General features: G+C 46.4%; 1 protein-coding gene and 1 pseudogene across 2 annotated transcripts; both read right to left on the bottom strand.

Moving 5' to 3' along the window:
- Positions 1-15145: 15145 nt before the first annotated feature.
- Positions 15146-25359, bottom strand: LOC131818782 (protein C19orf12 homolog). 2 transcript variants are annotated; one of them, XM_059153439.1, is made up of 3 exons: positions 24987-25359; positions 20306-20475; positions 15146-16751 (listed from the first exon to the last, which is right to left on the bottom strand). In XM_059153439.1, exons 1-3 carry the CDS (start codon positions 25022-25024, stop codon positions 16468-16470), a joined length of 492 nt encoding a protein of 163 aa, XP_059009422.1. In that variant the 5' UTR covers positions 25025-25359; the 3' UTR covers positions 15146-16467. The 2 variants fall into 2 exon arrangements, with proteins under 2 accessions (XP_059009422.1, XP_059009423.1); XM_059153440.1 differs by lacking the exon at positions 24987-25359 and adding an exon at positions 24603-24888.
- Positions 25360-48279: 22920 nt separating this feature from the next.
- Positions 48280-60144, bottom strand: LOC131817627 (ribonuclease P protein subunit p29-like; annotated as a pseudogene).
- Positions 60145-71577: the final 11433 nt, after the last annotated feature.

Here is a 71577-nt window from a genome sequence, read left to right as displayed (position 1 = left end):
TCCCAAACCAAACAACCCTTAAAAAAAAAAAAATCCAGCAGTCCCAAACCTCTCAGAGGCTCCTCCTTTAAAATTAATCCTCCTAACCATTGCATGAGAAACCTTTCCTAATGTCCACGTCTCCGTGGCTTGCGGACTCAGCCTCAGGTGTGTCACTGATAAAGCAAGCAGCGTGCAGAATCGCCGGAAACGAGCCAACTTGAAGTTGAGTTCATGACCTGGCCATGAAAAGTAGGACAACCACTATTTCTTTTTTCTTTCTTTCTTTTTTTTTTTTTTTTCCTTTACTTGTTTGCCCAACTTTCTGTTTTGAATATGTTCAAAGGAGAAGGTTGTAAGGAACAATGATGGACATCTGTAAAGTCAGGGGCCAGCAAACTCCTGCCTCCTGCCTGTTTTTGCATAACCCATGAGCTAACAATGGAATTTATATTTTTAAGTGGCTGGGGGAAAAAATGAAAAGGAGTATAAAGTTTCATAACACATGAACCAGATCGGGCAGTCAGACATCAGCGTCGTTGAGTGAAGCTCGCTCATGGGCGGGCAGCCGTCTAGGGCTGCTCTCTGCATTGTTGCCAGGGGTCTGGGCACATAGACACCAACTGTTGACTATTTGACCCTTTACAGAATGTCTGCTGACCCCTGACCTAGTGTCAGCACCTGTTTCTACTTTGCCCCATGTATTTTCCCTTCCTCTTGCTGCAACATTTGTGCTGGTCCAGATCCTTTGCCCTAAATACTTTGTGTCTGCCTCACTTTCTCAAGCCCAGTGTGGGGAATGACAGGTCTAGGCTGTCATCACAAGATAATATGAAGTATTTCACTCACAGCACTAGGCACTTAGACAAAACTTAAGAAAAAGATCCAATATAAATTTCTGGCTTGCCCACCAAGCTGATTGCCAGAACTCCTAACTTGAAAATCGTGAGCCTTGGCAGTTTAATGAAAGCCTGGTTCCTGAACTCTGGAAGCCAGCTCTCCCTCAGAAAGGGTTTCTTACCCCCAGGAGAAAAAAAAAAAAAAAAAAAGCCTCGGGGAGAGCTCATTTTTCCACACCTTGTGGCTTGGCTAAGTTAACTTCTGTCTTTCCCTGAGTCACGAGTTCTTCCTCTTATTTAGAGGAGCAGGCCCTCTGCCCAGGTCTTCTCCACCCAGCTGGTCCCTGCTGGGAAGGGGTAGACAGCTCAGTGAGCAAAGTCTCTGCTGTATCCACCCGGAGGCACAGAACATTAGCGCTCGAACCAGGGACAGAGAAGGAGACTGAGGCCCCAGTGGGTCCTGGACCAGCGGTGAGACAAGGCTAGTTGGGGTCTCCCACCTCCAGACCAATAGGTGTGCCTCCTCCCTCTGGTTTTCCCAGAACCTCCTGGTTTCCTCCCTCCCTTTCCCTGACACCTGCTGTGTGCCAGGTGCTGTGATAGGTGGCAGGGTGCCATCTCTAACCGGATCATCCTGCCTTCAAAGGCTTTCCGGCTCCCTTTTGTGGCCTCCTCACCCAAGGTAGGGCCTACCTTCCCCATGAAGCCCCTCTTGCTAGGGAAGTGGGGGACCTGGTCCTGAAGCAGTTATGGAACATGGCCTTGAAGTCTCAGTGCAGTGTCCCCCTCCTACCCCCAGCAGCAAGCTCTGTGTACACATGAGGTGGCATTTCCTGGTGTCTCAGTGTCCCAACTGACTTGCCTGGTTCTATGTCAGCCTACGAGATGGTTGGGGCTGGTGTCCTTCTCCTCCGATGGGCTGTCCCCTCAGGACTGCTCAGTGCACCTGCTTAGTCGACTGGAAGCACATAAACGGGTAACGTGGGGCAAGAGGGAAGCCACAGAGTGAGGTGGGACTGTGGTGAATGGGGTCATGTGCCCAATCTGACGGGGACAGTTCCATGAGAAGAGGGGGGACCATGATTTCAAATCCTCTGATTTACGAGAAGGTGAAAATCCTGAATTTTATGTGAAAGCTCGCAATATGAAGGTTGACAATGCATTTCATACGTGTTTACTTCTCTGAGGCCATAAGCTCAGTAAGCACTGTCTGTGCTGCCGTGGAGCTAACAGCTGAAGGTGGTGGAGGGGGGCTCTCCAAGGCCACAACTGGTGGCCCTCTCACTGGTCCACCACCTCCCCCCCTCTTCTTTCTGCGGGCCTCTCCCTCCCTTCTCCTCCCTTTTCTCATCCCCTTTCCTTCTTAGCCCATGTCCTGGGCAGGGAGAGGCCAGTGCCCAACTCACAGGTCCTGCCTGCACCACCCAGGAGGGCAGGTCACGCCTGCTCAGCTCAGACCTCCTTGCTGCAGCCTCCAGGTGGGATCAGCTCTTGCTCCTGCTGCTGTCTCTGGTCGCAGTCCTGGCCAGCAGACACTGCGCCGGCCAGAGCTGGCTCCTCTCCAAAGTGCCCAGCGACTGCCCTATTTGGCAAGACAAACTGCATCTGGGGGACAGACAGTGACTGCATTTCTACTAAGTGCTCAGCTCGGTTCTGGGCACTGGAGATAAAGGAATAAGATCAGTATAGCCCAGTCCGTGGGGCTCACTGCCTAGGTGAGGGAGACAAGCCAAGAACACATAAACAAGTCACTGAATAAGATGACTTCGGCCTAGAGAAATACTTTACAAAATAATAAAACTGGGTGAGGTAGTTGAGGGTGGTGGGCTGGAGGCAGGGAGCTGCTTTGGGAGGTCAGGGAAGCTTGTGAGGACAAGGCAGTTTGGGCTGAGGCTTGAATGCCGAAAATGCAGCCATGAGAAGATCTGGAGGCAAGGGATGTGCAAAGGCCCAGAGGTGAGAACAACCTTGGGGGTTTGAGGAACAGGAAGAAGCCAGTGTGAGATGAGGTGCTGGGAGGGGACCAGAGGGAGGCTGGGACAGGCCTCCTGGAGCGGTGAGGCCTGGAATTTCATTCCAGTGTCCCAAGAGGCACGGGAGGGTCCGGGTCGGGCAGCAGCGTCAGGTGCTGGGAATGCTGGAGGGCGTGATGAGAGCATGCAGTCCACTGAACTGGGCTCTCCTTCAATGCAGGTTTGCAAGCTTCCTCTATAAGAAGTTTAAAATAGAAAAAGCATTAAGTGCTGCTGATTTTTAAGTCTATGATTGTTAGTTTCTGTTGCGGAGAGGAGATGACTGTGTCAGGGAGCAGCAAGGAGGCCTTAACCCTTAGGAGTCCCGCAAGGAGGGTCTCCAGAGAGCTGCGAGCAAGCAGGGTGCGGAGCTGTGGAGGGCACTGGGGGAAACTGGGCAGGTGCTGGGGGAGTCAGACTGGAGAACCAGCCCCCGGGAGGGGGGCAGTCCTGAAAAGTCACTCTGACCTGGTCCTTCCCAAGGAGGCTGCTCACCGAGGGCCAATTCTAACTCTGGGGGGTTCTGCCTGCCTACAGTTCCTGGGCACTCCTGCATCGCAAGTCAGGAGTCCAGGTCCCGCCCCCACCTGCGTGGGGGCTCCGATTGGCTTAGTCGTCGCAAGGGGCGTGTCAGGCTAGAGTAAGGTGGTGGATGCGCTGGTGGGGCAGAGGGCGCCCAGACTCAGGAATGAGGTGGTCCAGAGCCAGCTGGAGGAGGGGTGGGGCGCGCAGGCACACAGGGACCCAGCGGAGGAGGTAAGGACACCGGGCGGGGCAGGGACACGGGAGGCAGCTGCTTGCCTGCCGGCCGCCTCCAGGCTCCCTGGACTGCCCGGTGAAGGTGGCTCCGGGGCTCAGGAGGGACAGACACGCAGCAGCAAGAGCCATCTCGGACTCTGACCCGGAGCCGAGGAGCGGATAAGGGCGCTTACTGCTGGTTAGGGGTGCAGGAGTCGAGGTGGAGTTGCAGGGGCTCCAGGGAGAGCGGGGTGAGCACAGGTAAGGGAGCTCGGGGGGGGGGGGGGGGGAGGTGGTGGACAAAGCTAGTTTCCCAGACATTCTAGACATATGAGCTGAGGAGGTCCTGAGGCGCCCGCGGGTGCTGCCCCCTGGGCGGCAGAAATCTCTACACCTCTTTTCTGGCCTCACTCCTTGGTCCCAGTTTTCCGAGTCTGCACAAGTGAGCAGAGTCAGCTGCCCCAGTGGACCCGGGAGGTGGGGGGAGGGTGGCAGTGAGGTAGGAAAGACATTAGGGTTCTGGGCAGATGGCCAAGAAAGACTTCTTGAGACATCTTTGGTGCAAAAAGGCAAGTTTATTAAAGCACAGAGACAGGACCCCTAGGCAGAAAGCTGCACCAGGGTCATGAGGAATGGCCCATTATATACCCTCAAGTTGGGAGGGGGTTGGGGATAGTGTGAGTTTCTAAGGAATTTTGGAAGCAAGGTTTCCAGGACCTTGAGAGGTCTAGCTATTGCTGGGAAAGTATCATTTATTACTATCTAATAAAACCGTAGTCATGAGACCCTTCAGATGTATATCCGTGGGTCATATGTTTGGGGGATGATTGCCAACACGGAGTTTGGTAGGCTTATGATAAAGGAAGTTTTCAAAGGAATTGTTATATGCTAAAGTAGATTTACAGGATCCTGGGGTGGGGAGTGGGGTTCAGTCTAGGATTGCCTTTTGCCCTTATTAACATGGAAGAAGTTGGGTTCCTAAAGGAATGTCCCTCTGCCTGTTTCAAGGACTGTTCAATAGGCTGTAGGTAGTAAGGAAATTTAATAATTTTCCCTCTGCCTTTGTTTCCCACATCAGCAGTGCTTCCCAGGTAGCTTTGGTCCTCTCTGTCCTCTCACAGTAGAACAGCCTGGCCCCAGTAGCATTGGAGTTTGTGATTTTGGTAGGTGTTGACAACAGGAGTGGCTGGGCTTCATCTTCCATTTCACAGAGGAAGCCCTAAGGCAGGACCATAGAGATGGCTGTTCCTTCCCAGCCTGGAATCAGCTGGACACTCCTTTCCTTTCTCTCTCCCTGAACAGTGATGGATTAAGGAGGAGTGTCTTCAGTATAGGAGTTAAGGAGTGGTGTCTTCAGCCTCCTTTACGTGGGGAGAATGGGAAGGTTCCAAAGGTTCCAGAAATTTCCAAATTTCAGAAGCACTCTGAGCCTCCTTCTCTACAGTGCAAGGAAAATACTCGTTTGCAATTTGCACAAAGCTCTTACCTCACCCCAGAGGGTGAAAAGCCAGTAGGGAAGGAAGGATCATTGCTGGGATCATTCTGTGCACAGAGCTTCCACTTAGTACTGGGCTATTCCTGGGCACATAATTTCCACTGGGGGCTGTGTGGGCTGAGAGATGACACTGACTTTGGCCTGTGTCCCTGAACATGACAGTCCTCAGGGCTGCCAAAACAGGAGGGGAGGCAGCCCAGCTGAGCTAAGGGATCTACCCTGGCCACACCCTAGGGATCACTGAGTTGGGATGGAGGGGGCAGGGCGTCATGTGTTTGGAGAGGGACCTTGCCCTCTGGACTTGAGGATTTCTAACTCTGTCTTTGGTCAAGAACAGTCTTCTTAGAGATGGGCTCCTGCATCACTCTGCTGTGACCATTTCCATGGATGTCTTTGGTGGACGAAGCTCTCCTTTCCGTCAGGTGCATGACAGGGCCGGTACTGCTGGGTCCACAGGACACAGGTACATGTGTCTTTAGCAGATGCTGCCTGAGAGCTCCCTGCAAGAGTTAGACCAGGTTGCACCCTCTCAGCAGAGGAGGCTGCAGGTGCTCCCCATCCTCAGCAGCACTGGGCACTGAGGGGCTCTCTCACTGCAGTGACTCTGTAGGGTCACTTGGAAAAAGGGCTCAGACACCAGCCTGACTTCAGAGCTCCTCTCACCAGGCTGGTGGGAGGCAGACTTTCCTCCCTTTCCTCCAGCATGGGGAGAGGCAGGGACTGAGGTGGTGCGGGTGTTCAGCCCGCCCCGCATGCAGGTGGGATGGAAAATGATGCCTGCCACCTTATTTTCTTCCCTCCTTCTACGAGAGTTTACTGAGCACCTACAGCACTGGTGCCACAACAGAAACGAAGAGACAGACAAACTGTGAAGCGAACAGACAAAAATCCCTCCCCTCGTGGAGCTCGCACTATTGAAGAGAGACAGACCACAAACACAACTGAATGGGTGGTATGTGCTCTCACGTCTGTGGGGTCTTTGCCAGCACCAGGAAGCTGTCCAATCCAGAGGGGCGCACTGTGGAAAGGCTCTCGCCTGCCCCGCGTTAGCTCTGCTCCCTAGATGTGCCTTTATCCATTTGCTTTCTGGAAAGGTGATCTCAACACTCTTCTTGATGTAAGTCCTCTCCATGGGGGTGGGCAGGAATAAGTATATAATGGAGGACGTTACAAGGACTGAGTCTACAGATAACAATAATGCTGAGAGGGGGACAGCGAGGTCTGGGTGGCTACAATCTCAGATCAAGTAGCCAGGCAAGGTGTCACTGAAAATGTGAACTTGAGTCAAGACCCGAAGGAAATGAGGCAGATATCTGGGAGGAGAACGTCCAAGACAGAGGAAGCAACAAGGGCAAATGTCCTGGGGTGGGGATGTCCCCCACCTGGTGATGGAGCTGGGAGAGGCCAGTGTGGCTGACAGAGCAAGAGAGGGAGAGAACAGCTGGAGATGACTGAAAAACAAGGGAGATGAAGCAGGTCCTGGCTGGTTGTGGTTGTTTGTTGTGATCTTTGAGTGGGGAGTGTGGGTATCAGAAGTTCAGTTTCCAGGTATACAGCTGGAGACCAAATGAGCTGTTAAGGGGGAGGGAATATAGCAAGGAAGAAAGTCTGAGCTGACTAGCACTGTGTGAAACTAGAGCCCCACAGGAGACAGTGGACACTTGAGCAGCAGGGGTGGAGAAGGAGGAACAGCCAACCAAGGGGGGAGGAGGTGGGGGTGCAGCAGCAGTAGTGAGCATAGGGGAGCAGCCTGCCAGATGCTGCCCAGGGGGTGGTCAGGTGGCAGGAGGACCAAGAACCAGCTTGTGTTCAGTAACTTGACGCTACTTGCAGTAGCCAGGCAAGTGGTTACCTACAAGGTGGCCACCGTGATTGGAGACCCTTTAGTGGGGTGGTGGAAACAGGGACCTGCCGGAAAGCACCCAGAGAATGGGAAAGCACCCACCTCATCTGAGGAATTTCACTGCAAGGGGAAAGAGATCTCTAGCAGTGGCTAGAGATGGAAAGTTGTTTTTCTTTTTTAAAAGATTTTATTTATTTGAGAAAGAGTGAGAGAGAGGAAGAGAAGGGGGAGGGGGAGGGCCATTCAGTGATTGCTAGTGTATTCATAGGACTGTGTATCTGTCCTACTGTCAAATTCCAGGGGATTTTCACCACCCCACAGAGAAACCCCACTGCCCATTCTCCCCCTCCCCGCCCCTGACTACCATCCATCTGCCATTAGTCTCTATTCATTTGTCTATTCTGACATCTCATGTGAATGGAATCATACAATATGTGGTCCTTTGTGACTGACTTCTTCCACTTAGCATCTTTCCAAGTTCATCTTATGTTGTACCATGTATCCATATATAATTCTTTTTTTAGCTAAATAATTTCCCCTTGCATCTTATATACAATGTATAGACCATATCTTATTTATCCATTCATCAGATGATGGGCATCTAGGTTGAAAACACTTTTTGGCTGTTAAGAAAAATCCTGCTAATGGATATCCATATACAAGGTTTTGTATGGACATGTTTTCAGTCCTCTGCAGCATATACCTAGGACTGGAATTACTCGATATTATGGTAACTCTATGCTTAATATTTAGAGGAACTGCTGAACTGTTTTGCAAAGTAGCTGCCCCATTTTATGTTCCCATAAGCAAAGTATAAATGTTCCAATTTCTTCCCAACCTCAGCAGCACTTGTCATTGCCTTTTTTATTCTAGCCATCAGAGTAGGGGGAGAAGCAGCGTCTCACTGTGGTTTTGATGACTAATGATGTTGAGGACCTTCTCATGTGCTTATTGGCCATCTGGATATCATTTTTGGAGAAATGTCTATGCAAATCTTTTGCCCATTTTTGACCTGGATTGTTTGTCTCTTTACTGTTGAGCTATGAGTGTTCTTTATATAGTCTAGCTACTAGTCCTTTATCAGATACCTGAATCTGTAATTTTCTCCCATCCTGCATTTTTTTTTCACTTTCTTGGTGGTGTCCTTCAAAGCACAAAAGATTTTAATCTTGATGAAGTCCCACTTATCTATTTTTTTTTGGTCCTTTGTGTTTTTATGTCATATATAAGACACGTTGTTTCAGGGTGCCTGGTGGCTCAGTGGGTTAAGCCTCTGCCTTCGATTCAGGTCATGATCTCAGTGTCCTGGAATCGAGCCCTGCATTGGGCTCTCTGCTTGGTGGGGAGCCTGCTTCCACCTCTCTCTCTGCCTGCCTCTCTGGCTACTTGTGATCACTCTCTCTCTCTGTCAAATAAATAAAATTTAAAAATCCTTTTAAAAAGTTTTTAAAAAGACACATTGTTTCATACAAAGTCAAAAAGAGTTATCCCTGTTTTCATCTCTGAAATGATATATTTTGAGTTAATTATTTATATGTTTTAAGATGGGGATTGTCTAACTTCACTTTTTTTGCATGTGGTTATACATCTGTCCCAGAAATATCTGTTGTAAAGACATTTACTCCCCGTGGGATTATCCCAATAACTTGTTGAAATTTTTCTTGTTTTTTTACTATGGGAGAAATAACCCCAGGTGTGTGTGTTGCTGGGCCACACCGTGCACAGATCTGGGAATGGTGATGAAGGGGAAGGAGGAAAATGACTGGAGCAACAGCCTCCAGAGGGAGAGGGGTGCCCAGTGGAGGGGCTGGCATCGTCAAGTTCAAGGTCAGTGTGTAGTACTAGGAGGAGAGATGGGCACTGATGTTAGCAGTGAACTTTCTCTTCTGTCTGCAGTGACACAGGCACCAAATCAGCACTGCAGAGAAGCAGAGGATGAGGGTTGGGAGCTGGAGGAAGAGGTTAGTGGGAGTGGAAGTAGACTGGGAAAATGCAGGATACTTGCCAGCAACATTGACACGCCCCCACCCTCAAGCTTAGGGATGATGAACTGAAACAGGTGCAGAGGGAGAGAGAGTGGAGGGATCCAAGGCCTCTGAGGGCTCTCCGTGCTGGGATGTAAGGAGAAAGCTGGTTCTTAGTGGCTGCAGGAAGCAGCTCTCTCCTGATGATGGTCAGAGTCATTCCAAGGAGGAGATCTTTAGCCAGAGGCCAGCCTGTCCTCTCAACACAGGAATATGATGCCATCACCTCCAAATCCAACTAGTTGGGGTGGGGAGGGAGTCACCAGTAGTCCTCAACTCCAATACCCCATCTGTCTCAGTGGGCTTGGGCTGCCACAATAAATACCAAAGACTAGGTACTTAACTAACAGTGGACTTGTACTTAACAGTGGACATTTACTGTTCCCATTCTGGAGGCTGGGAGCCCCAGAACAGGTTGCCAGCATGGTTGGATTCTGACGGGAGCCCTTGCTTGCAGACAGCTGTCCTCCCACTGTGTCCTCATAAAACAGAGAGAGAGTGAGTGAGGTCTCTTGTTTCTCATAAGGGCTCTAATCCCTTCTTGCGGGTCCCTACTATGGCCTCATTGACCCTCATCACCTCCCAAAGACCCCACCACCAGTAATGGTGCCAGTAAATGCCATTACATGGCGGGTTAGAGCTTCAGCATATGAATCTGGCACACACCGTTCAGTCCACAACACCATCCAATCTACTCTTAACCTCCAAGAAGCCCAGATGCTGAACTTCACAGCAGAGAAGGGACAGAGAGAGGCTCCCAGCTCTTACAGGGGATGTCCACATCACTGGCAACCAAGTGGAAAAGAAAAATATTTCATCTTTACATTTCTTATCATTATATCTTACAGAGTTGTCAGACCTGATATGTTAGCCACAGGACACACATGGATTGACATGTCAGTTGTCAGAATGGAGATGTGCTGCAAGTGCAAAACATATGCACCAGGTTCCAAAGACAATATTTTTTAAAAAGGAAAAGATCTCAATAATCTTTTATATCAATTATATGTTGAAATAATAATATATTGGGATGTTGGGTTAAATTATTAAATGAATTTCATCTGTTTCTTCTTACTTTTAAAAATGTGGTTACTAGAAAATCTAAAATTATATATGTGGTTCACATTTGTGGATTGTATGAGATTCTGTTGGAGAGACACTGGAGAGAGGACCCCACATTGAAAATGGTCCCCACCACGGCAGGCCCTCCTGCCATGGTTGATGGGCGCCTGTTCTGCCACTAGGGATGTGCCTTACAAGTTCGTTTTACAGTGGGGCCGTGCCTCCAAGGAGGTAGGGCCCCCAGTGTAAGCTCATGAGGACACAGCCTTGTGGGGACACAGCCTGGAGCCCAGTCCAGGCAGCCTTGGACTGTCCCTGGGAGGCAGCCCCAGGGAGCTGGGGACCCTGCTGCTTCTAGTTTGGCTTAGGGACAGAAAAGTAATGCCCATTTTCCAACACTGGAGTCGCCCCAGGAACAAGATTCCAAAACATGGAGATTATCGGCTTCCTGCTCTGCTTCCTCCGAGCCATGGTCCTATTGCTTGGGAAGCTGTTTGGTCCCCAGCATGTGTTACAATTGGTATTTCTCTTTATTCCCCCCTCACTTGCACGCACGTGTGAGATTGCTGTAAGATAAATAATGTGAGATGGCTAATTGGCTGTCTCAAAGTTTTAATGGGGAATTGTTAAAGTAGCTTTCAAAGTCTTTGGTAACCTGAAACTTTAAAGTTTTGGTTGGATGACAAATAGAATTAAATTATGGACATCTAGGTGTTTACCAAACAGGATAAAATTCTAAATCAATATTTACTGGTTGTAGGTTTGTGCTTTTGACTTCTTACAGCAAAGAAAATAAGAATATTTAAATCTGTTGGTAAGCATGTTTGGTGCTTAACTGATTCATAAATTGGCATCTAAAGAATTCTGTTGTAACAGTTCACAAGTGGTTTATATTTAGTCATCACTAGAGATTAAGGTGTTCCTAAGAGTACATAATTCTGCTAAGTGTAACTAAGACTGATGGAAATAAAACAATTCTGTATATAGGAAAGTAGGAGATATGTAAAAAAGATTTAAGGAATGGAAATGCATTTTATGAAAGATAAAAGGTCCTAAATGAGATGGTTGTTTGGAAGGAAATGTCTTGGGACAAAACCTGAATGCAAAGGAAAGATGTAGAAGGTTTATGAAGGGAAATCTGCAGAAAAGGAATTTTAGGTATGGTCAGGATGAATTAAGGAAAAAAAAAAAGCAAATAAAAATAGCCCCCAAGGTAATTTAGCACTTTCCTGACATACCCCCACATAGATTATACTTCCAAGTGAAAGGGCCATTTGGCCTTGAGAGATTGGAGAAGTGGCCCAACCTTGAGGGACTGCGAAAACACCCTGTTACCATCCCCCATTGCCTATAACCATAGAAACTCACTCTTATTCATAAAAAATGAAAGGGAAGACTGATCACCTTCCATTAGTCAGGGATACCCAGAAGGGGGTTGTCCAACCTGTTTGAATCTGAAGAGTGCCTGACTGTGTGAATGTGTCTGTATGGCTCCACTGCTTCAGCTACGGAGTCTGAGTGGGCTGCACCCTGAGTCTCACGGGGCGTCATATGGCATAACGGTCATCTACTCCACGGAGTAGCCTGGTCCGGGGTTCATACAGACAGACCTTAGCTAAGATGCTCCTAAGTTCCCGCGAGGGACGCGAGCAGGACAGCATCTGAAGGATCCCCTCCCTTTGTCTGCGACATCATTCACGATGGGAGGGAAACCCAGTAAATCCACTATCTTAAGACTGCATGCTTAAAAATTAAAAAAAGGAAAGACACTGGTATAAAAAGCTGGTTTTCTCTCTGTTTAAAAGGGCTAAGCTTTCTTAGGTTAATTGATCTGTTAAAGAATATAAATGGTTTTCTCTTTGCCTGCCCAGAAAATTCAGTTTCTATGTTTTATCAGGTGCTTAACATCCCTAATTATATTTAGGCAGGTGTTTTAAAACTTTATAAGGTTTTAGCAATTGTTGACAAGATTTAAATTATAAGTGAGATCTCTTTGACTCATAAGGCTTTTCCTTGATATACTAAGTTACTCAGTAAGTACTGTTAAACCAATAATAAACCTTGGGTTATATTTGGGTAAGTGCTGTAACTACTCTAAGGGTTCTATACATTTCCTAAAGTTTTAATGTTTTCATAGGGCCATCACCTGGTAATTTAACCATACTATTCTGAATTTTTGTCATTTGTAATTGTTTTAATTCTCTTGTAAGATAAATTCCATCTTAGAGGAAATTCATATGGGAGACTTTCAGGACAAATACAGGTCTTTGATATGTTAAAATCCTGAAACTGAAATGGGTAAAAATTTCTAGAAGTAAGAGCTGCATTCAGACTAAACGAGAATTAGTAACATGGGACTAAATGAACTAAAAGATTATAGTGTTGTGTCTCTTAATGTTTTGTCTTATTTTAAACATTGCTCATTCTCTAATGTTTGCTCTTCCAGACTAGGGATACTTTTTTCTTAAGATGTCTCTGACTTACAGAAATGTAAAAATATTTATTTGCAAACAAATCAAAGCATTCAACTTTTCTCTCTATCTGAACCCCCTGAAAATCAAAAGGTCTCAGTAAGTGTTTTTTTCTTCCATGACAATCATTTGCATAAGTTCAATAAGAATCTGTTCTCCTTGTGACAGGACACCATTGCAAACACTGGTTATTTTACCATGGCTTTGACTGGAATGTCATATTTGGAAAGACTCAGATATGACCAGACAGCTTAAAGGAACTAAGGTTGACCTTATAAAACATGGAGCTGAAAGCCCTTTGGAACTGTTGGCCTGATACCTTGCTTACAGAGTTCCCAGCAGCCTCCCCAGGTGAGTAAAGAATGTCACTTCCTGGCAGGATACTTTCGGAACCTCAGGAAGAGAAATTCGCCCAAGTCCAACAGGTACTGCAGGCATGTCTGATGACAACTATGTGGCTTGGGTTCTGGCCCGGAGAGGCTATTAAAAGTTCAACCTAGAGATTCCTTATAAAAAGTTCCAGCAAAGCAGATTCTAAAAGATCTATATGATCACACTCACTGTTCTTGCTGAGCTTATGTAAATAATTAGGCCAAGTTTGTTAAAACTGGACTTGTTTTTCAAATGAATTAGTCCTGATTTGGCTATCTCTGGAAATGAGGGTTATTTTAGAGAGAAAAATTATGTTTTAATAATACACCTTTATGGATGTTAAATTCTAGATTTGATTGTCTTTAAATGTTTGTTTACCTAAGCTAGACAATTTGAGGTAAACTTCAGAGAAGTTTAACTTGTTTAGATGATCTTGCATTTGCCAGTCAGTCAACCCCAGATATAAAGAGGAAACTTAAGAAAATTGAAGGATTTAAAGGGAAGAATCTGATTAGGTTAATGGGAATAGTGAAAATAGCTGTGGAGGACTGAGTCATGCTTGTGGGTCAAGAGCTCTCTTACAGACATCTTACCGAGGTATGACCTAAGCTGAGAGCCCTCTACGAGACTGCACCCCCCCCCCCCAATATCGGCCAGGTACCTGGGTATACATCCAGAGATACCAACACCAGACACTTCAACCATGCTGGAAGAGACCCTACATCGTGATCCTGACCACTCCCCCTGCTCTCAAGGTCGACGGGATTACTCCCTGAGTCCACTACACCTATGTCCGACCAGCTGACTCACATGCCATTCTCAAGGACTTTGTTCCAGAATGGAAAGGCCAACCAGACAAGGACAATCCCCTAAAGCTAAGACTGTGCCGTTCCCACTTACCCCCCTAATGTTGGTTATCAATAGATTAGTGTCTGTTGTCAGAGACTGTACTGTTGTCAGTATAGTTCGGCTCATGGTACTCAGACAGCAATACCAATCACTGGACTTTGTTACTGAGACCCGCCTGGACCCATCATTGGGTCCTTCTCTAGGTTCCTCTGAGAGGGGGAAATGTGGAGGCCAAGAAAAACAAGGCTGTACCCACCTCGAGTCTAGCCCTGACATAAGTACAGCCATCTTGACAAAGCAAAAGCTGGCACTTTGCACCCACTCTCGACCCGCTCCCCTCCCCTCGTTAATATATGTGAGCAAGTAGTTAACTTGTAGAAATCACAATCCTGCAAGACAGGAGTCCCCCTTGGTTTACAAATGTCCCAGTGCTAAATCTCACTAACAAGGACACTTGATAGGAGGAATATGACATTCCACCAGGAAACTCCCAACTGTCTTCATTTTAGTTCCTCATTAGAGAGGAAAACGGCCTTGGCTTGACAATAACCAGCCCTCCAATATCCTGACAGTCTTCTTTACCCTGATAGCCCTTCTGAATATCCCCTTTGTCCTCACCCACCGCCGAGTCCACCCCTACTCTGCCTTTAAAAACTCTGACTGTAATCTGGTTCAGGGTCCAAGTCCCTACTCCGCTTTGTCGGGTATACTTGGGCCCAAGCTTAAGCTTGTCAAATAAACCCTCGTGTGATTACATTGGTGTTGTCTCCTTGGTGGCCTCCTGAACATGAAAACTTGGGAATAACAATGGTTTCTTTTTATCATTACTGGGTCCCCTCACCAAGGCTTCCTCCTCAGCTGCCTCCTTGTCCTGCTGGCAGCCCCCTGCTGTTTCCTGCTTATCTTGCTGCCATGGCTAGGCCAACCACAGGGGGCCAGCCCACAGCCAGCCCTCTGCTCAAGCCGGGGCCACCTCACCCTCTGCTGGGAACCAGCAATGGGGGTCTGGGGGCTTTCAACCCCACCTGGGATAATGGCCAGAGGCAGATGAACCCGGCCTTATCGCACCCACTAGCAAAGAAAAACTAATCAAACCAAGTTGTCTGTAATCACCCATCAAATCAATAATGTTCAAGACATTATCATCCTGGGGTGACTGGGTGGCTCAGTTGGTTAACTGTTTGCCTTCAGCTTAGTTCATGATCTCAGGTCTTTGGATGGAGTCCCACATCAGGCTCACTGCTCAGCAGGGAGTCTTCTTCTCCCCCTGCCCCTCCCGCCAGCTCATGCTCACTCTCTCTTGCTCTCTCTCTTGCAGAAATAAATAAAATCTATTACAAAAACATAAAAGACACTATCATCCCATTTCTTGGTGAGATGTGTACCCCCAGACTCTGTGGCAAGGAGAGCAAGTTGTCAATAGTGGCAACTTTGAATGAATTTTGACAGAATTTAACAAGCTTAAAAAATATTACATACTTTTTAATCCAGCAATTTCACCTTGAAGCATCTATCCCAAAGACTATTACAGACTACAGCACAAGCAGAATGTTAATACAACACTGTTCATCGTAGCAATGAAAACCACACCAGGGATAGGGCTAAATACGACAGAATATTATACACCCAGGAAACACAGTTTCAAGGAATTTAAACTTCATCACAAATGTTATTAAATGTTAATTGGTAAAAGCATTCAAACAGGTCTAAGCAGGGAGAATGTATATATGCTGGAAAGACGCATACACAGCATTAAAATGTTTGTATGAAACATACCAAATGTGTTAAGGGTGATTTTCTGGGTGGTCAAATTTGTCATGTTGTTACTATCCTTTTCTGGATAGATTGTTCTAAACTTTCACCAATAAACATTATTGACAAATAAAAGGAAATGAATGGTTTTCAAGGACTATGTAAAAACTGAGTTAAGAAATGCCCAAGAAATCGGTACAGGGGCTGCCTCTGGGGAGGGCCTGGGGCAGAGTTCATGCCAGAGGAAGTCTTGATTTCCTTTTGCACCATCTGGAGTCTTCAAAGTACCAGGCTGGTATCACCTATTCAAAATTTTTTAAAAATGAAGATTTTTGCCAAGAAAACAGAAGTAAGAATACTAAAATCAGAGAAGCCAAGAGGCAAGCCCGAGGGGAAAGCCCAGAAAGTGCTCTTACCTCCTAGGGGAGATAAGACTTGAGGTCTGGCCTGTCCTCTCAGGGCCAGCGCCCATCACAGTCACCCCAGGACTCAGCTAGTCCACACTGACTTCGCTCAGCAAGATCTGCTCCATCTGACCCAAAACTACCCAGAAGTTGGGTCAGGATTTTTCCCAGAAATGAAGGCAGTGTGGCCAAGGGAGGGGCTTCAGCAGACATAGGGGCTAGAACTCTGGGTAGGACCCTGTGTCCCCTGGGTCTGGGACAGTAGGGCCCAATACAGGAGCAATGAATGGGAGAGACTTTCCCCAACTCCACATTCACCTCTATGAGTTAGGAGAACCATCTACCATGGGGTTTTTTTTGTTCTGTTTTGTTTCATTTTGTTTGTTTGTTTGTTTTTAAGCTTTTATTTATTTATTTGACAGACAGAGATCACAAGTAGGCAGAGAGGCAGGCAGAGAGAGAGAGGAGGAAGCAGGCTCCCTGCCAGGCAGAGAGCCCGATGTGGGGCTCAATTCCAGGACCCTAAGATCATGACCTGAGCCGAAGGCAGAAGCTTAATCCACGGAGCCACCCAGGCGCCCCCAAGGAGAACTGTCTAAGTGGCCCACCGTCCTGTGGGTCAAAGAATCATCTAAGTGGCCTCCTCATCCCAGGAGGAGGTCTGTAGTCAATGTACAGGCCTTTGAGGAACTCTTTCACCATGGCCAGCAGCTGCTGCTTCAGGGCCTCGCTGCCCATGACCAGTGTGGTCAGCTGCACAGCGTCCGTCCAGTCCAGGTGCCCGAGGATGGCCATGGCTTCATTAAAGAGCTTTTGCTGCTCAGCGGGCGGCAGCTCCTTTATGATCTGAGGAATTGGCTCAAACCGTCCGCTTGTCATCCATGCACTGTAGAGGCCCCCGACAGCCCCCCCTAAAAAAAACAAGGAAGGTTCAGTTAGTTGGTCCTTATTCATAAATGGTGGCCTCAGGCTCTTGCTGGGAGCATGTCCACCGCCGTGACGAGTGAGCACATTCACACATGGGTGGGAACAGGCTTGGCTTCGCGTCCGCTCCACCCCACAGTGTGGGGGACAAAGGTTTCTGGGGTCATCAGTCCATTTGGCTCAGATAACTGACATCCAGACTTGCCCTTCCCTAAGCTCTAGACTCACAGATGCAGCACAAAGCATCTCCCACCTCACAGCTCTGAGAACTGAAATCTCCAGGGTCTGCAGGTTTCCTGCTTCCCACGAAACTCTCTCATCTTAAAGGACAGAGCTGAGAAGCCAGTGCATTTTCAAGGAGAATCATCTCAGTGGTGAGGTTGAGTTTTCCCCATAATATGCTCTTTGCCCCTGAACTTTGGAAATTTCCAGTGAAATCCTGGGACTAAAGGATCCTGGGGACACAGAAGGAGACCTTTCCTCAGAAAGCACCTGTTTTTCATGCCAGCCCTCAAGAGTTATATGATGATAACTATCGAATATAACTCATTCAATTATTTCTCTTCCTGTGACCCCGAAAAGGCATAGCCATTATTTTTAAAGGTAAATTTATGATCAAATTTCAGATGCACAATGTTGGGACTTGAAGCCCTCATGTCAAGGGAAAGTTCTATCTGATCAGGTGGGGGCAGGTCTGCTAAGGAAGGCGCCCTGGGGCACGGGTCCCCAACTCAGGTGCCCTCCAGGGACAGGCAGGTAGCTGAGAGGAGTGAAGAGGACTGAGTGAGCCTGTGGGTGATGAAGAACAGGATCGTGTCTAAGGGGTGGGGGCTACCCCTCGCCAGCCCACTGCTACCACACAGAATCCCACATGTGTATCCTGGAAAAAGTTCCATGATTATTAAATAGCAGTCATCAGATATTAATAGATACAGCCCAGCTGTACTTAGCGACTCACTCTGAAAGAGCAGAGCATGGAAAGGGGAGACACTGAATCCACAGTGGACAAACAAGCAAACACAACCTTAACCAGTCGATCAAGGTGGACACAGTCCGGGAGGCTGTCGGTGTCACATGTCCCTGAAATGAAACAGGCATTCCGCTGCTGTCTGCCGTATGCTTTCCCAAGGTCCACACCCCTGGGCTAACCATGAGCAACCATCAGGCCGACCCAAACGGGGAGGCATTATACAAATAACTGCCCAGGACTCCTCACCAGTACCCAGGCCATGAAAGCAGCAAAGTCCGAGCAACTGTCACAGAGCTGGGGAGACGGAGTAAGGAGACATGAGGATTAAATGCTCTGTGATCCCTTGAGATGGATTCTGGGACAGGAAAAGATTGTAATGCAAAAACGGGCAAAGTACAAAGAAAGTCTGGAGACCAGTTAGTACGGACACGTCAGTGTTGGTTTCTTATTTTTCACAAATGCACCGTGGTGGTAATGTTACAGGAACTGGGTGAGGGATATGTGGGCGTTCTCTGCACAATCTCACCAACGTGTCTGTAATTCTACTACTGCTGCAGAATTAGAGGTTTATCTGAGAGAATATAGCCCAGGCTGGAGAGAACCCAGTTGTGGGCTGGACCCCGCCAGCAGGCAGTAAAAGCTGCACCCTCTCAGGAAGCCAAGTGTGGAGGCATCTGGAGGCACACAGTTCCCCTGGGGCTGAGCCCAGGCCAGCATCAGGCCCAAGAGAATGAGCACTGCCCCTAGTCAGCCTTCCCCTTCTGCTCCAAAAGAAGGGAGGATTTGGGGAAGGGAAACCCGTCATTTACAGGTTTTACTGAATTTTAGCCCACGACACCCATGAAGAGCTCAGAGCTGACAAACATTTCAATCAACTGCACTAAACCTTTATGAGAATGTCAATATTTGATTTAAAGCAGCACTTCATGCAAACAATCACCAGGAATATCGACCAGCAAATTACTAACTCTTTGGACAAGAGAAAATTCCTTGGTTTTCTGGGTAAAATGATGCTCCGCCCACGACTAGTGGCTTCAAGGAGCAAATCCCCGGGTTCCCCTGGCAGACGTCCTGTTCTCTACCAGCTCTGACAGAATCTGAATAAGATATGTGCTCCCACTATGGCATCTGGGAACAGCTCTAGGATAAATGAGCCCATCAAGCCCTCCCCTGAACACATTAGGTGGGGCTGGGGGACAAAGATGTAGAATGTCACTGAGGAAGGAGGCCATGGCCACTTCTCCTCCCTCACTGGATGCTCCTTGGATGGTGAGAGGCTGAAGTCAGGACTCCCTAATTCACAGGTGGGAAAGGGACATGTACAGGTGGAAGGTCTGGGGCCGCCCACACACTGATTTACTCCCCAGTGTGAGCTCTGCATCATGAAACGTCCTTGAACGCCAGTCCTGCCACAGAAAGGCAGAACAGGGCAGGAAGTCATGCCGGGAGCTGGAAACAGAAGCAGACAGGCAGTCACCTCTCCAGCCTGTGCTCATGGGAGGACTGCGGCAGTGCTGTGAGCTCTCCCACGTCCCCAGCACAGGCTGCCCAGCACAGAGCAGGCATTCAGTGAGGTATCTGCTAAGCCCAGTGCAGTAGACCATGCATTTGTCAACCCCTATGCTGCAGGGTCCATCTGAGGGAATTCCCAGGAGGTGTAATCCCGCCCCTCCTCACATCAGACCCGCACAGCAGCCTGCTCTCTGGTGCCACCTGGCCCAAGGGGGAGACCACACCAGAATCCTCCCTACTCCTAAGATGTAGGAAGCAACCCCATCCCAGCTCCAAGAAATGATGTGAAAATTAGCCAAACCCTCATTCATAGCCAAAAACTGTCTCTCAAGTTGAAGCAGGTGGCAAAAGCGGGGGACAGGATAGTTTGTTGCTTTTGCTGCATTAGACTGTTGGTTTCAGAATGGGGTGGTCTCCCTGAACGAGCTCATGTAACATGACCAGACAGCATCTGCTCCTAGGAGGTGCTCAGTAAATTCCAGCTTCCTCCCTGCTTCCCTTCTGCAGTGACATGTAATGGTGACAGGGGAAGGAGAGCATCCAAGGGACCCAGGACACCCTTATATCGTCAGAGGTCCAGACACATCCCTGAGGGGAGAGGTGCCCTCCAGGTCTGCATGAGTCATATGTCATTTGCAAGAATGCCCTGCGTGTCTGAGACCATCACACTCAGAAGCCTGTGTTTTCAATGGGATGAATTCGGGCCACAAAGACCATGTCACAGAAGCCACCTCAACTCGACAAACATCTTTCACAGGACAGGGATTTCTATGTGGTCTCTGTGGTTTCTTTCTTTCTCTCTCTCTTTATTTATTATTTGACAGAGGGAAACACAGGGAGAAAAGGAACACAAGCAGGGGCAGAGGGACAGGGATAAGCAGGCTTCCCGCTGAGCAGAGAGCCTGAGGTGCGGCTGGATCCCAGGACATTAGGATCATGACCTGAGCCGAAGGCAGATGCTTAACAACTGAGCCACCCAGGTGCCCCATCTTTGTGGTTTCAAGGACTTTTTCACAACACCCCCTCGGCTGGCTGCCCCTTCAGGAAGATTACACGTACCAACAGCTAGTCCGAGCGGACCCCCGAGCAGACCACTGATGAAGACCACACCTCCTGTGATCAGGGCGCTTTCCATAGAGTACCTGACAGCCACCTTCATCTTCTGATTCTCAGAGATGGAGCACAGCAGCTTCATGATGTCTTTCATCAAGTAGGGTTTCTTGGCGAGCCTCGAAGGAAGCATTTCAAAGGGAAACTCTTAATGAGTATCAGAGTATGTGCACCCAAATGTCACTCTTGCTAAAGTTTGGAGGACAGCCTCACGCAAAGAACAGGAGCTCTGCTGTATGCGGAACTGACAGCACCCAGCAACGTGATGGGTTCCTTGTCACAGAGGAAGTCGGGGAGCTGCTAGTTAATAAGCACACAGAACCCGCAGAATGCATGAGAGGTCTTCCTTGCATAACTTCTCATTCATGACAGATTACGGAACAGGCCCAGCCACAAGCTGCATCTGTTCATCACAAGTGAGGCAAGCGTGTCCTCTCTCTTTTCTGCAGCCTTTCTGCTGGCTCAGGCAGCCCCAGTGCACAGAGCCTGGCAGAGGGCAGAATGTCCCAGCCTCGAGTCTTCTGTCGTGTGACAGGGCAATGGAGCTCATGCCAAGCCTGAGAAGGGGAAAGTACTGGGCTCCATGAGAACACTGGCCTGTGCCCACACCTGTCTGCCCCATGACCCTGAACAGACTCCTCACCTGTAAAGGGAGCTAAACCGCCTACAAGCTGGATTCTGGAAAGGTCTGAGGGGAATGGATGCAAAGTTCCTGGTATGAGTCTGGAACACGCAGCCCTGAGACTTGATGGCTCTAAATAAATGTTCTGTTACTGATACCACTGGCTTTTCTTTCTTTCTTTCTTTCTTTCTTTCTTTCTTTCCTCCTACCTTCCTTCCTTCCTTCTTCCTTCCTTTTTTCCTTCCTTTCTTCCTTTCTTTCTTTTTCGTTCTTTCTAAGATTTATTTACTTATTTATTTGACAGGCAGAGATCATAAGTAGGCAGAGAGGCAGGCAGTGGGGGTGGGAGCAGGCTCCCTGCTGAGCAGAGAGCCTGATACGGGACTCCATCCCAGGACCCTGAGATCATGACCCGAGTGGAAGGCAGAGGATTTAACCGATTGAGCCACCCAGGCACCCCCATCCACTGGCTTTTCTGTAAGCAAATGCTCCTAATGCCCTTCCAGTTCTACACGGGGGATAGTAAAGGCAGGGACAGGACGGCACTAAGGATGACCAGTAAAGTGAGACAACCAGAGAATAAAATAAACCAAAGTAGTTGAGGGATTTGCATGTCTTTGGATAGACAGACAGACCTTTGGAACAATGACCTTAGAACAATTCTTGCGGTCAGTAAACTGTTGGCCACAATGATGGGAAACTGGTAGGCACACAGGTCAAGGGCAGGGTAGGCTCTGCCTCAGCGTCAGTGAGCATAGAGAGCCACAACACTGACGGGCCACCTGACAGGACCCAGAAGTAAAATCAAAGTGGCCATGAGCTGGTGCTTCTCCTTTTGGCTTCAGCTGGACCCAAGGCTAGAAGGGCACTTCCTTTCCTTCACTCCCCTTTTCATGCAAGCAGTGCCTATAGGAACTTGACACAGTTTGGGGCAGACTCTGTTGCTCAAGAACTCTTGGTTACATCTCCTTTTAACACAAGGAAAATCCAGAACCAGACACTCATGTAGAATCATCCTCTCAATCCTGGGAGAGAATTTTGAGTCCCAAGAACAACTTTCTGGGTCTGCTGGATCACTACAGTCAGGGTTCAGAACCTCTCTGCCATTCCAGAAGAGACAGTTAATGTCCTGGGCTCTGGCCCCTGTCATGTTCTGAGTCAGTGATTCTCCACAAGCGCACCCCACTTTGGACAGCAAGACTGTAAGAGACCATGACCCTGACATCTGACATCAGCTACTTAGTCCTCGAGTTCAGAAAGTGCAAACAAGCACCTCTCAAAGTGTCTTTTTGACCAAGTGGGGTATAGAAGCAATGGAGGGGCCGGCCCTGCAGGGGTGCTCAAGGGACTGAAGAAGAAGTCAGGAGTGCCTGTCCCCACTCTGGCACCATGTGCCCTGGACCTGCCAGCACACCTCCGAGCTTCCTGCACCTTTGCTCACTACTGCAACCCCTTGTAGACAGAGTCCATGCCGCCTCCTCCACCCTGGAAGACAGCCCACGTGAGGGTCATGACTTGTCCACACACGAAGGTCACAATAATAAAATAGCATTATAACAGCAAAGGGACTGCCCATGGCAGAAGTCACTGAGAAATGAGGGGATGGAAGCTGTGACTTGACTTACCCAATAGCCATGGTGCTGTAAAGCTATGCAAATGAGTTTTATTTCAAATATTGATAACCAAGGGAATGATTATCATGGTAAAACCTTTTAAAAGCTGACCATCCTCCTGTAAAACAGCTAATCATCATATAGTTTATATCCAGGTTATATCCAGCTTTCTATTTGTCATTATGCTGAAAAAGGGGAGATGGAGTTCGGACTTGGGAAGGCCCCTCTGGGGGAAGGCAGTGAGCTTCCCGTTTCCAGGTGGGCGAAGACCCCAGGAATGGTTTGCAAGGTTGGCTTCCTGGCCAGGGCACTCTGTCCAAACACCACTCCTAAAACAGGGTTTCTGCACATTAATGGACCTGCACTCCAGAAACACTTTCTGCACAGCAAGAAAATGAGTGGATAGGAGGCAGGAAACAGCCACTTCGTATTCTGTAGTCCATCTAAAAACCTAGATTCCCACTTGCTCTGAATGTCTTCATACAAACGCACAGGGCCTAATAAGGCTTCATCATGCAAAGACTACTTACTCCCAACCTCCACCAGCCCAAGGCAAGAGCCCAGGGCTCTGCAGACCTGGAGGGCCAGCAGGTGTCCTGGCGTGTGGAAAGGCACAAGAGGATGTGGCTCACCTCTGGCTGAGTTCAACAGCTTCACACCACAGCAAGACGTGGCACTGTGGCTGCCTCAATGCAAGACAGAGCTGGTTTAATTTCTGTGTGAGAATCATTTTAGACTTTAGAGCATCAATAGACTGTTGTGGAAGAAAGATTTGTCACCCCATCTCCTGAGTCCTTGCTGGAAAGCCCAGCCTCCTGACTTCTCGGGGACTGCCAGATTGAGGAAGAAAGCCAGTTCTGCTTCCCCTCCCACTCCAAGCTTGCCTTTGTCCGTGAGCAGCAAGGAAGCCAGTAAGGAGGGAGGAGGGAGGAAGAGTACTCTGATGGGGACAGACCTCAGAGGGTGGGAATGGGGTCTCCCCTCCCCATATCACATCTATTTCAGAATCAGATTTGTCCAAAACACGGGCTCTGGTCACAGAAAGCCCATCTGCCAGCCACAGGGAAGGCAAATGTCAACTTGAACCCCTGGTTTCTTGCAAGTACCAGGCTGGTCTGCTGGTGACAGCAAGGTTCTGGGGAAGAGGGAGATGAGCCCATCCCTGGGACTGCAGCCTGGCTTTTTGAGATGGACCAGATTGTGAGAGAGCAGGGAGAGGAAGGCTTCAGAGCTAACGGAGACCCACATGCACTGTGTTTAAAAAAAAAAAAAAAAAAAAAAAAATATATATATATATATATATATATATATATATATATATATATATTGGAAAAGCAGAGCCTCTTAAGGAGTCAGAGTGATCTTGCTCACCTGCCATCCTCAGTACTTTCTACTTCTCTTTTGGAATTTATGAAACTCCTCTGTGTGGCCTGACTCTTGCAAGCCTTGTGTCCCCCACCTCTGCAGGCCTTGTGCAAAGGTCGCATGTGGACCCTACCAGCACTGTCCGATTAGCCCCCAGACTTTTTAATGACTGAAGTGTTGCCAGTATTTAAAAATAAGATTTCACATCCATCTGATTCCTGATTTCTCTCGAAAAATCAAAAGAGCAAGTCCCCTGGACCATCTTCCCTTAGCCAAAGAGGAGGTCCTGCCTTCTGTCTTCCATAGGCCCTGGCAGGGCGACCTTACCTGACCAGGGACCCATAAGTAGGTCATCTGCAACCTCTCAAAGTCCCCCGCTTCCTCTTTTAAAGGCTAAAGAAGCCACCAGTCCCCACTGTAGGAATTTTCCCCTCGGAGATCCCTGACATCCACTCCTGATCATCTCTGAACTTTTCCCGCAGGGTGAGGCCAGGGGTGCTGCCTCACGGGGTATCCTAGGACAGTTCCAGATCTGTAACACCTGCCGCCCCACCCACGCACCTGGGACGCAGAGGAGGGTGACGCGCACCCCAGGTTACTGAGGAAGGCAGAGAGAGGCGGGTAACTGGGGTGCTCAAACACGTACCGGAGTCCAGGTCCCTGAGACCAGCTGCTTGGGTTGTAACCCCAGCTGGGCTGCTTCAGCTTATTTCTGGCGTGAGGTCAGCCTCTCCATGCCTCGGTGTCTTTACGTGGCAAATGAATACTTCAGCGACGTGGACTCGGCTCCCCAGCCGGCAGACCCCCCAGGCACCGCGCCCCAGCGCCCCGCCTCACCAGAGCCACGGGGACACTGAGACCTTCACCTGTTGGGATGCGGCCCCGGACGGACGCCAGAGAGACCTGAGCCCGCTCTTCCCCGGACCCCGCCCCGCCCCGGGTCTCCTCTCCGCGGGGCCTCCCAGCGCGCAGGCTCTGCCCCGCTGCCTTCAGCTTCGCCCGCGCGGGAGGCCTTCAAGTCGCCACTCACCACTTGGCCCCCACGGCCACAGCCGGTATCCCCGCCATCGCCGCCACCCCCTGCGGTGACACCCTCAGGGCCGCTGCTGCCACGTCCTGCTGCGCGGGCTTCCGCTGCCTGGCCCGCTCTCGCCTTGGCAGGGTCTGACGCCGAGGACTCTCGCGGAGCTTCTGCTCGACGTCGGGAGTCTAGGCCTGGCGCTGGAGTCTGGACAGAAGTCCCCGTGGCGCTCAGGCAGCGCTCCTGCACGTGCACCGCCAGCCCTCTACCGCAGCCCGCACTTCTTTTAGCTGGCCTTCCCTTGAGCTTTCCTCAGTTCCCCGGAGAGGCCTCTCTCTCTCTTTGCCCCTTGATTCAGGATCTCTGACTCTTACGTCTGCGGAAGCTCCTCCTTCCCTCAGTGGGCGTGGTAGGCAGCCCAGCAAACTGGGGAAATCCCTGGTGCAAACTTAATGTGTCCTGAATGTATGGGCCAAATCCCATATAAACTGGCATAAGGTGCCTGCACCAGGTGCCCCTGGGTCAGTGGTTTGAAAGGCTGTGTGCTGGCTTTACTCCTCGGGTTCCAAGGAAAGGGGGAGGCCCAGCTTCCAGGACAAAGCTGAGGTTGGGGAACCTCTTGGGAGGGGGCAGATGTGGGGATGAGGCAGGGAATATTTTAGAGGGAGTGTGAAGATTCCCTGCACTCCCACCCCACCCCGACACACACGCGCACACACTAACACTCAGGGGCTGGCCTGGAACCATCTCAGATCTGAAAAAGGCTCTGGGGGCTTTCCATGGAGTGTCAGGGTCCAGGCTCTAACCCAGGTCCAGCTGGCTCAAAGCCCTCACTGTAACCCTCACTGGTCCTGGCTTTCCTGGATGCTGTGCGCACCCAGAGGATGGGCCTCTTCCAACTGCCAGAGTCTTCTTTTTGTTTTCTTCTTTTCCTTTTTTGGAAGGGAAAGTACTTTGAGAGTATATATGCACCACACACACACACACACACATATACACACACACACACACCATATATTTGTACATATATATATATATATATATATATATATATATATATATATACAACAGTATATACATGCCCTAGTAGGGTTTTTTTAAAAGATATGTTTGCTGACTTACAAAAAGCTGTACATATTTAATATATACAACTTGACGATGATGTGGGAAAAAAAGGCAGGAGAAAAAGTAATAAATATCATTACTACCTACAGCCCAGGCAGGCAGAGTGACTTTCCTCTAGAAAAGGAATGTCAGCACTTCGCTAAGGGCAAAAAGCACTCTTAGCTCAACCCCAGGACCCTGTAAGTCTATTTTAACATACAAAAATTTCTTGGGAAACTTTCTTTATCTCTAACCCCCAAAATATATGTTGTTAATCATCCCCCAAGCATATGGCCCCCCATACCCATCTGAAGGGACTCATGACAGAGTTTTTACTAAATTGTAATAGATGACAGTTCCTCACAATAGCTAGCCCCCTCAGGATCATGGACACCTTGTTTCTTTATTACTTGGGAGGCTTACACTAATTCCCTCCCAACTTGAAAGTATATAATGAGCCACTTCTCACCACCTTAGTGCAGCTCCTTCTGCTCTCAAGTCCTGTCCCCATGCTTTAATAAAACCACCTTCCTGCACCAAAGATGTCTCAAGAATTCTTTCTTGGCCATTAGCTTCCAACCCTTTTAGCTGGGTCCTACATCGATGAGTTTGGAGATAAGTATACACCTGTGAGACCATCAACACAATCTACACTATAATCATCTCCATCACTCCAGAAATTTCTTCTGCCCTCTTTATTATCATTATCACTTGTGTGTGTTTTATTATCATTATCACTTGTGTGTGTGTGTGTGCGTGCACACTTAACATAAGAGTTACCCTCTTTAATATGCGTTTAGTATACAACAGTATTAGCTATAGCCGTGTGCTGTGTAGATAAGCACTTACTTATCTTCCAGAACTGAAACTTTGTACTCTTTAACTATCATCATTTTGCTTATTCCCTTTCCCTCCTGTCCTCATTGTGAGAAAGGGGCTCAAGTATTAACAAGGGTTCCCTGGGCACAGTGAATCACCTTATCCATTTCCAAATAGGAGCTTTTGCTTGAGTTTGGGTGACAACCATCTCCAGCTCAGGCCTGGGGGAGATTTTCCCATTTCTCTGCGGGCAGCTCCCTCTGGAGGCTCATTAAATAATTAGGCTGCTGACGTCCCCAGAGGTGGGAAGGGGAGCACTGGTAGACAGGAAGATGCTAGAAGGGAGAGAAACTGCAAAGTCAGGGCCCTCCAGAGAAGTTGAGCTGTAAGAAGTCCAGCAAACGTTGCACCTGTCGACAAACTGGGACCTTCATTCTGACATGAATGATGTCATAAAATGGAAACAGACACCAAAGCCCATGGATGTAACACATGATACCACAGTCTCCTAGTGACAGCCAGGCCTCCTGCAGCGTGGTCCTATGAATGACAGGTGCACAGTGGGGTCCCAATCATAGTGACTGCGCACTGACCCAGCATCCAGACAGTGCCCTCGTGATGCTTACCGTGCTGATGTCTGTCTGAGTGACCTCAGGAGGGTCATTCAGCTTCTCTAGGCCTCAGTTTGCTGATTTGGGAAATGACGACAACAATCGTGCCTTCCCTCAGGGTTATTCTGAAGGTTAAAGGAGGTAACATGTAGGGATCTAGATTATTTTTGTTCATATCATAGTGTGTGAAAAGGAAAAACATCCCCAGAGTCCCAAAAGTGAGCCTCATGTCCAGAGAGGCAGGAAATCATATTCCACCCCCACTGTCACAACCCACCATCCACAATCCACCATTCTGGGGGTCCAAGAATCCCCCAGCATGCGAGGCTGCGTTCATAGAGCCGGCGCGGACTTGGGCCCGTACATTCACCAACATTAATGTAGCACCTTGAGCTTCCCAAGGTCCCTGGGCTCTCTCCTGGGTCTGCTGAGGGGAGCGAGGAGCAGCCCTAGGCCTAAAATTCAGAGATCCTGAATCAAAGGCCAAAGGGAGACAGAGTCCCCAGGAAGCATCTGCAGGCTTGAGGAAGATGCAAGGTGAAATGTCCATCTAGAATGTGTGTGGGCTGGGGTACAGGGGCAGAGGCTGGACGCGAAGAGTGTAGTGTGGGGGCCACAAGGCCCTCTGAGGCCAGAGCCTGGTTCCCCCAACCTTTTCCAGAGTTCCAGTCAGCAGCTCCTAACTTATGTGGCTTTTTCAGGATAATCCCACTCAGCCCCAGGGCTGGATAATGCCACACATGGGTCACACACTCAGAAACCCTTGTGACCTCTTTTTTTTTTTTTTTTTAAAGATTTTATTTATTTATTTGTCAGAGAGAGAGAGAGTGAGAGCGAGCACAGGCAGACAGAGTGGAAGGCAGAGGCAGAGGAAGAAGCAGGCTCCCTGCGGAGCAAGGAGCCCAATGTGGGACTCGATCCCAGGACGCTGGGATCATGACCTGAGCCAAAGGCAGCTGCTTAACCAACTGAGCCACCCAGGCGTTCCCCCCCTGTGACCTCTTAATTAAGCATATGAGTAAGCTTGATGTCACTTTGAAAACTAAAATCTTATGATCTATTTTTTTTTACTTTAAATTACCTCTAAGAAGGCTTAGGGGTCCCAGGAATCTGGATCCAGACTTGTAGACAGTCATTTTTTTCCCAAGGCAGCCAGAGAGAGAGGGTTTGGGGTCAGGAGAAGTTCCAGCCCCTTATGGTGGGCCTAGGACCCGCTTCCTTCCTTGGTCCTGGGGTGGAGGAGGTCTCTGCAGCCCCCAGTCTCTTCTCCAGGATGCATGCCATCTTTTTGGTATGTGAAGTGTTCAGTGCAGTGGGAGGCACCTATCAGGGGAATTGATTCATTAGTTTGCTAGGGCCCTATAACCAAGGACCACAATGTGGGGGGCCTAAAACAGGATTTTATTGTCTCTGTTTTGTAGATGAGTCCAACGAGCCTGCTCCCTCTGAAATCGGTGGGGCAGAATTGTCCCTTGCCTCTTCCTAGCTTCTGGGAGTGGCCAGCAGTCCTTGGCAATCCCTTGGCTTGAATCTGTGCCTCTGCATCTGTCATCACTTGCCATCCCCCGTGTGTCTGTGTCTGCGCCCCAGGTTCCCTCTGCTTATTAGGGCACCAGTCATACGGGAGTGAATGCCCACCCTGCAGACCTCATCATAACTCGATTACACCTGCTGACTCTATTGTCAAATAAGGTCACATTTACAAGTACCAGGGGTTAGGACTACAACTATCCGTTTGGGGCGACACAATTCAATGCCAAACACCAGGAAGTCAACAAATGCCCACCATGATGATAAGCACGTGAGTGTGCACACGGTCTGTGCTGGCACAAGGAAACTACAGGCTCAGCCCAGCCTTGTGTCAAAGTCGCCATGCGCAGAGGGACCCTCGGGACGGCTACCTTTGGTCTTGGAGGGGCTGCGTTCTGCAAGGACTGTTGCCAGACAAGCTGGCTTTGGGAGTGGTAATGAGCCTGTCCCGGCTTCATCGTTGTTCTTCTGAATGTTTAAATATTCTCTTCCTTGGTGGTTACATCCTTCAGATATTTGCAGACCGCTATCCTGCCCCTCGGTCATTAGCGCCTGTCTGCATATTTGCCATGGTGTGTTGTTATTATCATTGTTGTTGTTCCTATGTCCTCCCTGCATGCTCAGTCGGTCCCTCAGCCACCATCACTGTTGCCTGAATTTCCTGCAGGTTCCCAGCCCTGCAAGCACCGAGTTACCGGGATGGAGCATCAGAAGTCAGTAGTCAGGTGACAGGGGACAGCTCACAGGCCCTCTGGCTCCCTTCTCCTCTGTTGCTTTTGTCAATTTCCTTTACGAGCTAAGTGAAAAACAGCGTGCTTACAGTGCGAATGCAGTTTCCAGACAAATCCCCTGCCCCTGCTTCCATCCAGACAGTCCCCAGTTTCCTCAGCTATGAAATGAGGATAAGAACCCTTGCCCTCAACACCCTGGGATTGCTGTGAGGACGGATGAGAGCAGAGCGGAAAGTGCCTTGTACACTACAAAGCGGGGAGAGATTGATGGTACCAGCAATGCCTTCAATGCATGAGTGGATCTCTGCAGAATGTTCCAGGGGTCTGCTGCTCTAAAAGCTAGAGATTCCAAATTAGAATTTACAAAATGAACTCGATAGAACTGAGACTCACCCTAAAATCTGTTTGTTGAAAGAATAGAGAGGTGCCCTACTTGAAAATCTACCGTCAGATTTTAGTATTCCAAATCAGTGTGGAACTCAGAGCCGGATGGGCCCTTGGAGACAAGCTGGAGATGCCCTGAGGGGGCTCTGGAAGGTTATGCTGCTATAAAAGACTTGGAAAAACAAAAACAAAAACAAAACAAAAAAACCCCCACCTTGTCTTCCATCTGAGATCTCACTGAAGAGTTCTCTGTATGGGGAAGACTTATTTCCAGTCTGACAAGAATGATTTTCAATGGTTCAGTTGAACACGCAATTCTCACACAGGTATTTCTATAATTATCCTGTTTCAGTTAGAAAACAGTTTCTGGAACAATGGGACTCTTATTGTACTGTCTTTCTGTTATAATAGATGTTTTATTACAGAAAATGATGGTAGCATCACTATTATGATTCTGGAGTTCTTATTTCAAACTGCTCATAGGATGGAAATTCTTTCTCCCTAGTAGTTTTCACTTTAATGCTGCTTTGGTTGTTTTTGTTTTCTGTATTAAACTTTGGTGTGTCCGGGATTTTGTTCCATGGCAGAATATGGGGTGTTTGTTTGTTTTTCTGTTTGTTTGCTCCATACAGACTGTGGCCGAGTCCCCCTGGTGTGTGTTTGTTTCCATGTTGTTGGCATGTGGTGCACACGGTTTCTTTAACCTGCCAGCTGCGTTGTTGTACACGTGTGTGTGCTTCAGTCTGCTCAAGTTGCCATAGACTGGGGGCCTTAAATAACACTGATTCCCCATGGTTTGGGAGGCTGGAAGCCCAAGATCGAGGTGCTGGCAAGGCAGGATTCATTCAGAGACGTTCTGGCTCGCAGGCCTGCCATCCTGTGGTGGGCTCGTAGGACTCTTCTTTGTGTCTGTGTCAGGGAAGGAGGATCCATGTCCCTGGTGTCTCTTCTGAGAACAGGAATCCTATTACATCAGGGGTCCACCTTAGGACCTTTTCGAACCTTAATTACCCCCTTATCAGCTCCATCTCCAAAGACAGTCACACTGGGTCTAGGGCCTCAACATGAATTTGGGGACACATAATTTATTGGATAGCCCTGAATTTGTTTTTTTATTGCTGAAGAAATGCCCAGAGATCTTGTATTGAATGAACCTGATAAACAATATTTCAAGAAGGAGTAAATAGTGTTAGTGAAGATGGGATAGAGACCTTGAAACTTGGGGCATACTTCAATTAAGTAATATTGTATTTCAGATGGTAGTGCACGGTGGGGAGAAGAGTGGAGAGGGGGAGGGGGCAGGAGTCCCCATCTTAATTCACTGGTCTCAGACCCCCAGTTGTTGGAAGCCCAGCCTGGATCTGGAAGCACGTTCCTTGACTCCAGCACAATGGTCTTAGCTGCCAGGAACTCACCACCTGCAGGAAGGCTCATGAATCTTGGACATCAAATCTAACTAAAGTTAGGCCCAGGGGACCTCTCCACAATGAAAAGATTTAAGGACCATAAAAATCCCCAAATACTTGGCCACACATTCCCATACTATCAGACCACCTCTGAGACCAGCCACCATTTCCACATGTCCCTGGTGAAACACACTCTCTGCTTAGAGTCCAGAACTGCTAGTGGGGGTACAGGTCCTGAGCCCTTGGAAGAGCTGTGGCTCCCCAGTCACAGTCTTTAACTAGACAGAGCTCAAATCTTCTAGGGGATTGGTTCCCGGATGATTTCTTGGGCTCCCCAAGAAATAGAGAGAGGAAAGGACTCTCCATGGTTAGTTACACTGTTAGTAACAGAAGCAGAACAAAACCCCAAATCTCTTATCTTCCCAGCCTCTGTTCCCCCCATAGCACACTCTCTAGTAGGGAGGATGGAGGCCACTGTCTTGGGGGTGCTGGGAGGGATGGAGAAGGGAAGCCGAGGGGGGTAAAACACAGGCACACATCATGAATATGGGCACAAGCAGACAGGAGAATGTTCTGGGAATTCTCCATCATGAAAACAATCCCATGTTTGGAGCTTCTAGAAGAGAGGCACCCTGGAATTCACAGAGCATTCCTTTGAGGCTCAGCGGTGTTAGGAGGTACCTGGGGTCTCACCTTCTCTTCCATATCCTTTCCCATCTCACAGCTGGCTGTCCACCCCCAAATTTCAATTGTCTTGGGGGAGCACGTGCTTGATGTCAGGATGGAAATCAGAGGGGACAGGGGTCCTTCAGGCACACAACCCTTTCCTGCCGTGAGAACACAGACTTACCCTAATGCCATGGGTGTTTATCTGCTGGGGTAAATGATGCCCCACTCTCCTCAGTGCTCACGCCCTGATGATGGGGAGTTTGGGGTGAAGGTCTGGGAAGATTAACAACTACCATCTGTGGCAGTTTCTGTGGATCAGGAATTCAGTGATGCGGAGAGGGCATTCAGCACCCCCAGTAGCCATTTCTACCAGGACCCCTTCCTCTGACCACGACCAAGGCCCTTACCGGGCCTCAAGCACTCGTTCTCCCTTCCTTGGTTGTAATTCCCACCTCAGGATTTTCTTTTTCAGTTGCCATCAGACTTTGCTATGGAGTCCACGGTGGGAGCCTGCCCAGGTCAGTGGACAGCGGGGCCCGCAGAGTCCCACCCTGGTAATCAGAGGCCCATGCCTTGCTGGCCTTGGTGGTGGCCCTGTCAGAGCCTGGGATGCATGGAGAGTGATCTGAGGAGCCAAGGCATTTCTCTCAGGTGAGCTCCTCAAAGCATCCCCAGGAACCTCAAAGACTAGAGCACCCACACAATGGGAGCAAAGCAGCTTCCAATAAGGAAGCAGACAATCTGTGGAAGGCACAGGAAGGGACCTCAGCTCCTGCATGACCATGGTCCAGGGCTTGGGGACCCGCATTGCTTCATCCTAACAACAAAGGCCCAGGGCCCATCTGCTCTGGGCCGGGGAGGGAGCTGCACTGGTTCCCACTTCATCAAAGCAAGCAAGACAAGGGTCCAGCTGGGCCAGTGTGCACCTGACAAGCAATGAAGATGCAGTGGAATGTTGTGTGTGGGATTGTAAAGGAATGTAACCTCACTCTCAAAACCCCTCCTTTTCAAATAATTTGCATGTCATTTCACTAAAAATGAATTTTGGATGAATTTTTATTTTATTTTGATGACATACATTCCTTCCCTTTATTATTGAAGGAATTCAGCCCAGAGCAGGATGCACAGTGGGCAAAGGGATGGTCTTCTCTCAGCCAGATCCCAGTTTCGGTTCTCTGAGCCAGACAGCCAACTCCTGCCATCCACCTCGGCTGTGGGAATAAACTAGACCACCAATGCTCTCACTTTGTTCAGCCTACTTTTCTTGCAGGGAAAGCTCCAGAATCTGTGTAGGAGCCTCAGGGGCAGCCATGTCCTGGGAAGGACCTGGAGGCTGAGGAGCTTCTCTGATGTGTATTTGCAAAGTGAGCACACTGCCAAGGTTTGATGTTACAGCTTTTAAAAAATGTAACATTTTCTAAAGTTCCTTTTCTAAATTATACACCAGACCAAGGAAATGTCAATAGTTGGATCAAGAATCGAAACCAACATCACCTTATCTGTGATTATCGCTGCATGATGGGTTAATGCAAAATTTAGTGGCTTAAGACAACAATAAAGGGCTCATTCATCTCACAGTTTCTATGGCTCAATTATTTGGAAATGCCTTTCCTGGGCCGTTCCAGCTGGCATTCTATCATGAGGCTGCCGTCATTCAAAGTCTCGACTGGGGCTGGAGGATGGGCTTCCCCCATGGCACACTTACATGGCTGTTGGAGGCATCTGCTTCTCCACACATGGGCCATTCCAGAGGGCTGCCTGAGCATCCTCATGACAGAGCAGTGGGCTTCCTCCAGAGCAGATGATCCAATATGCAGAGCAGAAGCCACATCTCTTTATGATCTAGCTTTGAAAGTTTCTTACTGTCACTTCCTCAACATCATGGTCACGCAGGCCAACATTTGTCAATATGGAACCCTGCATTCCCATCACAAAGGTATGAATCCAGTATGTGAGGATCACTGAGAGCTCCCTTGGATGCTGGTCTCCACAAGTGATTATCGTTAATATGATTTTGCAGGGTTGTTTGGAGGCTCTGAAAAATAGTACTACATAGCTAAATCCACCATTCTTCATTTTTTTAAAATTAAAATTCAGTTAATTAACATAGTGTGTATTATTAGTTTCAGAGATAGAGTTCAGTGATTCATCAGTTGTATATAACACCCAGTTCTCCTTACATTACATGCCCTCCTTAATGCCAAGTGCCAAGTTATCCCATACCTTCACACCCTTCACCTCCAGAAGCCCTGTTTGTTTCCTACAATTAAGAGTCTTTTATGATTTGTCTTCCTTTATGATTTCATCTTTTATTTTTCCTTCCCTTCCTCTATGGTCTTCTGATTTGTTTCTTAAGTCTCACATATGGGTGAAATCATATGATAATGGTTTTCCTCTGATCAACTTACGCTGCTTGGCACAATACTCTCTCTCTCTTTTTTTTTAAGGAAGTGTTGGGTTTACTTTTATTTTTTTTAACTTTATTTTATTTTTTCAGTGTTCCAAGATTCATTGTTTATGCATCACACTCAGTGCTCCATGCAATACGTGCCCTCCTTAATACTCACCACCATGCTCACCCAATCCCCCACCACCCTCCACTCCAAAAACCTCAGTTTGTTTCTCAGAGTCCACAGTCTCTCATGGTTCACCTCCCCCTCTGATTTCCCCCAACTCCCTTCTCCTCTCCTTCTCCTGATGTCCTCCATATTATTCCTTATGCTCCACAAGTAAGTGAGCAATATGATAATTGACTCTCTTTGCTTGACTTATTTCACTCAGCATAATTTCCTCCAGTCCCATTCATAATCCATAATACTATTTTGTTCCACCCAGGTCATTAGAAATGGCAAAATTTCTTTTCTTTTTGATGGCTGAGTAATATTCAATTATATATATCACATCTTCTATATCCATTCATCTGTCAGTGGACATCTGTGCTCTTTTCATAGTTTGGCTACTGTGGATATTGCTGCTATAAACATTGGGGTAAAGTTGCCCCTTCCCATCACTACATTTGTTATCTTTGGGATAAATATTTAGTAGTGCAAGGGCTAGGTTGTAGGGTAGCTCTATTTTTAACTTTTTGAGGAAACTCCATGCTGTTTTCCAGAGCAGCTGTAGTAGCCTGCATTCCCATCAATAGTGTCAGAAATTTCCACTTATTTGTGGAGCATAACAAATAGCATGGAGGACATGGGGAGTTAGAGAGGAGAAGGGAGTTGGGGGAAATTGGAAGGGGAGGTGAACCATGAGAGACTATGGACTCTGAAAAACAATCTGAGGGTTTTGAGGGGGTGGGGGGTGGGAGGTCAGGGTACCAGGTGGTGGGTATTATAGAGGGCACGGATTGCATGGAGCACTGGGTGTGGTGCAAAAATAATGAATACTGTTATGCTGAAAATAAAAAATAAATTAAAAAAAAAGAAATTTCCACTTTCTCTGCATTCTCACCAACACTTGTTGTTTCCTTTCTTAATTTTGGCCATTCTAACTGGTGTAAGGTGGTATTTCATTGTGGCTTTGAATGGCACTTCCTTGATGGCAAGCGATGTTGAGCATATTTTCATGCATCTGTTGCCACTTGTATGTCTTATAGAAGTGTCTGTTCATGTCTTCTGCCCATTTCTTGACTGGATTATTTGTTCATTGCATGTTGAGTTTGATAAGTTCTTTATAGATTTTGGATACTAGCCCTTTATCTGATATGTCATTTGCAAATATCTTCTCCCATTCTGTCCCTTGTCTTTTGGTTTTGTTGAATATTTCCTTTGCTGTGCAAATATTTTTATCTTGATGAACTCCCAATAGTTCATTTTTGCCTTTGTTTCCCTTACCTTTAGAGACATCTATAGCAAGAAGTCACTGAGGCCAAGATCAGAGAGGTTGCTGCCTGTGTTCTCCTCTAGGATTTTGATGAATTCCTATCTCACATTTAGCTCTTTCATCCATTTTGAGTTTATCTTTGTGTAGGGTGTAAAAGAATTGTCCAGTTTCACTTTTATACCTGTAGCTGTTCAATTTTCCCACCACCACTTATTGAAGAGATTTTTTTCAATTGGATAATCTTTCCTGCTTTGTCGAGATTGGTTGCCATAGAGTTCAGGGTCCATTTCTGGGCCCTTTATTCTGTTCCTTTGATCTATGTGTTTGTTTTGGTGCCAGTACCATGCCGTCTTGATTATTACAGCTTTGTATCCTTACACCTTTTATAGCCTAAACTCAGGCTTTGTGATTCCCCCAAATTCGGTTTTCTTTTTCAACATTCCTCTGGCTATTCAGGTTCCACACAAATTTTAAGATCAGTTTTTTCCAGCTCTGTGAAAAATGTCAATGGTATTTTGATAGGGATTGCACTGAATATGTAGATTTCTTTGGGTAGCATAGACATTTTGACAATATTTATTCTTCCAATCCATAAGCATCAAATGTTTTTCCATATCTTTGTGTCTTCCTCAATTTCTTTCATAAGTTTTCTCTAGTTTTTACAGTACAGCTCCTTTACCTATTTGGTTGGGTTTACTCCTAGGGATCTTAAGGGCTTTGGTGTTATTGTAAATGGGATCAATTCCTTCATTTCTCTTTCTTCAGTCACATTGTTAGTGTATGGAAATGCAACTGATTTCTGTGCCTTGATTTTGTACCGTGCCACATTGCTGAATTGCTGATGAGTTCTAACTATTTTAGACTGGAGTCTTTGGGTTTTCCTCATAGAGAATCATGACATCTGTGAAGAGTGAGTGTTTTATTTCTTCTCTGACAATTTGAATGCATTTTATTTCTTCTTGGTGTCTGATTGCTGATGCTAGGACTTCTAGTACCACGTTGAACAGCCGTGGTGACAATGGACATCCCTGTTGAAAAGCTCTCAATTTTTCCCCATTGAGAATGATATTCACTGTGGGCTTTTCATAGATGGCTTTTATACTGAGGTATGTACCTTCTATTCCTACCCAATGGAGAGTTTTCAACAAGAAAGAATGCTGTATTTTTCCAAATGATTTTTCCACATCAATCAAGAGCATCATATGATTATTTTCCTTTCTTTGATTAAGGTAGTGCATCACATTGATTGATTTGCAATTGTTGAACCACCCTTGCAGCCCAGGAATAAATACCACTTGGTCATGGTGAATAATCTGTTTAATGTACCATTGGATCCTATTAGCTAGTATCTTGATGAGAATTTTTGCATCCATGTTCATCAGGGATATTGTAATGTGTAATTCTCCTTTTTTAGTGGGGTCTTTGGTTTTGGTATCAAGGTAATGCTGGCCAAATGAGTTTGGAAATTTTCCTTCCATTTCTATTTTTTGAAACAGCTTCAGAAGAATTAGTATTAATTCTTTAAATATTTCAAAGAATTCCCGTGGAAGCCCATCTGGCCTTGGACTCTTATTTTTGGAAGATTTTTTAATTACTCCTTCAATTTTCTATTTCTTCCTGTTTCAGTTTTGAATGTTTATAAGTTTCTAGGAATGCATCTATTTCTTCCAGATTGACCAATTTGTTGGCATATAGTGGTTCATAGTATGTTCTAATAATTCTTTGTATTTCCTTGGTGTTGGTTGTGATCTCTCCTTCTTCACTCATGATTTTATTAATTTGAATCCTTTCTCTTTTCCTTTTGCTATGTATGGTTAGGGGTTTATCGATCTTATTAATTCTTTCAAAGAACCACCTTCTAGTTTTGTTGATCTGTTCTACTCTTCTCTTGGTTTCTATTTCATTGATTTCTGCTCTAATTTTTACTAATTCTCTTCTCCTGATGGATTTAGGCTTTACTTCTTTCTCCATTTCCTTTAGATGTAAGGTTATGCTGTGTATTTTAGACTTTTATTGTTTCTTGAGAAAGGCTTGTATTGGTATGTACTTTTCTCTTAGGACCACCTTTGTTCATCCCAAAGATGTTGAATAGTTGTGTTTTCATGTTTATTAGTTTCCATGGATTTTTAAATACTTCTTTAATTTCCTGGTTGAACCTTTCAGTCTTTAGTAGGATGTTCTTTAACCTCCATGTATTTTCGTTCTTTCCAACTTTTCTCTTTTGATTGAGCTCCAGTTTCAAAGCCTTGTGGTCTGGAAATACACAGGATTAATCCCAAATTTTTGGTATCAGTTGAGACCTGATTTGTGACCCAGATCTAATTTGGAGAATGTTCCGTTTGCACTGGAGAAGAAGGTGTATTCTTTTGCTTTAGAATGAAATGCTTGAATGCATCTGTGACATCTGTCTTGTTCAGTGTGTCATCCCAAGCCCTTGTTTCCTTGTTAATTTTCTGCTTAGATGATCTGTCCATTGATGTGAGTGGACTGGTAAAGTCCTTTACTATTATTGTATTATTATCAATGTGCTTCTTTATTTTTTTATTAATTCATTTTTATATTTATAATTGTTAGATCTTCTTGTTGGTTAGATCCTTTGCCTTTCATCTCTTATTGTTGTCTCTGCTTTTAAATCTAATTTGTCTGATATAAGTATTGATACTCCAGCTTTCTTTTGATGTCCATTAGCATTATAAATGGTTTCCACCCCCTCATTTTCATTCAAGAAGGGTCTTTGGGTCTAAAATGAGTCTTTAGTAGACAGCATATCAATAACCCTTGTTTTTTTAATCCAATCTGACATCCTGTGTCTTTTGATTGGATCATTTACCTCATTTACATTCAGAGCAATTATTGAAAGATAATTGCCATTGTATTACATGTAAAATAACTGATTCTGTATATTGTCTCTGTTCCTTTCTGGTTTGTTACTTCTGTGCTTTCTCTTCATTTATAGGATCCCCTTTAATATTTCCTGCAGAGCTGGTTTAGTGATCACAAATTCTTTTAGTTTCTGTTTGTCTTGGAAGCTCTTTCCATTCTATTCTGAATAACAGCCTTGCTGGATGAAGTGTTCTTGGCTCCCTATTTTTCCCATTTTTCACCCTGAATATATCATGCCAATCCTTCCTGGTCTGCCAGGTCACTGTGGATAGGTCTGCTGCCAGCCTTATGTTTCTATCCTTATAGGTTAAAAACCCCTTGTTCTGAGCTTCTCCCAGGATTTTTGTCTCTGAAATTTGCAAGTTGCACTCTTACATGTTGAGTTACATGCACTCTTACATGTTGAGCTGTTGACCTATTCTTATTGATTTTGTGGGTGTTCTCTGTGCCTCGTGGACTGGAATGCCTAAATCCTTACCAAGACCAAGGAAGTTATTACTTATAATTTACTCAAATAAATCTTCTGCTGCTCCTTCCTCTGGGACCCCAAGTAATCCAATACTTTTTTGTTTTACGGTATCACTTACTTCTCAAATTTTTCCCTCATGATCCAGTACTTGTTTATCTCTCCTTTTCCCAGTTTATTCTCCATCATTTTATCTTCTATATCACTCACTCTCTTCTGCCTCATTTATCCTGTTAGAACCTCCATTTTTAAAAAGATTTTTACTTATTTATTTGACAGAGATCACAAGTAGGCAGAGAGGCAGGCAGAGAGAGGGAAGGAAGGAGGCTCCCTGCTGAGCAGATAGCCCAATGCGGGGCTCAAACCCAGGACCCTGGGATCATTACCTAAGCCGAAGGCAGAGGCTTTAACCCACTGAGCCACCCAGGCGTCCCTAGAACCTCCATTTTTGATTGCACCTCAGTACTAGACTTTTTTTTTATTTTGACCTCATTAGATTTTAATTCTTTTACTTCTCCAGAAAGGAATACTCTAGTGTCTTCTATTTTTGTTTCAAGTCAAGTCAAGCTAGCATCTTTATAATCATTGTTTTGAATTCTAGTTCTGACATCTTACTTATGACCATATTGATTAAATCTCTGGAAGTCATTATTGACTTTTGTTCTTTTTATTGGGGGGGGGGGTGAGTTCTCCCATCTTGTCTTTATGTCCAGAGGAGAATAGATGAGAGAACAAAATACAAAAATAGCAACAATGACTCCAGAAATATATACCCTGAACAAGAGGCCAGAAAACAAAAACAAAACAAAACACAAAAAACAAAAAAAAGAAAAAAGAAAAAAAAGGAGGAGAATAAAATCAAACAGAAGGTGTTCAGAACAGAACAGTAAACTAGATCCTTGGTGTATTTTAGTCTGTTTGTTAGAACATAGATCACAAAATTGTAAGGAAAGAAAAACTTATATATATACAAAAATAAAATTGAATATTAAAGAAACCTAAATAAAAAGAGTTTATACGATAAGAACTTAGTTAAAAAGAAAAAAAAAATAAAACTGAAAGAAAAAAGCATCATGAAAGAAAAACAGGAATGCTATATACTATTTTCCTCTAGTGTTGGAGTTTTGACTTCTGTGTCATTGGTAAACTTGGTCTTAGCTGGATTTTCCTGCTGGTCTTCTGGGCAAGGGAACTGTTCATCCATTCTCAGTTGTCTTTGCTGAGTTGCCCCACCCATGTCAGGGGGCTGGGCTCAGTGTAAATGGCTCTGGATTCCTCTATGTAGCTTCTGCTCCCTAAAGGATGTCAGCATGAATTTGGAGGATGAAAATGGCAGCACCCTGCTCTCCAGACCCGGAGCTGAACATTCCTGCCCTCCACTCTTCAGTGAGCCCCCACAGAAAAGCTATCAATCACTCTTTTCTCCCTGGATTCCTTCCACACTCTTCACCCAGCCTGTGACTGAGCGTTATTATGTCAGGAATGCCACCCCGTCTTGAGTCTCCAAACTTTACAGACTCCTGAGTTGTGGACTCCTACCATTCTTCCCAGGTGAAGGTGGGAGGGCTCTCACTGGGGTTCTGCCACTTGGTAGGCTCCTACTTGGAGAGCAGTTGCCCAGCCATGCAGCTAATCATGGTTTATGGTAACAACAGCAGAAAGCTCACACCTGGGGCCTCTGTGTGCATCAAGCATCCCTGATCTAATGCTTGGGGACACTGCTGCACTCAGGCACCCATGTTCTTTTTGTGACCTGGGGGATCCTGAGACCACACTGTCTCACCTGGGATTCCACCCATCTTCGCCACCTGAGTGCGAAGGGACACATTTCAGGCAGGGACATTCCCCACTGGAACAGAATTCTAGAAGTTCCAATTCTGCTTTCTGCTGTTGATATCACTTTCTGGTATGAGGGTTACAGAAGCTCCCTCTCCCTGTGGGTTATCTTCCAATATATAGCCTTAAATTCACTTCTCCACACTTCCTCTTTGCAAAAAGTAGTCACTTCTCTATTTATAGAATTGCAGCAATTCTTTTCTTAGATATCTGGTTGAGTTCACAGGTGTAAAAATCATTTAGAATGATTTGATAGCTATATAGCTCAGTTCCAGGGACCGGGAGAAATTAGGGTCCTTTACTCCTCTGCCATCTTAGCTCTCTCAAGGAAGTAGCTATTTAAAGCAAATAAACAATAAGGCATTGCAGAATTCTCCAGTTGGTAGTTTGTTATTTCTTACCTAGAACATCCCCTTTAAATCCTCAGCAGAACAGGGCAGGACCCTGGGAGTCTTGTCAATTCTCTGACTTTACAAGAGAATCTAACCATCCCGGGCCTGAAAGCAGTTCCTGCTCAGGCCCTGGGAGGAACAGGGACCAAGACACGTCTTCTTTTCCATTACTGGTAATTGTAACCCATCTGGTGTTTGGATGCACACCTTTACAGAACAGAACCTGCTGAAAGCTTTAAAGCCCAGCACACTGAGGGCCCTCATAGCCTGGACAGGAAGCCAGTTGCTCTGTGGCCTAAGCAGTCATCAGGCACAGGACTCCAAGTATCCAGTACATTTGTCAGCAATGGCTGTGGAAAGGTGGAAGCAGCACAGGGAGGCACAGCAGCAGGTCACCAAGACTTGTCCTGGGCCAAATGGAAGCAGAATGGAGGCTGGCCCCACCAGTAATGGCTAGGGTCCTTGGGCTGGGCTTGCTCTGCAGGTGGTTCTATGTGGCTCTCAGCATGTCCCTTTTTGCACATTTGTGTCACAGGGATGGCCCTCCCCACCCTGCCTGCCTCACTAAGTCTGCCTGCCGCTCAACTTTCAACAAAACATTGGAAAAACCTACTGTGCACCCAGCTTCAGAGTCCCAGGAGAAGAGTTTGGATGAAGGTTTCAAAGAAGTGCTCTGGCTTTGCCAGCACTTGACAGCAGCTGACTTGTGTCATGGATAGTCCCATCTTGTTGCCATCAGTCTGTTCATCTACCCCAGACACGGAGCCCGCTTAGGGGGCAGGGACTGAGCACGGTTTGATCAATGTGTGTCAGTGCAAAGCCAGCACAGGCTTACAGAGATCTTTCTCTTGTACAGGATGGTCAGTGTCACCAGATACAAAGGTGTTTGAGGATCAGGTCTGCTTTTTTTTTTTTGCCCAGTGTCTGGTGAAGTGCTGCATGCCTAGGGCAGACGTGGGAGTTTGGGGAGAGAATGGAGGCTTTGATATGCCTCCTGGTTCTGCATGACCAGATGGTCTGAATCAGTATGTGGGCCCAGCGAATGGCTCACCTCTGATCACCAGCCTCAGGGCCTCTGCTGGCAGCACTTAGGACCTCAGATTCTTTTCAGATTCCAATGATTCTCTGAGACTCACCCCCGTTCCCTGTCCAGAGAGACTCATTCCTGATGGTGTAGCCTTGTCTGCTTCCTCCCAGGCAAGCTCTAGATCACAGTCACTCATGCAGTTCTCAGGCCCGTCCCCCTGAACGAGGCTCCCAGTTCCAGAAGGTCACTGTTCCCAGCCTCCAGTATAGGCTCACCAGAAATTATTAATTTTAATTTCATGATTTTAAAGATATCAAAAGCCTATTTTTTAAAAAGTACTTTTATGAGTCTCCTTGAAGATGTAACACATTTAGCAAGAGAATAAGAACAATATCTATAAACATAGAAAGACTCAAAAATAGATATGGTTAAAGATCTGATGAAAGGTTGTAATAAAGCTGGCAAGGAAATTCAGTTATTTCTGTGGCACACAACACTTCAATAATCACCACATCAAGTGAGGACCTTACATCAGGAGATGTTAAAACTTTAGGAATTGCATATAATCTCTAGCTTACAGCATTTACCCCAAAATAATCTAAAGTTTATTATTTGACAGTGCTCTCCAAGTAACTTAACATACCAAATAAATAAGCCCAGCTGGTCAAAAAGACTTTATTTACAATTTAAATCTGAGAAGTGCATTTAAAAAATCCTTAGAAAGTTTTTAAAGCACAAACCTAAATAGGATTACAGATCATTATAAAACTTAAAACTTATTTAACTAAGGTGACAATAAGAGAGTCCAAAGGTAAATAGGTAAGTTTCTATAGTTGTTAGCAAAGCTTAGCTCCCTTAATATGGAGAAATTTTAACTAAGTAATCAAAACCTGATAAAGATAAAACAAATCTGGTTTTCCTGAGAAGATAGAGAAAAAAAAAAAACAAGCTTTTTTGCATTTTATCAAGAGCAGACTGATAATCCATGAAGCTTGACTTCTGAACAGAGAGAAAAGCAGAATTTTGATCTTATACCAATGTACTTTTAAAATCCATTAATTTCAACTTTAGTTCATCATAATGGCATATGAATTTCCTTTCTAAATATTTCCCTTCACAAACCCTTCTACCACTTTCCTTGCATTCAGATTTTATCCCAAGCCATTTCTCTCTAAACAACCAGTCTCATTTTACAACAAAATTACTTTATTTTTTCCTTTAATAAAAATATATTTCCATTCCTTACATCTTTCTTACACACACAGAGTTGCTTCCCTTATTACATTTAGCAGAATCTTAACTCTTAGAAACCTTTGTCTCCCGGGTAAACTAAGTAGGAACCAATTGTGAACAGTTACACCAGAATCTTTAGATGGCAAACTTATGAATCAGTTAAGCACAAATCATGCTTTCCAACAGACTTAAATATCCTTAGTTTCTCTATAATAATCAGCCAAAAATACAAACCTACTTTCAGTAATCAGTGCTGTAGCACTCCAGTCCATTTGGAAAAGACCTAGATGTCCAAGAATTCAATCCCATTTATCATCCAATCAAAAATTTAAGTTTCAGGTTACCAAAGACATTGAAAGCTAGCCTAACAATTATCCCTGAAAACTTTCAGACAAAATTAACCATCATTGTAAGTCATCTTTCTTATTAACAAATTGCAACAGAGATAACACAAGCTTATTTGACCTTCAGCAAACCTAGGTAGAATGTTTCATATTTAATGCTGAAAATATATCTAACTTAATAAAACAAAACAAAACAAAAAACCTTAAATTAGTTTAAATGCTGCATATTTCACCTAGGTCCACTTAAAAGATAAACAATGAATCTTGGAACACTACACCAAAAACTAATGACATACTGCACGGTGACTAACATGATAAAAAATAATTTAAAAAAGGATAATCAATTTGCTTCCCATTGTCAGTTTTTACCTGGGATGTGTTGGAAATTGGAAGTGAGTGGTGTGAAGTCCAGGAGGTGGTCCGTGCTCCTAGACAGCAAGGAGAGGAGGAGGAGCCAATGGTGCCAGAGACACTGAGGATGGTACAGCAGCCAGGTAGGCAGGCCACGGGGATGGTGGGGCAGAATCAGGAGGTGGGGGAGGGGAAGGCAGAAGAGGTGAGGTGGCCCATGGAAGGCTGGAGGCAGATAAAAATCTGGACATCAGAGAAAAAGGTCTTCTAGTTCTAAAGTATATCAGCTCTGGCAGAGGAGCAGATGCCGGTTTGGGGTTTTTATTTTTATTTTTTTTTGTTGGGGGGGGCGGTTATTTTCCCCCAATGAGTGGAATTAGGACATCCATGTCAGTCCAGAGAAGACAAGGAATTTTCCTGAAACAAAGGGAGTTTCGGCAGCTGCTTGAGAATATTCTTTAATAGTCCTAAGGTGAACTAAGCACAGTTATTCCCATTAACCGGGGAAGTGAGGGAGAAGCCTCCACATGTACTAGGAGGAGCAGTGAGAGAGACAGCCACTCTGACAGGGAGGCCAGAGTTTCCATCTGCAACCTGGGGTTATTCCGAGCAGGCCTGTTTACATAAATACCATCCAGTATGTCAGAGCGAAGTTTGCTGCTCTGATTACTAACCAAGCATATTCTGCAAAAGGCCCTTAGGTCCAGGTCCTGATTTAGAACCCTGAAGGCTTAGATGGACCTAGGGTAACTCCATCCATTTGCCCTGAAGCCTTATGCCCAGGAGACCTCAGAATTGACTGGGTGTGGACACAGGGCCTTTAATAAAGAGATGATTAAGTTAAACTGAAGCCATTGGGGGTCCTAATTCCTTATGACATTAGGTCACAGAGTTAGAGAGACACCAGGGATGTGTGTGCACTGAGGAGTGACCATGTGCCTGATCTCAGAGTTCCAGCCTTGAGACCTTCAGGGACATCAAGGTCTGGTGTTTAAGCCACTCATTCTGTGCACAGTGACCTGGTGGCCTGAGGTAATACAGTGACCACGTGTACACACACAAAGCCCCAACAACGACCCCCTTACACACACACATTAGACCCCAAACTCCCACTGGCCCTTCCACGCATACACATGCACACACGCACACTCACCCTACACATACTCGGGCCCCTCTCCACTTTAACTGGACTCTGGGATTAGGCCAGTTTCAGGACATCTCTTGATTCTTATTCATGGTTGGATCAGTGAACTCATCACCATGTAATTGGTGTGTCTTCATTTGTCCAATGGGTACCTGAGGTCCCTTCAGGGAAGCAGTCACAATTCAGTCTTGGAGTGTCGGGAGGACAAGAGCACACGTCCCCCTGAAGGAGCGGCTCTGGGCACCGACGGCTGCTGCGTTAGCACAAATCTAGGGGGTCTGGATTGTGTGACCAGTTTCAAAAACCAACTGACCAGGGATATAAGCAATAGCTTAAAATGTTCTGTTGGTAATTCAGCAGAAGCTCCACAGGCCTGCAGATCCCTGGGTCACAAGGCCATTCGCAGCAGCAAGGACACTGAGAAGTGCTGGATAACTGGGAGTTCTGCTTACGGGCCTGTCAGATGCGCTCCTTTCCCAGTGTTTCACGCAACCAGATTAAACTAGGTATTAGCCAGAGGGAATCCAAAGATGAGGCATTCTTGATTCATACATCCACACCCATCTTTTTTCCAGTAGCTGGGAAGTTAAAGTGTCGAAGTCATCAAAAGTTGTGTTGACATGTCTGATCGTCTCCAGATATTCCTTCAGGATCAGGCAGGGCACTTCCTCACAGCAGCCACCCCAAGCAGGCCAGGTCCCACCCAGGTTGGTCATCCCACTCTCTGTAGATGACAAAATGTTCTGGAGCAGTGGCCTATATGGCTATGGACTGTGGGAGCTCAGAAACCAGGAGGGGTAGACCTCCTTTCCCAAACCAAGCTTAGGTCTTGACCTTTCTGCCCCTCAGAGTGGTGTGTGTTTGTGTTTGTGTGTGTGTGTGTGTGTGTGTGCGCGCTCTATTCAGGAGCTGGAACCTGACCCACTTGAGACAAATGGGTCCCAACCTCCAGGCCAGATCTGTGGCTATGCCATGTCTGGCTGGGCCCTCTTACCAACCCTTCACAACCAAACCCTTCCTCTATCCATCTGGGGCCCAAGACTCCACGGTGGGGTGACCTGAACCTCAGGGCTATTTCTTGACTCCCAGGATATCGGGGATAAAAGAAGGAAGCGGCCCCAACTGGAAGTCATCTGTGACTAGTGGATCAAATTATTTGTAAAGACATTCTCCAGGCAAAACAGAAATGTCATAGCCACGGAGAGTTCTCCCTGCCCATTATCCTGATGCTGGCATCTTTGGGGACGTATGTGCCCACCTACATATGAGCCTGTGGAACAGGCTCACATGAACACTGCACCTTGTCCCATGCTTTCAGACCAGGAGGAGTGTCCCTGCTCCTTCCTACCCTGCAGGCAGGGGCCTGGAGTGTGTTTAGCTGGTTTTTCACTGCTCATGGGGGTGAGCCTGCTACAGTGTCCATCCTTGGCACCTCATCGTACATGGGAGACAGTTCTTCCACACAAGCACCAAGGGTGAGGCCCTGGGCAAATGAGCACTGAGGCGGAGTCCCTTATAGCAAACCAGCCCAGTGGCTAAGCAGGGGTGGGACCTGAGACCTGCAGCACAGGTAGTGATGGCAGCAGTGAGAGAGCATCCAAGTCGACCCTGGACCATCCTGACGAGCCAGGGACCCCACACAGATGGATACAGGTGCACTGAGTGAGGGCTTCCTGCTCTCCCATTGGAGTCGGAGTTTACAGTCCCCTCCCATGGCCTTTCTCCTCCAGTGCAGGGACCCAGCGGGACATACGGACAAAGCCAAGTGTCCAGCACCACTGCTTCACGTGCAGTGAATGAAAAAGCTCATGGCTTTGCTGCTGGTTTGTTCCCAGCAACGTTTCTGCCCTCTCCTCGTTGGTCGGCAAACACTGACTTCTCAAAGGAACGGCCTGTCTGTCCTTCTGAGCCACGTGGCTTCCTGACAGCCACACAGTGGAAGCCGGCCGATGCCCTCTCCCCACTCAAGCCTGCCTACGAGCGCCTCACCTAGTGACTGGTAGGCACACGGCACACAGGCTGAGTCAGACTGAAAAGCCAAGGCTTCCGGCGGCAGCGCACAGCGAAGATCCTGTTGTGGACTCTCCTAGGACATGAGAGCTTGGGAAGAACTGCGGTCTTGATCCCCTTTGGTGGACTCTGGAGCCTAAGAGCCACGGCGATGAGAAGGCACTGCAGGTCGGAGCTCCCTGTACTGAACGACCACTGCAAGCACTGGCTTACCTGGCATCCTGCAACCTGGCCCCGGTCCTGTACTGCTTCCCAGAGCCAGTGAGCCCAAAAGCCCTCTGCGACTTTACCGCTCACTCTCCAGCTTTCCAGAAACAGCAGTTAGGTCCAAGAGTGCCACAGGGGACGTGACTTAAGCTAACATGTCAGATGCTCCAAGCCCCTGGCCTCAGGAAGCAGGCACCTGAGGGAAGAACTGGAGCTGCCTACCAGGGACAGCCTCCAGCCCACCTCCCTTCCAGCCAGGCTGGGCCACAGGGCTCAGTCTTTCACAGGATCCTCTTACTGTCGACACATGTATTTTATTATTACACAAACAATGGATTCATCACAGAACACTCAGGAACAAAGAAAAGGATAAAAGAGAAATAAAAACCTAATAATGCCACCAGTCAGGTCAACCTGTGCCGATCCTGCCAGGATTTTCTCTCACGGGAGCAATGCACACCCGTCATCATCTAGAAACAGACACCCCTCCATTCCCTGACTTTGTTCAGTAAGGCACATTTCTTCCCGGATGATGAACTGTTCTTAACTCCAGTGTTAACGGGCTGGGGTGATCTAGAAGCAGAACCAGCCCAGCCATGTCTCTGCTGAAAGGTGGGCATGAAAGTGTCCCCGGTCCTTGGGGTCCCAAACAGCCGTCTCTGCAGCAGAGAGATTACAGGTCAGCTTCGCTTTGAATTTCTTGGCAGATCGTTCACTTGACCGAAGCTGGAATTTGCTTCCATAAATGTAGAAAATGAAGCCATCGATTTGTACTGCAAACACACAGTTTAGCTTGGGGATAACTGGGGAAAAAAAAAAAAAAAAGAAGAAGAAGAAGAAGAAAAAGGACAAGGCAAAAAAAAATTCTGGCAGTTAAACTCACACGGAAGCACAAGACCTTCCTTAAATGTCTGTATTAGAACATAAGCTAGTACGAAATGCAGAGTCCACAAAGCTCAGAAGCATCAGGATGACAGGACGTTTTTCTGCCCTAAGACCGATGTATTCAGATTTTAAATATAACTCAACACTAACTTTTACTGTCAAAGGCTCTAAGCCAAACTCCCAGAAAAAGTGTGAGAAACGAGTCTCCCCGCATAGTTTTCAGACTGACTCACGGCTTTATACCGTGAAGGCACCCAGACACCACTTTCTGAGGTCTAAAATGAGACAAGAACATACAAGAAAACAGAAGGAAGCAGCAAGAAAAAACAAACTCCAAAATGAAGGAACAAAAACCTCCCGCTGTGGTTTTGCAATCTCAGATCTGCTCGTAAGGGCTGTGGAAATGTCGACAGTCCAGATGCTTAGGCTCATCTGCCAGAACAAGGAGCTCTGGCACACCCAGCAGGGGAGGCTGCACCTGCTTTCCTGGAACCCAAAGGGTTACCGGAAAGGGCCAGATCCTGAAACCCCAGCGACAAGCACTAACCTAGCTCCCCTCAGGGTCTGCTTAGCTCCATTCTTTGGAGGATGGGGCAGAGGAGGGTCTCAGTCATGGAAACGGATGCCTGTATCTGGAAGCACAGCCCAGCAGCCCTCTCTCCAGTCCCATCTGGCTGCAGCTGCTGGGGAGAGCCATGAGGGCAGGCAGGGGTGCTCTCGGCAGGTGGAGGTGCACTGTCAGCAGAGATCTGCAATCTTTGCTGACCTGAGAGGGCAAATGGACCCACTGAAGCCATGAGGAAAGGGCTGATGAAGCCAGGGAGGCAACAGGACACAGACCCTGAGACAGTTCCGTACCTTTCAGGCGGTCTTCTTTGGGGAGGATTTTGAAAACGTGCTTTGTTTCCTATAGGAGAATTCCTGTAACACCCACATAGGACGGGCATTTGGACTTTGTGACTGCAAAGGAAAAGCGCATTCAAGGCCTCAGCCTCGGGGGTGCTGGGCAGCCACAACCAGCTAGGTGGGGGCGGTGGGGAGTGGGGCGCTCCTCAGCTGGACAGGGACCAAGCTGGATGAGAGTCCAGGGTCCCTGTCCCTTGACTATGGCTCTGTAGACTCTCAGCTGTTCTGACAAGATGTCCTTTGGAGGGTCTGCAACCACATGGGTCTTGGGAAGGACTCTGAAGCCAACAGGTCACATGTGTGTCCAGCACCACCAAGATCCACAGGTTGCTGGGATGGGCCCAAGTCTCAGCGATGGGATCTGAAGGAACACCAGTGCATCACATCCTTCCCACGACCCACCAAACTCTGGCCAGAATGGGATCTTGCTACAGGTGGTGAAGCAGTGACTGAGGCGAACTGCCACCACAGGCAGCTGGCCCCTTGGCTCTCCTGACCCATGTCCCATGAAGCCTGCAGACAAGTCACCAAGCATCTGCCACGTACCTGGCACCGTCTGAGGTCAGTGCCGGGCATGACAGTGAACAAGACTGTTCTCGGTTCTGCTCTCAAGGAGCTGATGTTCTAATGGTAGGAGGGAATGTGTGCCACATCAGAAGACTGCATTTTCTGATTGTGGTAACTGTTACGAAGAAATACATAAGGTCACGGGGAGAAGGTTCACTGTTAGTGATGGCAGGCCCTTGGGGGGAGTGACATATGAGTAGGGACCTGAATACTGAGAAGCAGTCAGTCTGTGACACACAGAACTCTGGGCAGAGGGAAGGAACAACAGCAAAGGCTCAAGGTGGGGCCAAGCCTAGTGTGTGAGAAGAAGAAAGCAGGCCGATATGGTTAGACCTGGTGCTCGAAAGAACCAGAGGGAGCCAGAGGGGCCTTTTAGACTTCAGTAAGGAAGCAGAAGATAAACATGGCCTGAGTTTTGGCCTTAAACCTACCCTCGGGCTGCCTGATTGGGGAGAAGCAGTGTGCCAGCAGGGGGAGGGCTAGGCAGCTTCTACCAGAATCCAGGGGCGATGGCGGTGGCTTGGATTTGGGAGTTAGGACGTGCGGATGGAATGTGCTAATGGATCGGGGAAGAAGAAAGGTGTTACCGCCCAGGTTTTGGCTGGACAACCAGGGTAAACACTGGTACCGTGATCGGAGCTGGGAACACCAGGGCAGGGACTATGTGAGCAGGCTGGAGTAGTTCTGGGTATGGACAGGTTGTGATGCCTGCTGGACAGGGGGGCAGCTGTGTGCAGGGCGGCTGGATGAATGACGATGCGCAGGGGAAGGTCTGCCCTGGACATGACACTGGGAGCTGGGAGTCCATAGCTGAGACTGAAAACTGTGGGGAAATGGATGAAAGAGATTCTCCACTCAGGGCTGGGGACATGTGCAGCAGCTGCTGTGCCTCCTGGGAGGGTAGCAGAGGTCCCTGTGTGGAAAGGCACACATAAAGATCATTTAGAATGTATCTAAAAAGTGGCCAGAACTGGCTCAGGTAGCTAGTCTCTCCCACCCTCAACGCTGGTGATCTGGAAATGTCCACGTGACAAGAGTGTGTCTAGCCCTGTGGCACAGAGCCACACTACCACTGAGTGATGCTGTGGGTGTTTGAGGGACCGTGGGCTCATAGGCAAGGTACCTGAAACAAGAGCCCCGTGAAGATCTGCCTTCAACAGCGTGGCCTGATCATGTGCAGCTGCCTAGAAGGTAAGCAGAAGGCCTGTGTTCACCATGAGCGAGAGTTCTGAAGGGGCACACAGGTCTATGAACTTCTGCAGCCAGGTGGCTCCGAAGGCTGCATTCACAGTCATCGTAAGCCTTGGGTTCTGCCCCAAAGGGCAGGTCTGCAGGCATGCAACTCACGTGTCTGGCTTGAGACCACCGCACAGGTCCCGGATATACTGCTTCCAGAGTTCATGCAGAGGGAGAAAAAGACTATATCTGTGGCAAAGGTAGAAAGAAGTAAAGAATTAGGTAACCTGAGCTTGGGATTGTGACATCAACAGGGCATATAAAACAGCCTAAGGCCAAGGACCCCAAGCTCGGTCATGGGAAACTGGGTACAGATCCTACCTCCATAGCAGATAATCTGACTGACTGATATCTGCGTCCCCCTCCTGAACCTGTTTCCGCTGCTAGAACCCTCCTGGTTCTCCGCCATCCTTCCTGCTGGCTACATGTAGCCTGGATGGCCAGCACTCCAGCAGACCCCTCACACCACAAGGCACCCTGCACAGATGGGAGCAGCCGGGTGCTCCCAGGGCAGCACTGCCCCAGTCTCTCCCACACCAGCCCGGGGGGCAGGATGTGCTCATCTGGACGGCTTTTCATGAACTAAACTTAAGTCTTGATTCACCATTGTTCCCTGAGATCTTCTGCTACAGGAGCCAACCCTGAGGGGAGCAGACAGGAGCTGCAGGCTGCCATACACGTCCCCACATAAGGGACCAGGTGTGTCTGGAAGGTGAGTGAGCAAGTGGTGGGACACAGGGGATGGACTAGGTGAGAGGACCTCAGAGGCTTTCCTCTGGGGTCATAATTACGGGTCCTGGTGCCTCATGGGGAACCTATGACAGCAAACTGTTGGTCAGGCAAGGAGAACCTCAGGCTCAAACTCGAAGTGGGTTCTACCTGTGTAGACACCAGCGAGGGAAACCTGGGCAGGCAGTGGCCCCTTCCTCCACCTGCAGCGCAGCTCTCTTTGCAAACGGGGTCCCAGACACAGTGACTGACCGTGCCTGTGGGAGGCTATTTGGCTGCAGCTCTTGGAGCGAGATCTACAAACCGGCCGATGACGAGCATGTGCAGAAGCGTGACCAAGGAGGGATGCAGTGTCAGCTGGAGGGAAGAGCACGTCCTCCCAGAGTGATGCGTCCTTTTCAGAAACTCTGAAACATGCAGGCAGCATGTTCTTTGGCAATAAACCCAGGGGATGATTCTGTCTAGTGCTAGTAAAAGCTGTAAAGAGTATATACTAAGATCCATCAGTTCCCCTCTCTCTGGGAAAGCCGAAAGACAAACAGCCTGTTGCCATGGGTAAGAGACTCACTTCCGGTGGGGGCTCATTAGTTAAGGCTAGGACAGGAGCCAGACAGTCAAAGGGCAAGAGCCTGGCTATGCCTTGCTGTGAAAGCCAAGTGCAAATCCAGCCTGAGTTGGTAAAGGGAGGCTGCCCCCTTGTGGCGGCAGTGGGAGAAGCGCCCTTAGCTTCAGGGGAACTGGGTCTCCCAAAACCACACCCACTCCAGGAGGAGGAAGCTGCCTTTGGGAGAAAGGCAGGAAATCCCTGGCATACCTCTGCTGCATTGGCAAAGAGGTGCAGCTCCCTCCTCTGCCTGGCAGAGAGGCCCTTGGATTTCTTTCTCTTCTCCTTGCGCTTCCAGCGAGTGGTGTACTCCAGGACCACAGCCTTGCGTTGCAGCTGGTCCTCCGGGCTTGTTGGCTCATGTGTGGCGTGTTGTGCTTCAGGAAGGCCCTCACGAAGGTCTCGGCCTGCTGGGCTCCCGGAAGCTGCATGGGGACAGGGCGGCAGAGTGCCCACTGTTCTGGTGGGGGCAGCCGCAGACCCCAGGCCCTCCTAGACACTGCAGGTGAGGTGCCTTCCCTGACCCACCTGCCTCCCGACTGAGCCCCACACAGCCTCTCATCTGCTGAAGGTGAGCTCCCCGCAGCTGTCCAGATGTGAAAGTCACCCTCAAATACCAATTCAGACGCTGCACAAAACAGCCACGTCAAAATTCAACTTCCTACTATACATCTCTGAGATTATTCTGAACGGATTAAAAAAAAAATCCCCAAGACCCTTTATATTAGGAAGAAAAGACTTCTCTGATCCTTGGCAGGGCGGAAAGCTCGAGAAATGTATGCCAATGATATTTATTCAGTCATGACCAGAAGGCAAGCTATGGCGTTGAAGTAATTATCCTAACACTTGGGAAAACAGTACCATCTGGTGCCCCAGGGTGGGCCACACCTTGGCGGGGGCAGGAATCTGACAGGGTGCCCATGTGGCAATCCCCTTTACTTTGGTTTGACCCCATGGATGTGTCATGGCTACTCACTAGGTCTGTTCCCACAGCACTTAGGGGAAGGAAGTAGCAGTGATTCTCAGCCTCCTGGGCTCTCTCTCCCAAGAGCACAACAGCACTTGACCGTGACTCAGCACAGACTCCTAGGACATGTGGGCAAAAAAACTGCCTTGATTGTGTGTAATTCTTGAGAACTCCAAACATCACTGCCTCTATGTGGGGAGTTCCACTGGTCTACTCCTCATTCAGCTGCTCGCATCCTAGGTCGGCCACAGCCTAGGCAGCACTGCCTATGCAGGTCCTGCCTCTTGGCTGGGGATTTCCTGACCCCCTGCTGCACTAAGCAGGCTTTTTACCCTGGGAAGCTAATGTGTCAATAATCACACTCTCCCTTATGGAGAAGCGGGGTGGTGAAGGGATGATGTGATACACTCGACCTTCAAGGCAGCTCAAGTCAGGAGGGCAGTCAGCTTCGACTTTGCACCTTAGATACTAACTAAAGATTCATTATCGTCAGTATTATTACTGTGACAGGACAATTACTTACTTTTTAAAAATACCTAAGTGGCCTTCTTCATGAAGAAACCTAATAAAAGTATATCAGTCTTTCAAAATCTTGATTAGGAGTCCCCAGTGGAGCTTCTGCCAAACTGACAAAGCATGTTGGCAGCATCCAGATGTAACAGAAATTCCACTTAGGAAATGTGATCACCTGCCCTCTTCAAGAGCAAAGGGGGCACAGTGACAAAGCCAAATGACAGTGCTCACCAGGGCAGGTTTCAGGTGGGCATAGCCAGTGTCCCCTACACAGTGGGAGAGGACACACCTTCAAGAGATCCCAGTTAACCAAAGAAGGTAGAAAGAGACCAGCATCTGGAAACAGGCTATCAGAACAGCAGATCTCAATGGAGCCCAACACATCTACTGGACGGATGAGGAGTAAGACATGGGAAGGACATCTAAAGCAGTGCTGGGGATCGAGCCATCTTTGTCATCACCTCTGCTGCTCCCAGACTTCCTGCCATGTACTGTACCTGAACGTCAAGCTCTTTGGCCTCCTTCTGAGAAAAGGCTTGGTAGATCACACCTGGGGAATTCAAACAAACAAGAAATGGCCAATACAGGTTGGGCATGACTATAAGACTCACGACTTTTCTAACTATGAAACTATGGTTATTTAGAGATAGGAGAAGACAGGGATGCTACAGAGAGCACAGACTTCTAAGCTTTCTTGGATGCCTCTTATTCTACCCTCTGGCCACCCATCTTAAGGAGTTCCAAGAGTGTGCTTTCAAACAGTGCTTCTTGGGATGCCTGGTTGGGATGCCTCTTGATTTTGACTCAGGTCATAATCTCAGGGTCCTGGGATTGAGCTCTGTGTCTGGTTCTGCATTCTAGGCGAGTCTGCTTGAGAATCTCTCTCTCCTTCTTCCCCACCCCTCTAAGAGCTCTCTGTGTCAATTAAATAAAGAAATCCTTAGAAAGAAATAAAAATAAATCAATGCTTCTCATATAAATTAATGTAGGAAACTAGGTTCTTATTAAAATGTAGACACCTAGGCCCCACACTCAGGTCTGGCATTTTTTCTTTTTTAAGATTTTTAAAAAAGATTTATTCATTTGAAAGAGAGATAAGAGAAAGGTACACAAGCAGGGTCAGATAGAGAAGGAGAAGCAGACCCCCCACGGAGTAGGACTTCTGAGAAGGAGACTCCCCACTGAGCAGGGCATATGATGCAGGGCTCCATCCCAGTAACCTATGACCATGACCTAAGCTGACGGTGGAGAGTTAACCCACTGAGCTACCCAGGTTCCCCCAGACCCTGCATCTCTAACAAGTTTCAGATGCTCCTGCAGGTCAGCAGGCCACAAGAGGAGTCCACTGGCTTAATCTGCCGCAGGTAAGGGGCTTGAACAGTCGCTCTGTTCTGAATAACTCATATAAACATTGTATCACAGAGCTTCCCAGGACACAGATGGCTGCAAATATTACATTTTGACTGTTAGATGTTAAAAAAAAAAAAAAAAGGACTTTTCACATTTCAGTATCTATGAAATGGGAGTGTCCATACAATAGATGGTGTCCTACACTGATAAAACACAGTAGGTCTTTCTTCAAACTCAAAATATATATAGATCAATGTGCTTTCGACCTCTAAAAACTCTACACGCCTGTTTCTTACTTCATGTGTGTGAAGAAGAAAAACATGGTTCTGGGGATACAGTATGGGTGTAAATGTAGTAAGTATAAGACAAAGGCCTGGTTTAAGGGTCAAAGGACTAGAAAATTTGGTTCACATGACACTCTGTAAATTCCATCCCAGCTCCCTTGTGCTTCCTTGAGTACATCTGAACAAGCAAACCAAAGTGTTTATATTATATAATATACAAAGTATATTATATTACATACATATCATATTATTATATTATATACAGAGTCTGGTTCTCCTTCAAATGCTAGAGTGGCATTAAAATCAGTTTCTAAAGAGCAACCCCAGGAATGACTTTGCTTCACCTTTCATGGGTGCTTCGATTAGACTTGGAAGTCTTTTCTGGAACAATCCACATCTAACAGTTACTGAGCACTCATTACTTGCCATGCACTTGGTTAAAAGCTACACATTTTATCTCATTATATTTTCTGAACAATCTTTTAAAGTAGACATTATTCCTATAATGCACATGAGAAAACTGAAGCTCAGATTTGCTGAGACCCATAACTTTATTACAGAGAGAGGAAGTGGCAGAGGTGGAAATGAACATACTGGTCCAAAGACGGATTTTAACGGTGTCTACACTGCCCTGCTTATAACTGCCCTGGGCGCTTGCTCCCTCCCTAGACATAACTCTTCTCCGATCAACTCCCAAAGTCCAGGGAGGAATACCATTCCTCCGCAGGCTCCCAGCGCTTTCCACCAGACTAGGGTCCTTCACAGAACAGCTGCCAGGGCAGGAACCACCATCAGCACCTCACAGAAGGGGAAACCAGGTCGCAGAGAGGATCGGGGCCTTTACCACCGTCAGCAGGTGGCAGGCAGCGGCCAAGTCGGCCCAAGGCCCTCGGCCCTCCTTTAGCACACTGAGCGGGCCCCAGGGGACCTGCCGCCAGCTCTGACATCAATCTTCAGCGCAGAGACTGCGCCAGGCCAACGGGACTCCGGGCCTCGGTTTCCCTTATGCAAGGCGGGACAATTCCCCTAGCAGTTTCAGTCGGTCTCCGCTGCGAACCGGTCCACCTACCAGCACCAAGTTCCCGACCCTTTACATCCCACCCCTCCCCGGCTCACATCCTCTTCACATTACTCTTCACATTACTCTTCACGTTACTCTTCATTCTCGGGCCGCTTCCGGTGCGTTCCGATGACGTTTCCTGCGGGCGCCCCTCACTCTTTACCTCTCTTCACTTTTCTCAGCAGCCCTCCGCCATCAAAACTTCTCTCGTTAAAGTTTGGGCTGGAGGGAGGTATTGTGCCCGAGCTCGCGCGCCACGCTTAGTCGCCAGACTGAGACGCTGCAACTCTCACCTGGAGTCGCAGGCGAACGGGCTCGCAGGCGTCGTCGTCTGTGACGTCACTGACGCGCGCCGATCTAGGTGGCGCATGCGCCGGGTGGCGGCTCAACTACAGCAGAGGGTTTACTAGTCTTCGTGGTGTATTTGCTTCGTGGGACGTTCTCAGCTCCCGTGTACTGTAGGCGGGGGAAGGCCAGAAACCCCGGGGCTGTGGTTCGGGCGTGTGGACTGCTTGTGAAGAGCTGGAGCAGAGCGGGGCCAGTCGACTCGAAGAGGACTCCGGGGACTTTGGGTATTAGGGGACTACGGAAGTGGGACAAAGATGGTGGGAATGAGGTCCATGGGGTCGCTCATCAGCCGTCTCTACAGAGTAGCCGAGGCCCTGAAGTTGGCATGGACGGCTTAGGCTCTAGTTTTGTCCTGCTCTAAACTAGCTGTGTGACCTCGCTTAAGGCACTTCCCATCTCCAATGTCCCTTTTCCCATCACTGTGAGTGGGTTGGGTCTGATAGTCTGAACGTTTTCTTGAGACCCAGAATGTTAGTTTCTGTCAGGAAGAGAAAAGGCAAGGATCTGATGCCCATTGTTCTGGAGAAGGGTCAAGAGTTGCGGCTGGGAGGCCAGTGCAGACGTCTCCGAAGTGACCTGGTGTGCAGCACGGTGCAGCCTTCATTTCTGCGGAGTGCGGGTCAGGAGAGCAGTATAGCCCCTCCACTTTAAGACACTGGGTCAAACTTCCAGTAAGGTATGAACTCCTTTTAAGGGAGCAGAAATTGTCTAGGAACCCTGAGGTTTTATGTCCACAGATCCTAGTTTGGGAAACATTGATTTAATTGTTTTTGGGTGGTGACCTTGAACTATTTTGATCTTAAACGTAGGACTGCAGGCCCACGAATTCAGTGGCTATCATGTAGCTTGTCCTGGTGAACGTGAACCTTGTATGTCTATTAACATCGAAGTAGAATTACATTTAAATGCATTGCGCTTGTAGATGCCTGAGTCTATGGGACTAAGCTTGAGAAACTGCTCTTGGGGATCCATACCATGTGAACTACCAAATGTGAACGTTAAAAGAGGAGCACGAGACAGCAGAAGATAGTAAGAGCCAACTTCAGTGCTGTAGTCTCAAGGGGGCCCTTTTGAGAGGACCTTTGTGATTATGGTGACAAGGCAGAAGGCAGACCTCTCCCTTCTTGAGAGTTTCTTTTTTTAAGGTTGTTAAAACTCTTTATGTCCTATCTAACCTTTCTGAAGTTGTCCAAGTCAGCTTGGAGGACTGCCAGTCTTCCACGGAGTTCCCTGCTTGTGGTGGGGTGAGCACTGAGAACTGCAGTTACTCTGTAACTCTCTGATCACTAAATTGTTTTTTTATTTTTATTTTTATTTTTTTAAAGATTTTATCTATTCATTTGACACTCAGAGATCACAAGTAGACAGAGAGGCAGGCGGAGAGAGAGGAGGAAGCAGGTTCCCCGCCCAGCAGAGAGTGCGATGTGGGGCTCCAGCCCAGGACCCTGGGGTCATGACCCCAGCCGAAGGCAGAGGCTTTAGCCCACTGAGCCACTCAGGCGCCCCCTAAATTGTTTTTTAAAAAGCAAACACTTTACTGTGTTCAGGAAACAGATGTTTGTGTATGCAGACTGGCACCTGTCCTTACTGATATCGGTATTATTGTGATTTTTGTTTATGATAGCAAAAACTTGGAAGCCTACCCGATATTAAACAATAGTGGATTAAATAAATGAACTATGTGCTAATTAATTAAGTAGGTTAATTAAATGCATTGCAATCACAGGGTAAACTTCAAAAATTCAGATTCCTCAGGATCCCTGGAGATTCTTACTTAGTATGTATGTCCTAAAAATCTGTATTAACAAAAACAAAAATGTTCCCAGGTTATTTTGTGAGTCATTAGGTTTCAGAACCATATTATACATTTATAGAACTTAATATAATAGAACACCACACACCATTAAACAGACTATATTTAAAAGATTACAAAATATTAACACAAAACTAAATGTATGCAGAAAAAGGATTGAAAGACATACTACTATATAGGAAGTTTTTAGTGTCTGTATAAGTGAGCTTATTCTTTCATTTGGAGCATATTCTGCCTTGTTCTGTTTGACTGTTCATGTTTGTTTCTGTGAATTAAGCAGAACAGCTGACTCTACCATTTTGAAGGAGTAGCCTTGTATAGGAATGTTTCCTGTCTAAATTGTATGTCCCTGACAACACTGGTTGGCTAGGTATAGAACAGGAGGAGGTCTCATGGCACTTTTTCCAGGGTCATCCTGGTGAGATGGTGAGATTCTTTTTTTCTTCTTGTCTGTTTTCTAAATTTTATTTAGAGAAAATAAGACTTTCTTATTTTTTTTTTCTTTTCACACTTACAAGTGATAAATTTTCAAATATGACTACTCATGTGTTTTCCCACTTTGTGAAAGTTCCATAGGAAGCCAAAGGTCAAGACCATCATTGAAAATGATCAGCAGCCTCCCTTTGAACAACTTGTGAAAGACTTCACATGTGCAGAAAAATGGAAAGAATTCTGTAGTGACCACAGATATACTTTTAAGTTCTGCAGTTCATATTTTGCTCTCTTTGGACGGGTTTCTTTTGATTGCTGCTTTAAGACGGTCAGGCTGTTAGGTTGAGTACTCAAAAGTCTCATATTCAACCTCAAAAGATTAAGCCTCAACTACTGCTAAATAAGTGGATGCATAGAGGACCCCAGCCTTTGACCCTCCCAGCTCTAGCCATAATGCCAGGGTGGTGCCAACCTGGAGCGTCCCAGGACCACCTTGGCCATGCTTGCTCCACTTTCAGCTGTTCTTCCCAGGTGGCCCCAGTATGGAGTACCTTGGAACTCATACTAGGGTCCATACTAGCTCCAGGTGTTCTGTCAGCATGGCCCAGGGAGCATCACAAGAGTACCCGGCCTATGCTGACTCCCACCTCCAGGTGTCCTGCTAGTTGGCTCTGGTATAGAGTCCCTGGAACTTTTTGGCTCATACCTACCTCAGCTCCAGCCATCTCATCAGGATGACCCTGGAAAAAGTGCCATGAGACTTCCTATTCTATATCCAGCCAGCCAGTGTTGTTAGGAACATAACAATTTACACAGGGAACATTCCTATACAAGGCTACTCCTTCAAAATGGTAGAGTCAGCTGTTCTGCTTAATTCACAGAAACAAACATGAACAGTCAAACAAAACGAGGCAGAAGAATATGCTCCAAATGAAAGAATAAGATAAAACTTCAGTAAAAGAACTAAATGACACAGAGATAAGCAATCTACCTGATACAAAGTTGAAAGTAATGGTCGCAATGATGCTCACCAGACTTGAGAGAAGAGAGGATGAACTCAGTGAGGACTTCAACAAAGAGATAGACAATGTAAAATGAAATCACTCACAGTCGAAGCATAGAATAACTGAAGTAAAAAATACACTAGAGGGAAGGCACCTGGGTGGCTCAATCAGGTTAATTGTCTGCCTTCAGCTCAGGTCACGATCCCAGAGTCCTGGAATTGAGCTCCTCGTGTGGCTTTGTTCTTAGCAGGGAGTCTGCTTCTTTCTCTCCCTCTTCCTCTGCTCTTCCCCTGCTCATGTGTGCACTTTCTCTCTCTTTCTCTCAAATATATAAATAAATAATCATAAAATAATGAAAATTAAATTAGAGGGAATCAGTAGTAGAATAGAGGGTGAAAAGAATGGATCAGTGACCTGGAAGACAAGATAGAGCATCTAAGCTGAACAGCAAAAAGAAAAAAGAATTTCAAAAGTGAGGATAGGTTAAGGGACCCCTGCTGGGACAACAGCAGGCTTACTAACATTCACATTAGAGGGGTCCCAGAAGAAGAAAGAGACAAAAGTTAAAGGAGCTTTAACCACTAAACCAGCCTTAAAAGAAATGTTGAAGAGACTTCTTTATACAGAAGGAGAAAAGCCATACGTGGAAATTAGAGAATTATGAAAGGAAATAAATTTCTTTGATAAAGGCAAACATATAGTAAAGGTTGTAGATTCATCACTTATAAAACTGGTATGAAGGGTAAAAGACAAAAGAATAAAATGAGGGGCACCTGTGTGGCTCAGTGGGTTGAGCCTCTGCCTTTGGCTCAGCGTCCTGGGATCAAGCCCCACATTTGGGCTCTCTGCTCAGCAGAGAACCTGATTCCCCCTCTCTCTGCCTGCCTCTCTACATACTTGTGATTTCTCTCTGTGTCAAATAAATAAATAAAATCTTTTTAAAAAAAAATAAAATGAATTATTTCTAAAAAAATTAGCTAAGGAATTTGCAAAATAAAAAGATGTAAAATATATTATAACCCAAACAGTGGAAGGGTGGGGGGTAAAAACATAGTGCTTTTAGAATGCGTTTGAACTTAAGCAAATATTAGCTTAATATAGGGTAATATATACTTAGCATGTTCTATATGAACTCCATGATAAAAATCCAAAACCTATAATAAACAAGCAAAAAAGGAAAGGAATCCCAACATAACACTAAAGAAAGTCATCAAACCACAAAGGAAAGAGTAAGAAAAGAAGAGAAGAACAAAGAACTCAAAAACAAGTATAAGACAGGGGCGCCTGGGTGGCTCAGTGGGTTAAAGCCTCTGCCTTCAGCTTGAGTCGTGATCCCAGGGTCCTGGGATTGAGCCCCACGTAGGGTTCTCTGCTCAGCAGGGAGCCTGCTTTCCCTCCCTCTCTCTCTGCCTACTTGTGATCTCTCTCTCTGTCAAATACATAAATAAAACCTTAAAAAAAAAACCTATAAGACAATTAACAAAATGGTAATAAGTACATGCCAATCAATACTCAAATGGATTAGATGCTCCAATCTAAAGACATAGGGTGACTGAGTGGACAAAAATACAAGGCGGGGGGCAAGATGGCAGATGAGTATGTGACCTCATTTTATCTGGTCCCTTGAATTTAGCTGGATATCTATGAAACCATTCTGAATACCCACAAATTCAGCCTGATATGTATGAAAACATATCTGGAATGCTATGAGCAGTAAAATGACTGCTTTTTGCAATGTAGGAGGTGCAGAGTCATGAGTATGTGGAGAGATTAAAGATAAACAGAGTGATGAGGGTATCTTCATCAGCTGGCTACCAGAGATTGATAAAACATGAGGGCAAAATCTGAGCCCTTAGAAATCTGCTCCAGTGAGAGACATTCCTTTCTGGAAGGGGCTCAGGGGATGAAAATGGCAGAATTCTAGGTGGGTCATTGTGGTCTCAGGATTCCAGGAGACACAGAAAGAAGAGAGGTGTCTGAGCTGGTAGTGTCCAAGCAGTGGAGTGGGGAAACTGGTTATGGTGAGCAAGTCCAGGAAGGATTCTCAGCTCTGTTCACAATAAACTGCAGGCCAGACCAGTAAGGGGGTTGCTCTTTGGCTGAGCACCCTGAAAAGGATTGGAACATGTGGGCCATATACCACCCCAAGGGAGGGACGAAATGGCTGTGCCCTCAACTGGGTAAGAGTGCTCAGGGTGGTGGCGGCCCCACAAAAAACAACAGGGTGGCACCCAGCCATGATCTGGGAGCAGTGGAGCAGGGTGCTTACACAACCTTACTCACAGTTGCAAAGACATAAAGCAACTAATGCTCACGGGTCCCTGGGAAGATCACAGTGGGCATGAACTGTGGGAGTCTGCAGAGTATAGTGCTCTCAGAAGTGGAGATGGTTTGATCTGGAGGGTTTATTAAAGTGGGGGGAGATCATGATCTTGTGGTTCTGGGCTGGTGATCTGGGCATGGCCATTTTTGTTTTGACCCTCTGAACAGGGGCATGGAAAGTTGCCAAGGAAACCAAAGCCACACATACAACCAGGTCACAGTGATCCTATCCCCCTGAGAAGGAGTGGGGCAACTCACCCAGACAAAGACTCTTGAGAAGCAGATCAGCAGGCCCCTCCCCCAGAGACAGACTGGAAGAACGGGTGAATGACAAGCTTATGGATCCCAAAAGTGTAAAAATCCAGCAGCAGGGATGAAGAATATATTGAGCTCCAGGTGTTTCCTCACAACTCATTTATCATTCAGTCTAAAATTTTCCATATATATATATATATATATATATATATATATATATATATATTAAGATTATTTATTCATTTGACAGACACAGATCACAAGTAGGCAGAGAGGCAGGCAGAGAGAGAGGAGGAAGCAGGCTCCCTGCTGCTCAGAGAGCCCGATGTGGGGCTCAATCCCAGGACCCAGGATCATGACCTGAGCCAAAGCCAGAGGCTTTAACCTACTGAGCCACCCAGGTGCCCCCCATTTATTTATTTTTTTTAACTTTTGCCCCATTTCAACTAGATTCTTATTTTACCAACTTATGTTTTTAAGTCACTTTCTAACTTTCATTTTTTCACATCTACATTTTATAGATTTATAACTCATTCTAGTACTTTTTTCACTTTATTATATTTATACATATATTTTACATTATACATATATTTTACATTTACACATATATTTTACATATATTTACACATATTTTACAAATGCATTTGTATTTTACATTTATACATATATTTTACATATATTTTATTATATTTATACATATATTTTACATATATATAGACATAAGTTTGGGTTTCATTGCAATTTTGGGATGTAATGTCTTCTGGCACACACACAACAAAATTCAGCCAGGACCAAGAGTGAGATTATAGTGTCCCACTCCCCACCGCATTTTTATTGTTTTGTTTCATTTTTACTTTGTTCACTTTTCTGTGATGGCTTCCAACCACTTCAGAATTTTTTGTAGGGTGCATTTGTTTAAGTCATAGTTAATATTTTGGACTCTCTTCATTTGCTCACCCATCCTTCCCTGGTCAGAATGACTAGAAGGAGGAATTCACAACAAAGGAAAGAACCAAAGGCAACGTTCTCCGCCACAGAGCTAATCAATATGGGTATAAGTAATATGACAGAGATGGAATTCAGGGTAGCAATTGTAAAGTTAATAGCTTGCCTTGAAAAGAGTATAAATGACAATACAGAAACGCTAAGGGTAGAAATGAGATCTAATCAGGCTGAATTTAAAATGCTATGAAAGAGACGCAGTCTAAATTGGATGCTCTAACAGGTAGGGTCAATGAGCAGAGGAGAGAATCTAGAGGACAGGTTGATGGAAAGGAATGAAGTTAAAGAAAAGAGAGAAAGACAACTATTAGCCCATGAAGAAAGGCTTTGAGAATTTGATGATGCCTTGAAATGAAACAATGTCAGAATTAGCAGCATCCCAGAGGGAGTGGAAAGAGAGAGGGCTAGAAGACATATTTGAGCAAATCATGGCTGAGAACTTACCTAACCTGGGGAAGGGAACAAGCATTCATGTCCAAGAGGCAGAGAGGACCCCTCCCAAAATCAATAAAAATAGATCAACACTGGACAGATAATAGTGAAGCTTGCAAATCTTAGAGCCAAAGAAGCTATCCTGAGAGCAGGTAGGGAAAGGAGATTTCACCATATACAGAGGGAGAAACATCAGAATAACATCATACCTATCTACAGAAACCTGGCTGGCCAGAAATGGCTGGCAAAACATATTCAGAAGTACATGCAGCCAAGAATACTTTATCCAGCAAGGTTGTCATTCAGAATGGAAGGAGAGACAGAGAGCTTCAAGGACAGAGAGAAACTGAAAGAATATGTGAGCACCAAGCCATCCCTGCAAGAAATATTAAAGGGGATTCTGTAAGCAAAGAGAGACACCAAAAGTAACATAGACCAGAAAGTAACAGAGACAATCTGTAGAAACTGGGACTTTACAGTTAATACAATGGCACCAAATTCATCTTTCAAAAGTGAATGTAAGTGGGCTGAATGCTTAACCAAAAGACAGACTGGATAAAAAAGCAAGAGCCATCCATATGCTGTCTATGCTGTCTACAGGAGATGATTTTAGACTTGAAGACACCTCCAGACTGAAAGTGAAGGGGTGGAGAATAGTTTACCGTACTAATGGACCTCAAAAGAAAGCTGGGGTAGCAATCCACCTGTTAGACAAATTAGATTTTAAACCAAAGACTGTAGCAAGAGATGTAGAAGGACACTATATTATACCAAGGGTCTACCCAACAAGAAGATGTAACAATTGTAAATATCTATGCCTCCAATGTGGGAGCAGCTAATTATATAAACTAATTGATAACCACAGTAAAGAAACATATTTATAACAATACCATGGTAGCAGGAGATTTTAATACCCCACTCACAGCAATGGGTAGATTATCTAAGTAGAAGATCAACAAAGAAACAAGAGCTTTGAATGACACATTGGGCCAGGTGGACTTCACAAATATAATTAGAACATTCCATCCTAAATCAACAGAATACTCATTTTTCTTGAGTGCAAATGGAACTTTCCCCAGAAAAGATCACATACTGGTTCAAAAATCCAGTCTCAACCAATACCAAAAACTGAGATTATTCCCTGCATATTTTCATACCACAATGCTTTGAAACTAGAACTCAATCACAAATTTATTCAATTTGGAAGGAAGTTGAACACTTGGAGATTACAGAGCATCCTAATAAAGAATGAATGGGTCAACCAGGAAATTAAAGAAAAATTTAAATAATTCATGCAAATTAATAGAATGAAAACACATCAGTCCAAAACATATGGGATACAACAAAGGCAGTCCTAAGAGGGAGGTACATAGCATTCCAAGCTTCTCTCAAAAAATTAGAAAAATCACAAATACCCAAACTAACTTTACACTTAAAGGATCTGGAGAGAGAATAGCAAAAAAAGCCTAAACCAAACAGGAGAAAAGAAATAATAATGACAGCAGAAATCAATGAAATAGAAACCAAAACTAACGAAGAGTAGAACAGATCAATGAAACTAGAAGCTGCTTCTTTGAAAGAATAAGATCAATAAACCTCTGCCCAGACTTATCCATGAGAAAAGAGAAAGGACCCAAATTAATAAAATTATGAACGAAAAAGGAGAGACCACAACCAAAACCAAGGTAATACAGACAAGTATTAGAACATATAATGAGGGGCGCCTGGGTGGCTCAGTGGGTTAAGCCACTGCCTTGGGCTCGGGTCATGATCCCAGGGTCCTGGGATCAAGTCCCATATGGGCAGGGACCCTGCTTCCTCCTCTCTCTGTCTCTGCCTGACTCTCTGCCTACTTGTGATCTCTGTCTGTCAAATAAATAAATAAAATCTCCTTTTTTAAAAATTAAGGAATAGAAAATACATTTACTGTATTCTATTGTATTTATTGAAAAAAAAATCCATAGATAAATGAACTCATGAAGTTCAAATTTGTGTTGTTCAAGGATGTATTGTGTGTATAATGGAATATTACTCAGCTATAAAGCATGATGAAATCTTCTCATTCTGAACATATATGGATCAAGAGGGTGCAAGAATAAGTGAAAAAAAATCAAACAGAAAAAGACAAATACCATATGATTTTGATTACATGTGGAATCTAAAAAACAAACACAGAAAAAAAAAGCTGAATTAGACTCTTAAATACAGAAAACAAACTGGTGGTTCCCAGACGGGAGAAGATATGGTTGGGGGAGGGATGGGCAAAACAGGTGAAGGAATTAAGAGTTACAGACTTCTAGTTGTAAAATGAGTAAGTCATGAGGATGGAAAGTGCAGAGTAGGAAATATAGTCAGTTATATAGTAACTTTATACGGTTACAGATGGTGACCGCACTTATCATGGTGAGCATTTTGTATTGCATAGAATTGATCAATCACCATGTTGTACACCTGAAACTAGTACCGTGCTGTAGGTCAACTGTACTTCAATAAAAAATGTGATTGTAAGTACATTGAATAACTTAGAGGAAAAGAGGGACAAAGTGGGTAAAAAGAGGAGGAATTTCAGCACAGAAATTCCATAGCTGAAAAATATTTTCAGCGTTTCCTGAGATGGCAGAGCCTACTTGTGCAAACTTAACCTTTTTAAAACTACTGAGGCTATATCCCCAGACCACACACACTTTCCTTTTTAATCATTTGATAAACAGATATTTGTCTGTCGAGTGCTCTCTGGGCCCCTGTGTCTTGCTTGTTAAATAAAAGGTGCCCTGGGGACTCTTAGCTGCCCCCTGAAGCCCCAAATGCCCTACTGGAGAGGAGTCATCTCCCAGGAAATGGTCTCTGTGAGCCCTGGGTCCTGAGAACTGTGTCCCAGAGCCTCAGGCATCTGCAGAGCTGGGATGTGGGGCTTGCCAGCTGGAGAAGAGCTCCAGGGCCAGGCTGGACTCTGAGTCATTTTCCAATTTTCTCAGTAGTCAAGTCAGACCTCATTACTGAGGGTCGTTCGTGTTTGTCCATGAAGTAATAGGAGGACCAGCTCCACTTTATCCCCGGTGCTGGCCTGCAGAGTAGTCGGGACCTGAAGGGACAGCAGCCTTCTTTGTGAGCTTGAAGGGGTTTCTCTATTTGTCACAGTCCTCTGGACTCAGTGGAGACACCCAGGAGCTGTGAGGATATTGATGGTCGATCCATCTCTAGTGCACTCCTGGAGGCCTGCTGGTCTCTGCTTTTGGTGCACTGATGGCTGTGAGGGAGACCCCCACACCTGGCTCACGGCCAAGAGCAGAGCCCAGCCCATCTGACACAGGGTTGGGTGGCGGGAGAACATGAGGGGGGAGGTGGTCTGAAGTGCTGATGACAGGACGCACTTCAGATTTCTGACAAACGTGGAGTCAACTGTGAAATCTCCTTTCCTATATAATGAGGTTCTTTGATGCCTGAAGAAGAACTGGCTTTAAATCAACCATTTAGGCTAAGATAGGTTATAGCGGCATCTGTTATTTTCTGGTTTACATTTTTGGTGGGGCGGGGGCGGAAGGGAGGTTTTAGAATGTTAGATGGAAATGCTGTCTTGAGTCCTCAGCTGCATACCCCAGTGTGTCACGAGATGGCAGCCTAACACAAGGATTGAGTCAGTGGCTGGCGGCCTCCTCCAGAGTCTTGGAGTCCTTTTCCTCCAAGCCTGTCAAAAACCCGGTTTACCATCCACTTCAAAGAATTGCAGCCTGGGTACTAAAAACCACGACCATTCAGGAGATGGGGTTATTTCTCTCTAAACAATGTAACTTGATTTTGATTAACACTTTCCCAGCCAGAATGGATGGTGACGGAGTTAAGTGGTTTAAACAAGGTAGAGATTAAAAGGAGAGGAGAATGATGAGATCCTGGGGAAGAGACGTGATTGTGGCTGACATTCAGAAATTGATGGCGTATCAGTGAGGTGGAGGGAGAGCAGGTGAGGAGGGGTTCCACTGGCTCGATTGTGGGTAGATTGCAGCAGGTTCTGGATGGGGCTGCTTAGAGGAAGGTGAGAGAATTTCCACCGCAGTGGGGTTTGTTTGTTTTTGGAAGTGCCTTTTTTCCTTTTACTTGAAATGATTTTCTGCCCAGTGACCCTGTTATTACCATGGAGAGAGACACTCCTACCTGCAGAGTAAATAATACAACATGGGGCAGTGATGTATAGACATGAGCTCATGAATTTCATGTGACAAGTGTCCTTTTCTGTGTTCATGGAGGTAGAAATCAAAACAAAGGGAGCTGAGGTTACTTAGTAAAATTGCTGCCAATTAAGCTTTTTATTATTATTTATTATTATTATTATTATTATTATTATTATTATTTTGACATTGGACACTGGTGACATTTATTTGTGACATCTGGGTTAAGAAGCACTTGATTGTTTTACCTCCTCCTTATCAAGGGACAGCAAGTGCTTTTGGAGGGGAAATGGAAGGTCCTGAGGGCAGTGGAATGGGGTGCTGCCCCTTGTTATTCCAGGCTGCCTGTGGGAATTGCGGGATCCACAGTGTGGGAACCCCAAGGACATGCAGCGAGTGTCTTTGAAGGGATGCATGAATGACCACGTGTCTGCAATCCACTGAGAGGCACAGAGAGGGGCTGCCTCATGCTTAGGCAGAAGAGGTTACCTCCTGAGCAGTGGGAACCCAGGGGCACCATAAATGCCAGTCCCCGACCCCACCCATATAGTAACAGGCATGCTCCTGCTCCAGGAACCAGGGTGCTTGGAATTCCAATGGGGAGTCTGCTTTCTCCAGAGCTTTATTTTGGAAATATAAACACTTACTGAGGGTAGTGAAGTGAGCCCTTTACCTGGCAGCTGATCCTGGTCTAAGGAGTCAGGATGGGATGAGGGGTGACAAGGGAGGAGATAAAAAGTGACTTGGCTCACTTCACCCTTTTGCCTTCACAGTGAAAACGTACTTAGAATTTCATCTGATGGAGCACAGTCCTGAGAGCTTGACTTATCTTGGTTGACTGTAACTGGGGAGAAGTAAAATGTTTTCCTCCTTTATTATTTCCTGGCCTTCCTTCCACTGAGGAACTTGATAAAATACCACTAGAGGAGCAGGTGTGGGGAGCGCTCCTGTGCCTGCCTCTTCTTGGAAAGTGAGCCACCTTGCTTCACCTATCTATGCCAGGGACTAGGTGCTGTGTGCCCCAAGGCTGATTGTTTTAGGAGGTGATTTCCCCTCCCTCTTGGAGACACACATGATTTCTCTGAACGCACAGAGCACAAATTTCTCATTGTGCATGAAAGTTATCTGTTATTAATGCAGATTCCTGAACAGAGAACCCGTTCTGAGGTATAGCTGTGCTGCATTGGAGGTGTATAAGTTCATTCCAATGCCAACGAAGCCCTTCCTTTATTTTTCTTTCATTAAGTAATTGATCAGTAGCATTGATCAGAAAAAATTAAGCCTTGTTAACCATATTCTCAGATGAAGATCACTTAAGTTAATTTTTAGTACATCAATTCCCGCATTAGGCACTAATTGGAAAGGATAAAGCTGTGCAGTGTGTTACTGGATGAGACCTGGGACAGCCACACCTTCAAAGGATTACCAGAAAATTTGATTTTACCAACCTATAATAAAATGGGAAATTGCACCTGATAGATGGAGGTTTAAAACTGTTCCAGTCCTCTACATGAATTTTATTTGATGTTCCCCAGGCATCCTTTCTGAGAAGGAAAAATGACAGAGCTGGGAACAGCCCCTGCTCCTTGTACTGGAGATATGAGCCTCCCCTACCTTCCCTTCCAACATACATTTTTTTTTTTTCCTAAACCCCATATCTTGTGTGATATCTTGGGGGAAAACTTTATGTTGAGAGATGACAATTGACTGGGTCAAATGCAGAGAAAGCCAGAAATCGTCTACTAGCAAGGGCTTCTAGGGTTAGAGTGTAACATTTGCCTTTTTAAAATGACTTCACTGTGTGTTTTGGTCTTCTGAAGGTGGGCCTGAATAATTGTCACTTTCATGAGAAATGCATATGGTTTGAGAGGACCTGCAGAGTTTTTGGACTGCTGGCCAGAAAGTGGATCAGAGAAGCATTGGCTCCTGGGTTCTGAGAATCTGGAGTGTTAGAGCTTCTGCTGCAGAGTTGCTGCCTTGGCTTGTGATGGATGAGGCAATGCAGAAGAAGAGCCACCACAGTGGAAAACCCTGTTGAATCATAGACTCTACTCCAGTCTGGATTCTCAGGCACTGAGCTGGAGAGATTCCTCACTGGTGGTATCTCTTTACCTGTGACCACTTCACAGCACTTGCCTGATACTGAATTGTTTTTTTTTTTTTTTTTAAGATTTTATTTATTTATTTGACAGAGAGAGATAACAAGCAGGCAGAGAGGCAGGCAGAGAGAGGAGGAAGCAGGCTCCCTGCCGAGCAGAGAGCCCAATGTGGGGCTCGATCCCAGGACCCTGAGATCATGACCCAAGCTGAAGGCAGCGGCTTAACCCACTGAGCCACCCAGGCGCCCCCTGATACTGAATTGTAATGGCAGAATGTTTTATGACTCTTGGGCTCAGGGCACATTAACATTTCCTTTTCCCAACTGCCTATTTGACTTTAAAACAATTCAGGTTGTTTGCAGACCAAATTATTTTTTTTTAAAGATTTTATTTATTTATCAGAGAGAGGGGGGGGGAGAGAGCGAGCACAGGCAGAGGCAGAGGGAGAAGCAGGCTCCGCGCTGAGCAAGGAGCCCGATGCGGGACTCGATCCCAAGACGCCGGGATCATGACCTGAGCCGAAGGCAGCTGCTTAACCAACTGAGCCACCCAGGCATCCCTGCAGACCAAATTATTGTTAGAATAACAAAGTGCCATTTTTTTTAAAGATTTTATTTATTTATTTGACAGAGAGAGATCACAAGTAGGCAGAGAGGC

This window comes from Mustela lutreola, chromosome 16 (genome assembly GCF_030435805.1).
Source record: "Mustela lutreola isolate mMusLut2 chromosome 16, mMusLut2.pri, whole genome shotgun sequence".
Classification (NCBI taxonomy): domain Eukaryota; kingdom Metazoa; phylum Chordata; class Mammalia; order Carnivora; family Mustelidae; genus Mustela; species Mustela lutreola.
This window is presented reverse-complemented; position numbering and strand designations above follow the sequence as displayed.

What these genes read in the sequence shown, in the direction of transcription:
- LOC131818782 (XM_059153439.1), bottom strand. Translation starts at nt 25,024, where the DNA reads ATGGCGGGGATACCGGCTGTGGCCGTGGGGGCCAAGTG. An exon ending in GTGGCCGTGGGGGCCAAGTG is followed by an intron (nt 20,476 to 24,986) that starts GTGAGTGGCGAC and finishes GCTTCCTTCGAG; the next exon opens with GCTCGCCAAGAAACCCTACT. An exon ending in TCCGCTCGGACTAGCTGTTG is followed by an intron (nt 16,752 to 20,305) that starts GTACGTGTAATC and finishes TGTTTTTTTTAG; the next exon opens with GGGGGGCTGTCGGGGGCCTC.